The following is a 72089-nucleotide window of genomic DNA, read 5'->3' as shown; positions in this document are numbered from 1 at the left end:
TGTGCTCATGGCACGGGGATGGGTTTGCATCGCTCAACCTTCCACCGGCAGAAAGCTCAATTGCTCCATACAAGCCAGCAGTGTCATCACATGAAATAGGAGGGGAGCTTTTTCCTTGCTAAATTTTGTATTGTGCTCAGCTTCATTCAGCAGGGAAAACCAAGCCTGTAAAAGTGCCGCCAGCTTGATTCAAATCCTGCGTGTGCACCCGCCTCGTCTCCACGCCCTCCCGAGGGGCGTCAGGCACGGCCCCTTTGCCCGAGCGGCCACGGACTGGCCAAGTTTCCTGCAGAGCGCAGCAAAGGCCATAGATATCAACTTCAAAGGTAAACAATTACCTTTTATTATCACACATGGCTTTAGCTCTACCCGTTTCAAATAGCACATAATCACAAGTCTGTGATAACATTTACTCCTGATGAGAGAAAATTTACCAAGTACTAAATTGCTGCTGAGATGACGGGAACATGAGCCAGGCAGGAATTAACTCTGATGATGAGTCAGCAGACGTTAATGTCTTGCACCATGCTGGATACATCTGCCGAGCTGTCCACTGTTGAGTCATCTTAAATATTTCTGTGTTATTACCCCTCCAGGAAAAAGCATCGGAGAACTTTTGTGTGTCTGTGTTTATATATGCATAAGCTATTTTAAAATAAATATATGCAGGCATATAACAAGTGTATGCATTTAGGTATGTAGGTAATTTTCAGCTACGGGAAGGATGAGCAACCAGCAACTATTTAAAGTAAAACATGCGTGGAAATGCTAATAGCAATTGCCTACATTCGGTGTTTGGGAAGCGATAGCTTTGCTCAGTTGTGGCTCTGATGAGCCTGGGAGGGTGACCTCGTGTCCACACTGCACACCCTGGACCTCCACGCAGCCTGGCCTGGCCTCAAAGTAAGAGCTGCAGGTTCACTCAGGGCTCCTCATCCCCATGTTTTGGAAATTAATCTCTCCAGAACTAACACAGCAGCTGCAGAGCGCTGTGTTCAAGTATACCAGCTCTTTGACTTTTTCCCTTTTTTCTCATATGCCGAGAATGTCAAAATGTAGTTGGATGAATGTAGTTTCTAGGCACAAGCAAAAGCATCGGATGAATTCAGTGGAGAGGGGCAAATGACTTAAAAGAGATCATTTTTCATAAGAGCCCTGCAATCGTGCCATCATATGTTGTCCTTGTTCTGCGGTGTATCTTCAGCTGATGCTGGATACTGGCGTATAACTGGGGATGCAGCAGGACTTTGCTCTGGACAATGTAACCATAGCACAAAGGAAGAAGTAGAGCTTTATTTAGTAAATTCTTTGTTGTATTCTGCTTATCTCACTGTGGCTAAGCAGATCAGGTTGTTCTAAAATGATTGTCTATTCTGGCCTTAAAATGTATACAGAGTTGACCAATTGTAAGCACGTGAGAACTGCAGTAATTTAGTGCACATCTTGCAAAACTGCTTTTTTTTTTTTTTTTGAACTCCAACTTTCTGAGGTCCAGAGGTCAAAAGTTAACTCTAGTGAGAAATGTGAGAGTTGTCCGTGTTTGCCAAAAGATTTGTTGTTTCAGGCATTCTGCAGTCTGAGTCTCACCACTCTGACTTGCATTTTTAAGGTTTTCCCACCCCCCTAAGTTTCAGTTGCAAGTTTAAAAAAACAAAACAAAACAAAAAAAAACAAAACAGCCAATGTTTTGGAAAGCAGATCAAGGGCAGGGCTTGGCTGTTGCAGATGGAGGTGGGAAGCCCAAGCTGACAGCGGAGCTGCTGCCCCCAAGTGCAGCGTGGGGTTGTGGTGGGATGGTCTCATGGTGCCCATCATCACTCTCCTTTTGCTCTCCTTCTCACTACCGCTGATCCCAGGTTTAGCCTCCAGTCAGGGCGAGCCCTTGGCTGCCTGCCATCTGATGGAGGTGCTCTCATCCCATCTCCTCCTCATCCCGGGGCGGGTGCAGCTGCCTGCTGCTGATGTCCCCGCTAAGGACCTCAGGACAGGTTTCAGTATTAGATGCCTGAAATAGCTCAAAGGAAATGATGTGAACATCCCCTGAACAGTGAATTTTGCACTCCAACACTGCATTTTCCAAAAATTAGCGCTTGCAACTCATCCTGAGGTACCCTAAAATAACAACTTAGTATTTAATGAATGTTAAGGGGGAATTAAAGTAAGCTAAATGGTAGCTTGGTTTCAGGCTTCTTAGTAGTTGCTGCACAAAAGGAAGGCAGTGTTTTTAGACCAAGCAAGAAATTCATCCTTTGAGGATTGGTTTACAGTCCTCCAAAATTTTCCATGGGGTTAATAACCAAGTGAAATGTCCTGGTGGGAATGATGACGTTCCCACTACTGCCCAACCCTTAGCACGGTGTGTCAGGAAGTTTCGAGTCAGTTGCAGAATTTTTCCTCCACAGTGGAAGACGATGCATCTCCAAATCTATCTGAAAATCTTTCTCCCATTTTCTTTTGCAACACGAGCTTCTCGGGCACAGCGTATTAACTCTTCTTGAAGCACAAAATTAAGAATACAAGTGCCAGAACATTTTTGTCAATGGTTTCCAAAAAACTATGGAATTTCCTGCCCAGCTACATCAGATCAGCCAATAACTTTGTAATTGCTAAAAACAGCCTGTTGATTTTCCTCCCAAGTGTTTCAGCTGGCCTGGCTGAGCTTTCTCTTTTCCACTGTCTTGAGATGTTTCTCTCATTGTGAACTGCGCTGTATTTTTATGGTCAACATATCCTATAGCAAACAATTTCAGGCTGATGGCGGAAAGGAGATTGGATTCAGGTTGGAGATTTGAGCCTGGGACAGGGAGCCAGGAACGCCTCAGTTCCTGGACCAGATCTGCCACTAAATCAGGAATCCACATAAAACAAAGCCACATGATGAGCGGCTGCAGGATGATTTGATTTTCTGTGCAGAGGAGGAAGCGAGCACTTGAGCGTGGTTCTTGCCTTGGCGTGCCCGCTGCAACCAGAGCCGCCGTTACAGGTGGGCCGCGGGCTGGGGCAGGCTCGCGGGCGGGAGGCCGCTGTCTGAGCGGGGACCGTGGTGTTCACCAGGCGGCGCTTGGGCTGACGTCTCGGAGGTAAACGCAAATAAATTAGTTAAGTGCGTCTGTATGAAATTTTCCTGTTGAAAAATTCATTCTATAAAAACATTTATACCGTATTCTTTATTGTCAGCTAATCCTGCCCAAACTCATTAAATGGCAGTGTGTGGGTTACTCGCTGTCAGTGAAATTATCAAAGGCATTTTTCAGCTGGTGCACCGGGAAAGCATGTGCTTCAATGCCAACTAAAACAATAACGAGGAAATGTTATGATCAGACTTGACCAAATGACCTTTCCCATTTTAGATTAGTTCTTAATTTCAGCACAAGGGTCATCCTGTGAGAATACTCACAATAAGTCACTGCTCACCTCTCACATGAAAAAGAAGTGACTTATTAGAAATCTCACTGTACTCATTGCACTTAATGAGATGTGGAAAGCTTTGTAATTTGATTTGCTGGACCATATGCTGTAAAGGGATACTGCTGATTTCATTCCTCCACATTTAATTTAAGCAGTATGCAATGGCTTCTTCGTATGGCTACTTATATAATAAAAATTAACTTGAAGTATAAAAAAAATACACCATTGTGGGGTTTATTACTCTGTGGTTGAGTTTCAAGTGTTTTTCATTGAAACATCTGTAAGTAATGTGTAGGTCTAATTTTAAATCCTGGCAAATATTTTCCATTTAACATTTGGTTTTACTGACAGGCTTGGAGTGGTGGTTTTCAGAGCTTGTCAGTAACAGATACGCATTTTCAAAGATAAACATTTTTTTAATTGAAGATAACTGTAATTCAATGCTTGCTTATCCAATCCGTCCTGTGTTTTAGTGGCTGCCAGCAGCAGTGCAGACGCTTGTCCCCTCTCCCTGCAGACCCCTGCAGCAGCCGGCACCCTTTCCCCCGTGGCTGCTGGGGCTCTCTGTCACCAAGAGGCGTGGGCCTGTGGGGTGATGGCGGGGCGAGTAGAAGCATATCTCCTGGGGGATGTCCCGTTTGGATGTCTTGTGTGGGGGACATTTGACTCCAGAGGGTGGATGTGGGCTCAGTGCAGGGTGGAGCTTGGCAGGGCCTGGACCACGGTGGCTCACCATCAAGACTGTATTTCAGGTTATTTGATTTTCGGCTGCAGACAAAATGAAACAGCTTGAACAGGCGGGCTGGCCCGCGCAGCCTGTAAAAGCAGAGACCAGACTGGCTTGTAGGTGCACGCTGTGCTGTCCCACGCTGCCTTCTGGCAGTGGCACCTCACAGGAGAGCCCCAGCCAGGGCTGGCGGGTGGGATGGACATACCCAGTGTGGAACAGTGAAGGGCCCATTTGGAAACTGAACATCAAGATTGTTTTTGAAAGAAAGCCTTGGAAGGCTAGAAATGCCAGACACTTATTGGTTTCACCCTGAAAGAAATACCACGATGTTTTTTGCAGTTATGTCTGAGGTGTCCGTGGGCTCTAAGCACAAGGGCTGCATGTGTTTTAACTGAACCTGTTGGCTAAATCTGAGACCGGAAGAAGAAATGTTTTTCAGAAAAGTGTGGTGGAGCGTGACAAGAGAGCTGGGAGGGCTGTGGCTGTGCTGTGGCGGGGATTCAGCAGATAGACGAACATGGCCGTGCTGTGAGGCAGGCGCGGCGCTGGCTGTGCTCCTCTCCTGCCCTGCGAGCTCTGCTGTTCTCTCACCATGATTTTGAGAACAAGCTGGATTTTGCTTTCACTAAGAAATAATAACAGTGAATTATTTCCCTTCAACCACTGTTGTCATCTTGTTGAACCCTGAACTGCAGCAGCAGGGAATTAGGTCTGGGTGCAGACGGATTAGCTGCTGTGAGGGGCTGTGGGAGGCAGAGGCCTGAGGGACGCCGGCACAGGGGGCTCTGTCTTTGTTACCAAAGATGTCATGTTTCTTTTTAATTTGGAAGCTCTTTAATGCCTGGTGACTGGATGTGTTTTTGGTTCAGCTGCTGTACCTAAGGCAAGGGCCTGAGAAAGATCTTTTTGAGTTTGAGGTCTGTGTCCGCCTTGGTGGTGACTCTGCCAGGGCCCTTCATGCATGGATCTACAGATTAAAAAAATAACAGCAAAATGAGGTTTCAATTTTAACATGTCCCTGTTTTCTTTCATCAGAAGTTTCAAAATGCTTCTGAGGAGGTTGGTGATAGTCATAATCTCAACCACCGTGATTTCTCATAAACAGTGAGAGAAACTACAGCTTTACTGAATATAGCGTCTGTTTTAAATGGCTGGTGGTTCACTTGTTTTTAATATGAGTACAAGCACAGAGGCAAGTAAAATCTAATGAAAGTGCTTAGAAGATTTTGTTTTGATACCCCACAGCAGCCCTGGTTTCTACTAGAGGAGTAAAAGATTTCTTTATAACCAGGCCTGCAGAAGCCAGAAATTTAATCTTTCTATACAACTTATTTTATTGCATTTTTAATTTTCTCTTGCATTATCCTGACCCTTTTCTATAGCTTTTGACGCCTGGTGCTTAATTACTTATCATTAGCAATGTACATGGGGGCCTTCCTGCATATTTATAAATGTGATCATTAGTACATGGGAAGACAAAGACTTCTTTAAGACTGTCATTAGTTATTCTGTTTTCATAGAAATGTTCATTAGAGAAACTACCCACCTGGTTAAATAATTATAATTAAGAATTGGTTATCTCCTTTGCATTTTTAACTTGATCTTCAGGATGTGTGTACATAGCTAAAGAAGCCTTGTTTGGCCGTCATACTATCCTTTCTTTTTGATTTGAATTGTCAAGCAGGTTTAAATGCTGAGTTTTGAAACTGTGTACCCTACGAATGATTTATTGAAAGATAGGTTATTAAAAAAAAGAGGGGGGGGGGGAAGAAATCAACCCAGCAATTATCTCTGAATTCATTAACTGCGCGCTGGTGGCGAGAGGTTATATAAGCCATTTACTGTAATGCATGGTATGGAGCTAAAACAAAATGTCACTGGAGCCTGATTTCCCTGCCCCATCTGCGTTACTCTCTGCAGACACCCAGCCTGCTGGGGTACCCTTACAGAAAATATCATTTCAATTTTTTGATAGGGTATTACTTAGAAATGGTGACAATAAGTGCGATCGTGTCAGTCAGTAATCCTGCTCCTGACTGTCATGGGGAGCTGGTAGGAAACCTGTCCGAAAGCAGCATGCACACGCGTGTCTGCTGCGAAGCTGCAGGGAAGGGAGAGCATCGGCACGGGGAGGGCTCACCTCTCCTGAACAGCAATGATAGAAGAGCTTGTCGGTGGCATAAATATCATCTGTAAACAATTAAGCAGCTACTGCTCATTCAGGGCAGTTTTGAGAAGCAAAGGAAGTCTGCAATCAGTTATATCTCCAATTACCATAAAAATATATTAGCCATTCATTCATTTATTAATGATTCATCAGTTAACCACACATAATGAGCAAATAATTAGCAATGCTGTACGGTTGCCAAAATTGAAGAAGTGTTGGCATTTTAAAGATGAAAGGTTGCATTTATGTAAAAAGTCGTGTGGTGATAAAGTTAATACAGAAGATAATTATAAAAGTGGCTGTCCTATTTTAGAGGCTGAGGTCCTGCAAAACTTGCCTAATTGAACTGAAATTAATATTCTTCAAAAGCATGCGTGTTATAGCATACTAGCTGCTGAATTTACTCGGAGATCTCCCTTCAGTAAGATACGTTGCACAATACAAGTTAATAAAATGCCAGACAGCAAGACTGCCTTCTTTGTTTGCTCGGTTCAGGGCCTTGTGGAAAACAATAAATTGCATTCATGTCAGCCGAGGCCCATCCCTTTGCTAATTACCGTTTGGTGCTGAAATGACTTCTGTGAAATTGGGAGCATGAAGAAACACACAACCGTACAAGGGAGGCTTTTCAGACTACAGCAGTAAATGCGAGATAGGCCTTAGGCGCACAGATGTTAAAACAGTGAATTCCCCTACAGATTACACTAATGGAAACCCTGTCAGGGTAAGTCAAATCCGGGGTCTGTGGTCAAAATCTAATTAATGTTCCTGTACTTAAAAAGAATACGAATGCCTGGAGGTGAGGAAGAACATATAAGAAACTCGCTTGTTTGTAAAATCACTTGTGTGAATGGCAAGCACCACCGAATCCATCCTTACGAGGTAACACCTGTAGCTGAGCTGCTTACGCCACTTAACACAGCACGTTGGGCCACGAGTCTCAACCCCTTTGTAGGTCCTGCACGAAAGCAGCCATTAGCACCTGGGCCGTGTCCCCCGTGGACACTCGTCGGCATCACTAAAAGCTCCCTCTTTGTTTGGCACAGCTGAGCAGTGTCAAGGTCTCTGGTTGGGAAGTACTCGTAGCTGAAGACATATGAGAGGGCCAGCTTCTCTCTGTGCAAAAAATCAGGCTGCTCTGCGTAGGTTGGGCTTGAGGACACTGCTGGGGCTCTTACAGCGCTTTCACAGCTGCACTGTGCATGGCCTGTGCAATAGCAGAGGAAATGAATTTATAATGCAACAATCTCTTCATTTTCACAAGCACAAAAATTCCCCTAAATACTTAAAATAACACTCAGAGTGGGACAGACCTTAAATTTTGAATAAATGAAACCCTACTCCAGTGTGTTGCTGAAACAAGCTTGTTATTAAAGAAATAAATTTGAAACAGCAAGTGGTTGGAGAATTTTGGATTTAATTATTTAAATCTACTTAAGATAACTCTCTAGCAATGTGTTTGGGTTTCCTGTTGAGAGCATGTTTTCTGGGAAAGGTATCCCACCCAGTGCCTTGGAAATATTAACTTTCTTATGCAATAGTGGTTTAAGCAGTAGAGACAAATAATTATAATCAGGCAAAGTATTGTATGGCAACTTGGTGATATTTATTTCCTTGACATGTTCTGCCATGAAAACTGCATAGATCTGTGGGGGGGTTGGAAAGATTGCCGTTCTCCTTGGCTACATGGTACGTGTAATGCTGCTCCAAATGCTCTTTAGGTAAGAGAGAGAGAAGTTCCCTTGGCGTACTACAGAACCAGCCACAGCCAACAGTACCTGAACTAGTAGGTTTGCAATTGTAAACACTTGACTTGAGATATTATATATGGTCATTAAACAGATAAATGTTGGCTATTGGATTTTGTTCATTGCTGGTTGCTGTACATTGGCACGCATGAAGAATCACACCTGTAGATGTGCTTTGTGGTGGAAACCTAAAATATCATCTTCAGGATGTTCTGTAGGGTTGTTCCTAGCATGGCACAGATCAAAAAGGCAATAAATCTGCCTTTTCTTTTGCAGGGCCATTAACAGGAGCTTGCTGGATTTTGGCTCTGTGTTTAGGGTGAGAATGAGGTGTGTATTCAAGATGCCTCTGTTCTGCACCAAACCCAAGAGAAGGACAAGAAGCGAGGAGGTACGTACCCTGTACCCAGCCACAACCCAGGCATGGGGGAAGGAGGTGCACCCACAGCTGCCGTGGCGCAGTCAACTTCCTCAACAGCCAGGAGTGAGCAGGGGAGAAAACTCGGGCGCTGAGTCACGTTTCCTTCCCGTGGGCTCATGCTGGGACAGACGGACGTGACTGCACTGTGTGCCGGCTTGGCTTGGCTCCTGTGGGGCAAGCACGCTGTGTGTGTGCTGTGCTGTGAAGAACAGGGATGGTATTTTTGTATTTTAATACCCTCACAAGTGAGTTCAGCACTGCGTTCTCTAAAATTCACAACATGTGCAAGGATGGTGTTTGACTAAAACCAAAAGAGCTGCCTGGTTTTCCTCAATCAAGCATGCTCACTGGTTTACCATATGATTATTAATAATGTTTCCTTTTATAAGAATTTTTATATTTTCAAGAAAAGACAGTCCTATAGATATTTTTTTCTTAAGAAATGATGCCTATGCTTATGAGTTACATGATGCAAATGCTTATGTAAAGGTTAGTTCTTGCTTAAGAGAAATGTTTCAGTCCACCAAAAGGGGTTGATTAGTGTCCCCTAGCTGAACCATTTTTTCCCTCTGTTGCTTTGACCCATTGATTTAATTAAGGTCTAATAAAGAGGGGGCTGAAAGATTGTTAAAAATCTTTTTTTTTTCCATGGATCTGACCTATTCTGGTCTGTCAGTGCATTTTTGACTTGTACATGCCCTTTAATATGTAAGCACACTGACACAGAGCTTGTCTTCCTTACAGCCAGTTGTTTTTTTTCCTCAATGGTAGGTCAGATTTAGTTTTGGTTTTAACCAAAACAAATGCTTTTCTGGAGACCTTTTATTTTAGTTAAAATTAGTAATGAAAAAATAACCAAAGCAAGTCACAGTATCAAAAGGAAAGACCTTAGAAAGCTTAGTGGTGACCCTTTCTTTTTCTGCTTCCTTTCCCATCCTCCTCTTGCCAGCACAGAAAGAGGAAGAGAAATGAAAACTCTGGTTTTGCTTTCCAATTAAGTAGCAAGAATGAATGGAAGTTTATGAAACATGGAAGTTTTTTCATTAAAAATGCTTGCTATTTTTCAACTGATCCTACTCCTTATAACTTTGTGTCTTATTAGGTCAGTGTTAATGCTCAAAAAAATACTTCACACTACTTGTCATATTGTCAGCCTCCCCTTTTCCTTTCCCTTCTCCCACCAGCTCTACAATTTGCTACTTTGGGGTGAGAAGAGCTTTTTTCAGCATGCTAATTTTGCTACTGAGCAGGCTTATCTATATCTAATAAAAGGGAGATTACCACCAATGTGGCGGTAATTCTGCTCTTGCAGGAGGAGATGTCTCCAGCACCAGTGCTCCTCGTGCTTTCTGGACACACCAGCACCGCACTGACGTTCTTCAAAAGAATAAAAAGGAGAAAAGGTCCAAGCTGCAACTTCAAGAAATGGCTCTGACATGCTCTTTGTGGCTTGAAAGAACAGCATTGCTATGGAGAGTTTGTGGCTGTGAACCTTCCTAGACGGCTCTTGGCTCAGGTTTCCATGCTGCTGTTCATTAGCAGGAGAGCTGCCTGCAGGGCTGCTGCAAGTTTGCAGAAAAGCAGGATGTGCACTACAATAAAAATCCAGTTTGTGTTGTGGTCCTGGTACTGGCTGGGCACTAACCATTAAACCTGGAAGAGACAAGCCACCTGGACTTTGGGACTACAGGGATGTGACATACTGCTTGCTGGGGTCCATCCCTGCCCTGTAAAGTGCTAAAGCAGGTATATAAATCCTACTGTGTTCACTGGGAATTAGGCATCTGCTTAAAGTTAAGCACTTGTTTAGAGAGTTTCCTGAATGGAAGCCTGACAATTGTGCCCAAGAGTAACTTTGAAATTAGTTTTAATTTGCTCATCATGACCAGCTGTCATGAGTTTGTGGAAGAAGCTGGCTTGGGGAAGACGAAAGACTTTCCAAGCCCTCAGCTTTTATGTCAGCGCCTTTCCCGAGTGCCCAGCGCCCATCCAAGCCCGTGCAGTGCCCTCCAGCCCTGCCCTTGTTCCCAGCAGCTCCAGGCTCCCCCCGGCTGCAGTGCCAGCCTCACGCTCTGCAAAGCAAGCTCTCCTGTGCAAGTGGAGTCACCCAGTTGTGCCTCACCAGCCATGCCCCATTTGGGGCAATCTTTGCAGGCTATAAAGGAGGAAGAGAAAGTCCCTGCTGTATTTAGTCAGCGAATGCAAAGAGAAGCTAGGAGAAAGAATGAGGAGGATAGAAGATTTGTGTCCAAGCCGATGGTTCAGCCGACGCCCCTGCTTGGAAACAGCTGGCACCACGTCCATTTGTGTCACCTGAGTCAGAAACTTTCAAGAGCCTTTTATTTGGGGATTTTTTTTCTTGGTAACCCCTTCTTTCTCACAACAAAGTTGGAGGTTAAACTGCAAATTATAGCAACAGGTCTCAAAGAAAAAACCAAATCCAACAAGCCCAAATTACTACTTAACTCTGTATGTGCATGTTTACGTGCGTCATCTACTTAAGGCAAGCAGGACTGTGTCCATGTAGCCTAGAGTTATTTAATTTTTTTGCTCAAATACATGGTTAATTTGTCAATGGATTATAGCGCTGTTGTGTAGCTATTGGAAAAACTAAAATCCCCAATTAAAACATTTTAAAGGCTTTCTTTTGTAGAGTCCTTAGGTAATTAAGCTGAAGTACATGTACATTTCCATGTATAAATGTACTGGAGCAGTGGCAGCTGATGTGGTAGTTAAGGTCAGGTAGAAACCAGCCTTGCATTTAGTCTTATTTCCAGTGCTTCACTCAAAAATCTCCTAAATCTAAATTAATCTTCCAGAAATGTATGGGAAATTTGGTTTATGAGGGGAAAAAAGAGTCTTGCATTATTACCGTAGTCTATCAGTCTTCCCTCAGCGTGACTCCATTTGTTTGGTGATGTGTGGCTGTTCAGCATTGCCACGACCGAACTTTGGAAGACTTTTGCTGGGAAGAAGCACAAAAACACAGCTTCGGGTCAGCCAGAAGCAGCTGCAGGAGGTTCACACAGAGGTGCTGCCTGCCTCGGCGTGGGTCTGCGACGTGCCAGTTCCTGGGCAGTGCCAAGAGCTGTTTGGTGGAGCTCAGGGCAAAGGGCTCCTGAATGCTTTTTGAAAAAAAAAAAGAAGCGTTTTGCTTAGAAAATGAAAGAGCAGTTTTAATTCCCTCCTTTTCATCTTTTGCTTACCACCTTTCTTGTTAGGGTATGGCTTCTTCAGGGCTGCCCCGTGTCTTAACACAGGTGCTTGTGAAATGTGTGTGATGCGTTGAGAGCAGCATCGGAGGCAAACAACACGTGGGATGCTGCAGAGAGGGAGTCGCAGCCAGTTATCTCTGGAACAGGCATGTTGGGGTGTCCCCTCTGAGGCAGGAGGGGCTCAGCCCTGCACAGCTGCAGTCAGGGGCTGGGGACAAGCGTGGGGAAAGCCCTCGTCTGGCTGGCAAGAAGGGATTTGGGGACAACACAGTGCTCAAGGATGCTGTGGCAAAAGTGGCAGCAAGCCTGGGTCTGCTGCTCGTGCCCCGCTGCAGCGCTGCTGTGGCCTGAGCCCTGTCCTGAAAATCCCTGCTCTAGGCTGCAGCTTCCCCTCTCTGCCTCCCGAATCCATTCCCTCCCTTGCAGTTTTCATTCCTCTCCTTCTTGCCAAATGCACTGACTCCAGCCTGATCTGAAAGTTAATTTTAACAAATAACATCTTGGGCCAAGCCAAGTTATGATCTGGAGATAGGACACGCTGCGGGAAGGGAGTGGGGTGGGGGGGTGTAAGAGAGCATGAACGCTCAGCCTTGTAATATGTGTGAGAGCTGATGCTCTCTGAGCAATTGAGTGCTTATTATTATTTCTCTTGGATAGGTCACCTGGGAGTGGAGGAATTTTTCATTTTAAATTAAAAAGAAATCTTTTGTAATGCTCATTTCTGAAAGGGGGAAAAAAAAACACCTCATCACGGAAGCAATTATATGGAGGACACATAGAAAGGAGTGATTAGTTGTTAATTTTTGAGCTATTGGCCCTGACAGAGGGGTTTTGTGGTTTTTATTTTAAGGTGTCTTTCATATGCCTATAGTCCAAGGTTACTTCTCATTCAATAGTAATTACCCGATGTCCATTACATGCTAGGGACTGCTTAAGGTGGGTGCAGTAGTCCCTGTCAGAGCATGTGCCAAGTCGAAATGCCAGCAGCTGTGTGAGCCGTAGGATAATTGTATCTGCTGCTTCTCTTTTCCAAGTCTTGGTAAATATTTTAGAGGGTAACTTCCCCCTTTCTTGATGCAGCCTGAAAATACAGCCCTCCAGTTTGCATTGCAGGTTCCAAGTCAGCCGTGTCAAGGTTTGAACAGGAGTCAAGGAGGATAATGGGTCAGGTGTAATTAAGAGGCAAAACTACTGGTGAAATAACTGCACGTTTCGGTTTTCTGTTTTTTGCCCATCAGATTACAAACCTCAGTCCCACCACCACTTAAAAAAACTAATGTGTAACTGCAAACCCTGTATAACTGCTCTATTGTGTCAGATGGAAGCAACTAACTAAGAAACCACAATAAATTAAAAAAGAAAAATGTACCTCAAAAAATATAGGGCTGAAAACAGAAAAAAAATGCAGTCTTGTTAAAATATGGCCATGGCCACTAATAGAATGAGTAGGGAAGTTTGAATGGATCATAGTCAAAAAACACTCTGCTTAATTCTTGGGGGTTTTTATTTGCCATTCAGCTTACATCAGTGTTAACATCTACTGAGAAACACAGCCATTTACAATTTGCAGTTCAATGTGTTACTTTAATTAGTATGAAAATTAAAGGGCAACTATAGGCCAATGTGAATGATTATGGAAATACATGTGCATCACATGCAATGCTCTCATTTAATTAATCGTCTTGTAAACTATATCGAGCACTTTAAGTCAGCTGCTGAGTATAACAACTCTATTTTAAATAACCACTTAATACTTAACAGGATGTGGAGAAAACACTGTAGCACACGACCACTTCTCAAGTTTCAGTGTCTGAGATTTTTTAAAGCTGACCCAAGTCAACCCAAAGAATGTTTAACACCCCGTGTCTGAACACAAGAAACTCTGTGATGTGCAGACATTCAATTACATTTTTTAAAAAGTGAGAAGCATTTTGTAAAATAGTGACTTTAGAAAACTAATTGGCAGCAGCAAACTTGAGAGTGAAGGCCAAAGCTAGAGGGGAACTTTTATTACAGTAACTCTAGTGAAGGAAAATGGAAATAAAGGCATCTTTGTTTCTCAGTCAAATTAGCTGATTAAGAAATAAAACATTTTAACATGCTTTAAATGCAGCATTAATTATTTATATGAAAAAAATTAAAGCCAGGTTCCATGAATTACACTTTGTGTGTGTGAATTTAACGTTACGGGAATAGTAATCCTTTTACATTCATGCCTTACTTCATTAGGCAAAACTAAATATTAAGGGCTCTATTCATTCAAAAAATTCTTATGCATTCAGGTCACACCTTTTCTGTGGCCTTTTTTTTTTTTTTAAGAGTACAATTTACGGCACTGATTTTTAACTATGATTCAGAAAAAGCAATCTACTTCTGCAGGACGGGCTCTAGTAAACGGATGGGTTTAGAAAAGAAAAAAGATACAGTGGTGGGTTTTGTCGTCAGTGATAAGGCCTAAAGTAGGTGGTATTTATAGGCTCAAAGCTGGTGTAATAAAATAGATAGTCAGATGCATTATCAGTAGGGAAACTCTGAATCCCGTGAAACCCTTTTCCTACAGATTGGTTGGTAAATATTTTTTCCCCTGATTGACTGTTCCCAATAATCAGGCAGTGCTTTATTCAGGTGAACGAAGATCAGAGGCTATTGACTTGGGCAGGTGTGTTCAGCAATGTACTTTTCTATTTTCCAGACGTGCCCATTTCAGCAATGGTGTGTCCTATGCTCCGATCCCTGGGAGGAAAATTCATTGACTGAAGTTGTGCTGATGCCAGGGATGTGGTTACACCCTCATCAGAGTCACCTGTCTGCTGTTCCTTGAATGCAGACCCATCAGGTAGGGAGCTGGTGACTTCATCCATTCGTTTGCTTACACTTAGGTGAAAATAAACAAGAAGGGAACTCTGATGGTTTTTAAGTTTTGTTGCTTTGTTTTTTACTGTCTGAATGGAGGAACAGCCGGAACTATGCAATGGTGATCACCTTTAGCTTTCAAGACAATTAGAAGATTCACTTAATATTAAAATAATAACTGAAAGAGGGATGGCGTGGGATGGGGAAATGAAACCCAAGCAAGAGATGACAAAAAGGGGGTTATCCAGAAGCTTGCATATCGTCAGCTGACTGAATTTATATAAACTTTTGGGAAACACAATGTTGGGAAATGGGACAAGGCATCAGATGGTTGGGTAAGATTGATGCATTTAATAGTTCAGTTAATATGGATCAACATCTGCATTTGGTTACATCTGCACAAGCCCCTAACTTCAGCAGAGTTGTACTTTTGGAACCAAGTTTGGACCAATGTTTTTAAATAGGCCCTGGTGCAGAATATTCGCAGGGAGCTGGCGCTGCTCAGTGCTGGTGTGCCCAGGCAGCTCTGCAGAGAGCGGGTAATACAATATGTTATTGTTTCTCTTGTAATTTTTAAAATACGTTGAGGAGTAATATATTTTTTTATAATAGGGTGCTCCCTGTCTCTTTAAGTAACTGTCAGATGTATGATGTCCTTGTGCCAAAATGCTACGGTCTGCTCCCTCTGTGCAATCATTAATTAAATCCATCCCTTATTGTAGAGCTTGCCTAGTCTCTTACCCATTCTGCTTATCTGTGATACCAGATGATGCTTGGTAATTCATGGCCAACCTGCTCCCACCTTCAACAGGGCCTCCTGTCTGCTGACCTCAGCTAGCTTCACCTTTTCCTTATTCCCAAGGAGAACAGAGCCCCGGAGGCAGCAGTTTTATCAACTTTTCCTGTTGACCAGATGAAGGCTCGGTGATAAATAAATGGTGTGTGCTTGAGCTGGAGGCCTCCCACACACAGTTGATCCCCAGCCTTACTGACCCTGGCTGTCCACCCAGACACAGAGCAGTGCAGGGATGGGGAACTGTCCCCAAAGGGGGCCGTGAGCTGCACTGCCACTGGCAGGCAAGAGTCACTTCTGCCTCCCCAGGTAACGTTGCTGCCAGTCGCTGTGCTGGCTGAAACCTTCTCTGCTTGGTCCTGAGCTGTGCCACCTGCAGATCCCTACACCCACTGGTAAGGCTGATACACAGGAGCTGGTAGGAATATTTTCATAGCTGACAAGCTGTTTCCCATGAGCAGTGTCAAAGATTTAAAAGCCACTTCTGCAAATGGGACTTTCTGGCAAATACAGACTAAGCAAATCTTTTATTATTACCATATGGCTAGAAATACTCCTAGAGTTCTCCTGGAAATGGGTACTGTACCAGCAGAAAGCAATATTCTGTTGGCCTGTGCATTGCCTCAAGGGGATTTACCATGGTAATAAGATCAGTAATTCATCTCCTAAAATCACTGGGAGTACAAATGCTTATTTAAGTAGATGGTATCTTGATTGCAACTGAGTCAGGAGACCTCTTAAAGCTGCCTATTTAGGCTAGAGAACTTCTGTTAAAGGCAAAGAGCTGGTGGTTCTTGGGAAACACAAGAACATTGTGTTTCACAGCTACTTCACATTTTCAGCAATTCACAGTAGATGCATAGTACATCCCTTGGCAAAATGGACGCATACAAATATACTAGGATATGATGCCTGTTGCTTTTTTTTTTCACTTTTTGCTTTCCATAACTATGTAATAGAAAGAGATATAAATCTCTCCATCCCCAAATGGTTGGTTAGAATGAAAGAGGCAGAGAGAAAGCCATTGTTGCTTATACTCCAACAGCACATGGAGCTACCCATACCCCGATGCACTGGAGAATGCAGCACCAATATACATCAAGAGGCAGCCTTGGCCCTGAAAAACTTGTAAGGGAAAGATCTGGGTCTAAAATGATTTACTTTGTCACAGAGAAAGCCAGTGTCAGAGAAGTATCCTACATTCTTGAGACATTTGCTAGCTAGCAAATGCAGTAGGCCTCTGCTCTGGAAGTCCTGGAGGCAGAAGCTTCTAGGTTTGCTCAACCACTTTTTTTGTTTGCTTGTTTGTTTGTTTACAAAGCTAATCAAGAGAAACCATGGTTTAATAGCTAAGACATAGGTGGGAGCTTGAGGACCTAGCTTCTAATCCCAAACTCTGTCACAGGAACTTTTCGCGGAAGGAATGATGCAATCCAGAAATAGAGAGATTCATCAAATTGTTTTATTTGAGAAAAAACATAATTTGTCCTCTGGGAATCCACAATCAGTGCCTGTACCCCTGTGACAGGAAAGTCTCAGGTGGTCCGTAGTGATTCACATTGGTGATGTGGTATCAAAGATGAATCACAGAAAAAACTGAGCTAGCAGTGCCTAAAACAGATGTTCTCTAGTTTGCCAAGAAGCATGAGCAAGGACATGTGGCTGAAGTGGAAAGCATTAGGCATTTTCCTGCAGAATGTTTTTCTGTACTTTAACTTCATCAATACTATTCCTTCTCTGCACAGTTATTAAGCTAAATATCACTGAGGCATGTGCAAATTTGATGAAAGAAATATTTGTTTGTGCTCTCTATATTTCAGAAATTAAAGGTTTTTCAGCAGGCGCAATTCTGCCTTGTGAATCAGTTTTCACTCTCATTTTTTCTGCAGTCACAGAGCATAACAAATGTTTGAAATAACTTTCACCAGCTTGATCACTGTTGTCAAATAGGGTATATATGCAAATTAAACTAATACATTTTCGTGAAGTTCTCCGGATTCCACCAGAATGTATGGAATTGTCTTTCAGTCGTTAACAGCGCTTAACACGTATGTAGCCATTTCCATCCTCAGTGACAAGCTTATTAATCAATGCAACACCTCTGAAAGGAGCATTGCTATGTATTCCTATTGGAGTGTAAAATTTAAAATGTATGGATGTGTTCTAAAGTGTTGGTCAAACAGCCAAAGAAACCCAGGTTTTGAATTCAGGAGTTTGTGGTTTCTGTTCTATGATTAAGCCAGGCTCCTGTGGCACACAGACCCCTTTATGTGTTTAATAGATCAGGCTCTGCTGGGTTCAGAGCCACACATCAGCGTGGCCATACTCTGACTTTGAAATGTGGTGATAACACAACTGGTTTTTATAATTGCTGTCTAGAGGACCTGAGATGGGAATACGGCATGCTGTTGCAATTTGCTCTTTCCAACTTTAAGACTCGCAGGAGCTGGAAGGTGTGTTTCCAGTGCACAGTAAATAGGGTAGTGCTAAATGACCTCTGCCTTTTCTCATGCTAAGAGGTGTGACAAAGTTGGGTTAACAAAGAATTCAATCCCGATGTAGCAATGATAATTTTGTCTTGAGTGAAATCTGTTGAGTTTGCTCATCACTTTTCTGTGCTCGCTATTGTAGGACACTTATGGTACTGCTGATCTGCTCTCCTTGTAGCCAAGAGTGTCCGATGAGAATGTTTTTTGCCTGATACAACCCATGAAAAAATGTATATTCTGTCTAATAAGCTTGGTTGAAATGAGTTTTGTTCACTGTTACCAAGTCTGCAGAAGCCACCAGACAAGTGCAGTGAAAGAGGCCTCCTAGAAAGGGTATAATGAAAGACAAACCATTTCAGTTGGTGACTAGAGGTGCATCAGTAAAGATCACCTCTTGCATATATCAAATGACAGATAGCAAGTTTTTAAGCATTTTCAGTTCCCTGCTAGTGCCATCCAACTGCAATAAAACACATGGATTTCTCTGATATCTTTCCAGATACACCCCCCGCCCTATACTGCATGTAAAAAAGAGCAAAGGTACAGAGGGTTATTAGTTTTAAGTAGCTCAGTCCGTTGCCGTTAAGGGTGACTATCTAAACTATAGCAGGAGAGGAGCTGTTAAACATATTGCTGCTTTGCTCTGTTGGTAGGCAAGCCTCTGAAACCTTGTCAGCAGCCTGATGTAAATCAGGTGCTCGGGATACCAGCCCAGCACATGCCCTGTGAGTCTGGAGATGAGATTTGGGGATGCCTGGAGGGGAGGTGTCAGATGAGAACCACTACCTAAACACCCACACCTCTCTGGCAAGCTCGGCAAGCCTGGTCCCTGTGCTGGGTACCTCGATGGGACACACCAGGGCCATAGGCCAAATGGTGATTGCTCTTGCACACCTACTTGTGAGGCACAGGCTGCAGGCCCTTTCTTACTGCCTTTCTCCTCAGTAGCCAAGTTGCTGGTTCTGCCCGTGGGTGGGGCAGGATGTCATGGCTCACTGGGGAATCCATGTCCATCAGACTCCAAGACAGCAAAAATACCTTGAAAATACTAAGGCTGATCTGCTTCATGCAGACATAGCCTGTTTGGAAATTGGTCCCAACTACTAGGTTTGGGATTGATTCTGGGTCCAAATATCCCTTAAGTTAAGGGATATTTTTCCTGTTGATGTCAATGTAATTTCTACCATTGGCCTTACTGGATAAGGGTTCTAATACTGTTTTAATTCATGGAGTTTTAGTTTGACCTATATGTAATGTAAAGAGGAGTATTAACTGGAAAGTCTAAATTTCTGGAAGTCTCTCTCTAGTAGTTCTTATTATATTCACTACTCTAGCATAATGTAGCTTTCTGTTCTAATCATTGCATTGCTGTGCTTGGGCATGGCACATCAAAGGGGCTACCTTGCTCTCATAGCAGAATCCTTCTTAGGTTCATTCACTCTGGGGACGCACACCAGATTTCCCCGGTTCTGTGCACAGGTCAGATTTTCAGCTGCCTTTTAATCTTTGGCAATTTGAATTTATATGGAGAACTTACAGGTGACAGCCTGGCTACGTTGAGACAAGCAGGATAGAAACCATGTCAGAACAGTCCCTGAAAGTCCTACAATGTGCTTAAAGCATTTCAAGAGAACCCTTGATCCAAAGTATCAAAGGGTTACAGTAAGATCAAGAAGAATTAAAACTGATGGTGTGCCAGAAATCACGTGCAGCACAAGGTCATTACTCACCCTCGTTAAAGCGGTCTCAGTACTGTGGCCTGATCTGAAGCTTAATTGAAAAGTTTCAAATGATGCATTATAACGAAGACAAGACAGCCACTGCCCATTCCACGACCTCTGCTAAAAAAGGCAGATCAGTAATAGGGCAGAAATCTAAGCAATTGCTTGAGGATAATCAAGGCCTAATGAGGTATCCACTTCAGTCTTTCAAAGGCTGAGGAACCTCTCCCTGATGCTGGAGAGAAAGCAAGGGCTGATGTGAGCAAGTTCCTGCATCCAGGGAACAGGCCACCTGGCCAGGGCAGTCACCGTCCTCAGCACTGTAGGGAATGCCAAGGGCAACGCTGGACCTGTAGTGAGGGCTTCCAGTTGTACAAAAGGCTGGTGGCCTGGCCTAGGACAGCCTCCTCTCAGTCTCCTCATTTTCTGTTAGCCTAGTCATTGACCCAACATAATAATTCAGACCTGATGGGCTCCTTATGATCAGGTTGTGTTTGGAACCAAGACGGTGGCAACAGGAGATAGCTGAGTGCTGATGTTACCAATTTTCCCTAAAAATTCACAAAAACCCCAAACCCATTGATGTTCCACTTGAGCATGATAACAAATTGCAAGTCACAATTACCCAAAGAAATCAAGTATCTCCTTGGCATCTTCCTCTTTTTTTTTTCTATTATCTGTTCCAACAGAGAGGTCAGTGCCCATATCCACACGATTATCTCCGCATCCAGCTGCCAAATTGTGCAATCTCTTCTTCCTGGGCTACTGCTTGGGCAGCCATGTTAGAGGGCTTGTGCTTGCCCCGACTGATGAGCAGTTACAGTTTGGGATCACCTCTCAGACTGCAGAAGCCAAATGGTTTTAATCTTTCTGAAAAAGTCAGGTCGCCCATTTTAGCCTGTATCTGTGGGCTTTGCTTTTGTGAGGAGGTCTCTCCAGATTCCTATCTGTTTGCTGAGCAAGTTTGCTCTCTGCTCCTAGTCTCCCCTGTCTTAGTGAGATCTCCCTTGAGTTTTGCGATACACCAGTCGTGGAAAGCTAGACCTGACGAAAACATCGTATGGAGTTTCAGGTTCAGTGCCAGAGTACAGCTGTTGGTGATGGACTTGCTCAAAGGCGTTGTGCACAAAGACAGCCTACAGAAATTCATTAGCAGTGCAAGCCAGTTCCTCGCTAATTCAAAGTACACCTAGAATCTAAGTGCCTGCTTCTTTGCTATGAATCCCATTTTAATTCTCTTCTGCTTTCTCATGTTATTTCCTTCAACTTTAAAGACAGAGACTGAAAAAGAAGGCTGAAATAAAGAAAAGTTATAGGAAAATCACCCAAATTCTATTTATTCAGGTAATTATTCAGGTGACTGTCTTTAAGACCGTTAGAGGTGCGATTGGCTTCATTGGGACACCCTTGGGCTTAGCATTAAACCCATGTGTTTTGCTGAAGTAAGACCTTTAATATATGACATATGGCATCAGCTCTACAAAATATTACTGTTTGGCTGACAGCCCTGCTTCTGTCTGTGGCTTGCAAATGAATGCTGTAAGGCTGTGCAGGTATATAAGCTGGCACCACCAGTGCCCATGGTCACTGCAGGCTGCACCCACCAGCCGGAGGCCTCCCCGTCAGTACTTTCCTTTGTGTGTTGAGCTGCTGGTGCTGTGCCCATGGAAGCACTGGCTGAGCACTCCCGTCTGGGGAAGAACCGCTGAGGCTGTGGTTGCAGGTCTGCCAGGAGCTCAGGGCCACCACGGGAGGGCAGGCATGGCCAGCTGCTACAGGGGAGTCACCCCAGCAGCAGTCGGGGCTCTGCGGGGCTGGAGCCAGCCATGCCCACCTGCCTGCACAGCGCCAGCGGGGCAAGTAACGAGGATCTGGGCCAGCCCGAAGGTACAGTGTCAAGAGGCAATTCCTGGTATATTTTTCTTGTTAAGAGTTGCTTGGTTTTGCCATTTACAGGATTTGATTACTCATTTTGCTTGTATATGAATGAGGACAAAATGCAGGTGGAGAATGCTTAGCCTGCCTCAGGAATGGGTACCGCCCTGCTCCTCTCAGGTTTCTGCCATTCTCAGCTGGGTTTTTTGACTTTAGGGATGCATTTTCCCCATCTGTTGCAGGGAACATGACAGTCCTCACTTTCCATGGGTCACCGCGGCATTCAGGCAACTCTGTGGGTCTCTCTGCTCCCCTTACAATGTCTTGAGCTAGGGAAAGTTAAGGCCAGCCTTAGCTGATCTGTTCTGCAGGTGTTGTACACGTGTGTGCACGTGGTATGTGTGTGATGGGCCATGGGCCACAGACTGGTCATCGCTGGTTTGACCATGAAGGATGAGAAAAACTTCTGAAGAATGCAAACTTGCAATCAAAGGGAAAAATGCGGGAGCGCGAGAGAGAAGCCAGTGAGATGTTCCACCAATATGCAACCCACTAGCTTTGCTGAGCTTTAAGTAAGGAGGGGAAAAAAAACTCCAACTTTTTTTAAAAATGTAGATCCTGGAATCCATGTGGCAAAAAATAGGGAAGTTGAGTTATCAGTATCTGATGAGAATTCGAGAAGAGTAATTATTGTATAGTTCTATTAATGAAAATGTACTGCAGTGCAAAAGAAAAAAGAAAGAAAAGTCACCAAAGAGAGGCCAGTGAGTCACTTCAGGGAAAAAATATCTTCTATTATGTGAATAGCAATATCAGCTTGTTAGCTTAGCAGAGGGCTCTGGACACTTATGGAAATTCAAAACATTTCCATATATCCCAGTCCAGGGTGGAATTAAACTGTTGTAAAGCTTCCCTGGAAGCCAACATTTATCTAATATGTAAGCATATTTAGATTTCATTTTGAAATGGTTGTTAAAGGCTATCCTTTGGCTGCACTCTATCCTTCACTCTAACTTTTTTTTTTAAATTGTTGAACTCTGAGATTTTTGTGCTAAGAAAAATGTACTTTCAGAACCAGAAATGCCTGAATGACCAGTTACAGCATGTACTAACCCTGAGAGATATCCATTGAGCCTGCTCTCCTCCTTCAATTTATTTGCTGTTTTTCCAATCATGCCTTGCATTAATGTTCTACACTTAGCTAAACTGTGTGTTATATTTTAGATCTATTTTTGTTTTGTCTAAAATATTTCCAAATTGGCATTAAGTATTCAAGATGTAATCTCTGTAGCAGGAAACTGGTTATCATATAAAACAACTGGGCAATAGAAATAACACTGAGCAGAATGTATTTTTTTTCTTAGAATTAATTTAGAGGGAATGTAATGCCTGCGAAAGGTGCTGGATTGCAACATCAGAGAACTGAAGCTACTATTTAACCACAGGACGGTTACAGGATGGGAGATTGCAAGATTCCCGGTGAGGTCTGACAAAATATTTGTCTCAGGTTTGGTGCCTTTCATCTAGCTGGAACAGACAGGCTGTTGCTCTCAGGTTGTTGGCTTTCATGTGTGGCGGAGGAGCCCTTCTGTAAAAAGGGGAGTGTTTTGCTATGAGGATTGCTGGCTAACATTTGCAATAGGGTTAAACCTAGGGGCAAATGCTGTGACCTGCGCCCCAGCCCAGGCTGGGCTGACAGGCCACCACCCTTGCACCCCCTGGCACCATGGGCATGGCAGTGGTTTGCATCTATTGCTCTCTGATGCCACTTGTGTGTTGGAGGAAGGAGAGGAGAGTGGCTGCCTGTAAGGTGCTGCTGTTGGAGCTGTGCCAGGTTCAGGGCCCAGTTCTCATCTTTTCCCATCTCTTTTCTGACAGATCCAGAACAGTTCTCTCTGAAAGCCACATATGGCCCAAATAGTTTGAGTCTCAGGTCTCAGTTGTCAGGTTCCTATCAGGCAGTATTTATCAAAAAATGGACAGTACCTTGTGTGCTAACTGGTAGCCTTGCCAGCAGCAGGAGCATTTTTCATAGTACATGTTAAACTTCGGTTTGTATTTGCCACTTGGTTAAGTTGGTATGTCTGATGTTACCAGGTTTTACACATTTCAGGAAGAGGGGGAGAGCCCTCAGGGTGATTTTTGCTAATTTCTCTCGAAGGCGGAGACTTTCACAGTCCCACTTGCCTCTCCATGAGCTCATTAGGAAGAGAAAACCTTCCTTTGGGTGCTTGACATGTGCCTGGTCTCAGAAGGGAGGGGAGGCCTACCAGGCAGAACACCCATCAGGCTGTTTGCCACGGAGAAGCCAGCAGAAGCACGATGGACAGGCCGGTTACCACAGTGCGAAGTTGACTTGTAGACTAACCCACTAGGAACCAGTTAAAAGTTTTTCCTCCGAAGCCACATTCTTCTGTTTGTTGCGGTATGTTGGACAGGAGGCCGCATTCCCTTGCACTGGAATTTCCTGTATTAGCACTGCACAGGAGTGGATTTATTCTGTAGTCCTTGAGATTTGAGCTTCATGGATTTCACAGCCTTTATGTACCACGAAACAAAAATCTGGTTTCTACTGAGGCGTCGCAGAAAGGATTAGCATCTGCTGACTTGTTGGTCCACCAAAGACTGATGCTCTCCAAGACCACAGATGACCCTGCCTGGGATCATCTCACTGAAGGCTGAGGTATTAGTGGCACTGCTCTCATATAGCTCTTGCTGTTTTTGGCATCAGATGATGCTTTTTGCACTGATTTTTTGGAGCTAAAAGAATTGTTTCTGTGTTTGTTTTCTCTTTACAACCTAATGCACTGCTGAGGGAGCTCACCTCTTGTTTCTGTTGTAGCAGGAAAATGGTGATTACAATCTGTAAAACACTAAAGTAGGCCAGGGTAAGGGCAGCCTGCTTCAACATCTCCCAGCCTAAACAATCCTGCGGTCCTCTGGGTTTCAGGGTTCAATCCCTTAAAGGCAATGTTATAGGTTCATCCTGTGTTTGGGGCCTTTTACAGACACTTGTGGACTTTTTCCCTTTTCTTACGCTCACCTTACTCCAGCCCTGCCATGGTACTCCCACTTCTTAACTTAATCAAAATTGCATATCCAGCCCCCAGATTTACAGCTTCATTGTAATGGAGACAGGTTGTGTAAGGCGTTCTGCATTAAAATGTGTAACATATTATGCTGTACTGAGTTTTGTGGAAGAGTGGAAAATATCTGCTTGGTTTTGGAAATACTTTATAGAGTTATTTAGATGCCAAGTTTTTCATTGTTCTGATAATGTCTTCCTGAAGCAAATCATTAGACTGTTGCAAATTTTATATATCTGAGATTTTTCACTGTGGTGTTGATTCAGGTCTTAGGCCTTTGCAAGAACCAAATGGGAGCTGTAGTTCTGTGGACCAGGTTTCCCAAATTGTCCAGGCCCCTCTCTTCCCTACCTCTCCTTTATGCTCTTTCCTCCTCCTTCTCCTCTTATGGAGCCAGTTTTCTAGGGGTTCTGAGTGCTGATTTCAGCTGTTCCCTTGGAATGTTCAGTTTTCTTAATATTTGTACTTACTGACTAAGCTAAATTAGTGATTTAGGATTTTTTTTTTAATCTAAGTAAGGATACTTTCCACCTTAATTGCATGCTAGTTAAGTTTTGCTTTGTGGAGGATTGATATTATACAATCTGTACCCCTATCCCAGTCACCACTCTCCTATACCTGCAAGCCAGAAAACCATTTTCCTTTGTCCGAAGATGACTGCTGTGCTTCCCAGTAGCCAACAGGAGTTTTAACAGACTTGTCTTAGAGCTCCGTGAATAACCAGTCAGTGCTCTCCCACCCAAACCTTCCTCATAGTGTCTTTCTTTTATGACCTTACAAACTTTTGATTAAATTTGCCTTAGTAACTAATCAACATGTCCCCAAACTGCAGATTGTCCTAGGTGGGAAATTTCATCAGCCCCCCACTTAAAGAAGCACTGCTGTCATGTCCCTGCGGAGGCTCCCACTTGCCTGTGCAGGATGAAGTCAGAGCACCGGCTGATCTCGTCTCTTTAAAGCACTAATTTCATTTGCAAAATGCTGTGGTTTTTCTGAAGTGTGTGAACTTCCCTTACTCTGCTTTCTTGAAACGTGAATTAATGCTCTGTTTTCATCTGTGTGGCCTCGGTATGTACCCTGCCTTTGCACACAAGCCTTCAAAGCTATGAGGCAGGGATGGCACGAAAACAATTCCCTGTTAGAGCAACAAACATATGACTGTGAGTCCCACTGATATGAAGATTCCAGTGGTCCTTGCTGGTGGCATCCTTATTGGTGCTCAGCTACAGGCCAAGCCACCACAGCTGGGTGGGTATGTCCCAGAGCACCAACTCGGCTGATGAAGGTAAAGTTGAGCGGTAGAAAAAGTTTAACCATGCACACCCTTCCCTACAGACAGGGATTCAGACCACGTGCTGTGTGCTTGGGCCATGTGCTGGTGACGTCCTGCAATGTAAATGCAAACAGAACTGTGGTTAAAGTGTGTAACTGTCATTGAGCTCGTAGCTGTTCCTCTCCAAACTGTATCCCCACCATTCACATCTGAAACCATATGGTCTTTTCTTCCCGAGTTAGCATTGCTCCATGCAGCATCCAGGTTGGGCTCTGGTTTGAACTCCTAAGTTTAAAATTACCCTTGTTTTATAATTTCAGCGGAATAAAGATTTAGTCGCTTCTTGCTGGGAGATGTTGTGTAGAGGAGGGACTGCACGTCACTGAGAAGCTTCAGTCTGGAGGCAGGTGCACGTCAGTGCCAAGGGAAATAATAACTGGATGGATGGAAAGCGCCTGGGATTGATGTGGTTTAAAGGTGCTGTTCGTGCAAGCTATTATCAAGGAAGGAGTTAGGGAAGAGATTCACTCTTAAAATGCAGGTGCTCTAGCGCTTTCCCTGACAGATGTGTTCCAACAGTGTTTTGAATTCTGTTTAAAATTTGAAAGAGCTAAACCTTCAGGCTCTTCTCTTCCTTCCTTAAATTCATTTCCCTGTTTAGATGAAAAAGAAACATTTTGCAACTTACTTTAAACTTTCTTCAAAAGACCTGCTGGAAAAGGAACATTCGTGTGAAGCGCATAAGCTGTAAACAAATGTTAAGCACAGCAGACAGCAGGATTTTAGATGCGCTAATGGACAGACATTAGACGGCAGGAATTTACCTAAGAGAAAACCTCAGATGGGGAGGGACTGCTGGGCAGGGATTAAGCCCCACCGAATGCACCAAATGATAGAAAAGTGTTACCAGAATAAAGAGCTGCACATGTGAAAATAAACTCTGAACTGGGGAAATAGTGCCAACAAAGGTAAGGAGAGAGAGAACATTTCGGTGAAGTCACCAAACCAGCAGCACGCGTGCACAGCCTCTGCTGCTCCCTACAGAAAATGCAAGATCTCAGGGTGTTTCACTCCGTCTCTCTCTCCCTCCCCCTCATTTTGGCATTTTTGCTCCTGCTAATGATCGTAGCTTAACAGAGTTAACAGCATTAATGGGCAAAGCTCCTTCCATCCAAACACGTAACAGACTCTTTTGTAGTGCTCCCTCAGATGTTTTCAGGTGCGTACTTGCCTCTAAGTTTCTGACAAACTGTTTTCCTCAGATAATTTTTGATTAATGCTGCTAGGACTCCCGGCTGGTGGTTGCTTTCCCTGGCTGTGTGGAAGTAGCAAAGCAAATGGGTTCAGGTTTGTATGATTTGTGAATATGAAGGGGGGAAAAAAATGAGCAGTGTAAAAAAAAAAAAAAAGAAAAAAAGAAAAGAAATACCCCACAGGAAAGAAATAATGGGCAATATGTTTCCTTTTGAACTTTTTCAAATCAACCTCTGGAAAAGGTGTCATAAAGCCCCCAGAAATGAGTAACAGCACAGGGACAAAGAAAACTCTGTTACAGATGTCCCTGAAAGTCTATAAGCAAATTGTTTTTTTCTAAATAACTCCAGACCATTACATGGCCTTAACAAGTTTCCCAGGACAGGAACTCCTAGTTTATTACTTGCTCACATTGTCATCAGAAATTAATTTTGTCCCTGAAAGACAAATTGGCTGGTAGCTTATGAAGTTAAATGGAAAGAACAAGTGAGCATCTGTTTCTTCTGCATTTTGTCTCCTTGGTGTCTTACATATAAATGAATCAGAGTGTTCAAACTTAAATTAAGATCTTTGGCTAGATAAACAGTTAAAACTGGTTCCCATAGCTACCTCTCACACATAGCTGTGATTGCATTATAATCCCCTAGTAATCAGGTCTAAATGAAAGAAAGATGATAAGGGTGCTATTTTCAGTTTTCAGTACTGATTTTTATTAGCTCTCAATCAGATCAGGACTGCTTTGCCTTTCATCACATTGTGGCAGTGTTTGTAGAATCATTAGAGTAATAAAGTGTAAATCTTACCGAGGTGCATTTTTCTTGAGGTGTTTTATATAACGAAAACTCTGAAGATTACATTGGCGGGTACAGGAAAGATTTGTTTCTGCAACTCAAGTGAGGATGTAATGTATGCTATATTCATTTATTCTTTACCCAAGCAAATACCTAATGAATTACCTCGCTGAGGTAAAACAAAAAAATAAAAATATCCAAAGAATCAGCCTGTCTGAACATGGTCCTAATATACTGTATGCTGCAAGTACTGAGTTTAGTCATTTTTTTAATTTGCCTTATTTTCTTGTATCATATCTCTCCCTGTGCATTACCATGCAGAAATGAATTACAGGCAAAACCACAAGCACTGCTATTACCAGCCTGCTGTTTTTAGTAAACTAGTGCAGCCCAATAAAACATCATGTTGCAGCAATATATAAGTATTTATTGTAGAGTAAATTTCAGCTAAACAAAAGCACACAAGGAGGCCTCATCCTGCTTGCAGGAAAGCCAGTGGTAAAGATAGAGTTTGGCTCATACACCGTTTGTGCCTCACCTGCGCCCTTGATTTGCAGTGTCCGTTAAGGTAAATTTTACTTAATGGCTTTACTTCTGAAAGATTCCCGACTGCCAAATTTAGATGGGCCTTCACCCTCAGCTGTGTTCCTGGGTGTTTCTGCAGGCAGACCTATCCTTTAGCACAGAAATCGCCTTGTGTGGTGTTGCAGGATTGTTCACAGAGTTTGCAGGTGTGCCCCACATTTGCAATTAACTCCCAGTTTAATACTGGATTGATTTTACTTTCCCATAGACTTTTTTTTTTTTACTATCTGGTGAATATTTCAACATATCATTCTATAGCATAGCTATTAAAATGCCTCCTCACTTTAAATATTCAAATGTTATGTATATTTAAATGAGGAGTAAACTGTCCCTGTAATTCAGTGTTAGATATTTACAGCTGTTCACACGACTTTGTGAGTATTAGGTAGCAGCAGAAATTAGTCAAAAAGATAGAATGTTTTTTAAAAAAAGCAGCAAGCAAAAAACTTTTTTGTTTTTCTGTTTTTCAGTGTACCTGATGTAGGAATGATGCCTGATACCTGCATGAACAAGTTATGCTTACATCCTGTTCTGTAAAAATGAATTTGTTGAGCCGTCAAACAGTGCTGTTTGTGAAGTTAGCAAAGTGTAAGATATAGTCTGATGTTAAGATATGGAATATTTCAGGATGGGGATCATTTCATGTATACAAACTGATACCTAAGATAATTAGATATTGGTATTCGCATCAGGCAAAAAAGAATAAATCAGTCCACATGATGTTATAGATAAGGAAACAAAATTTATGTTACAAATTTTAATCTATTAAGACTTCTAAGATGCAGAGAGGCTCTCAGTCTTGCATGATTAATTTACTACTAATATTTTAAACTACAAAAAGCTCAAATTCAAACGCTGTTGTGTTAAAATCTAGGCAAACAGTATTTTGGTTACAAAGGTTTTGTGTGTGTTTGTATGTTGACACGCAAATGTACTATGTCTGGAAGATGTTGCTATGTCTAATGACACAAAAGAGAGTAAATTGTAGAGCCTGATTATCAACAGATAACAAGACATACTGTATATAAATAAATGCTCAGCATCAAAACCCATTATTGGATTAGCTATATAATCATGTTTCAGGCTGTAAGTCTGTGCTGACAAATGAACACTTTTCATTTGGCTCAAGGTCCTCATCAGCAACGGAACTAATTTTACATTCTCACCCATTAAGTGAATAAGATGTGGAAAAAGCTGTCTGCTTTTTGAAGTGTAAATTTGCTGCTACAGGCTGTGCAGACCAAAGCTCTTTTGAAGCAGTGAAATGAGATCATCTCTAGGGACATGTGAACCTGACAAAGTTTAGGTCATTTCTGTGGAAGGTATGTCGGGGGGAACCATTTGGATATGGTTTCAGTAGTGACTTATATGGGGCAATTTGGAAGATGCTGAACTTTACAAGCTTTTTGTTCAGATTTGTGAGAGAACTTGAACTGGAAGCACAGATGCAAGCTTTCAGCCCTCGGAAAGAAACCTCCATAAACATCTGAACTGGGTACGTGGCCAGCACAGTTTGGGAGTGCACAGCAGGCTGCATGCTGAGCCTCTCCTGCTCGGCAGGACTTCACCAAGTAGTTTTCAGGGGCTGGATGCTCCCGCTGCTTTCCCCACTGTACATATGCAGATGGAGATCCAGGAACTAACTTGGACATTTTTCTGGAAATGGCACCGGAGCTGGAGGAACTCAACCATCACATCTCACTTTCCACCCCTGGGAAGTCCCCCCGAGAGAGGAAGATCGCAGCTCTGATCCTTATCCGGCCACACCAGCCCCACAGATCACAGCCTGGCACCGGTGTTTGCTCATCCTCTGAAAGCTCGTGGCTGCATGGGAGCACGTCCTGTGTGGCCAGAAGGGGATGGGGAGAGGAGGACTCGGAGGGCTCAGCGAGGCCCCCATCCATCAGCTAGTGCGTGGGGCAGGATGACAGTAGATTTTAGGCCTCCTGTGGGAGGGCACAATATGGAGCTGCACCACAGCTCAAGCAAGGATGATGAAGATGTTGCTGACACCAGCTTGGAAGAAAAGAATCTCATGAATAACACTTAACTTTTAAGATTTCCAGACACGCAAAGCAGTGTTTAACCACTGCTTAGGATCATGAAAAAAATATCCCTAGGCAGTATTGCACATCTAACCACAGTGCTTTTCATTTGCAAACCAACTAAAAATTAAGATAGGCTTTGATTGTTCATTTGTTAATTTGATTTCACCCCTTTCTCTTTCTTTGCCCGCTGGAACTTTTGGTCTTGCTTGAAAAATGTTCAGTTGTTTCATCCACCACTTTCTGATGTCTTGTGGCCCACCAATGGTCCATGGACTGCAAGCTGAGAAACACGAGAATACTGTATACTGCTGCGTGTGTTATGAAGCTAAAGAAAATCACAGGAAACTCAGGCTGGCAAATCTACGTGAGAATATACATGCATATTACACACTAGCCCCTGTGTAAACAGGGCTAGTTAAATCTTAGTTCAAGCACCTTGAGCATATGGTTTTGAAATTGTTTTTCTAAGAGTAATGGCTATCAAAGAGTAAAGATGTTTGTCAGGCACTTCTATAAAGAATGACAGGATTTTAAAAAGATCCTCTGGGCAAACAATTGCCCTGCCTTCTCCCATGGCATTTTTAACCAGCTCTATGAATACATCGTGTAGGAACACCTGACCAACAGAACTGAGCAGAAACCTCAGTGGGAAACCTCACTGGAGTCTTCACCTAAACAATAAATGGAAATAAAGTGAACCAAAATAAAGTGAGACAAAAGAGAGGTTTTGCACTCTTCCTGAGCTCACTTTTCTGAAGCTGCTGCTGTCCTGATGGAGCCAGTGCCTCGTGCGCACAAGCAGGGGGTAGTCGTTTGCTTGCCCGAGCACTTTGGCTGTTGAAATAGCTCCTTTGTCATTGGTATTGGTTATTCAGGACCTCCCATTCAGTTTCCTCATCAAAATAAAATAAAACTTTCAATATTATTTCCCTACCTCAATGGCATGTTATGAAAGTTAATTAGTTAATGTCTGCAAAAGACTTTGAAAGTATAAAACAGCGTGGAAGTTCTAAGCATGATGCTGTCTCCCTTTCCCCAGCTGAAGGCAGAATGTGCTGAAGGTAGCCAAAGGGGGTAAGAGAAACAAGAGAGGCTTTATGAGTGTATCAGGGGAAAAGGAAATACTGGAGAGAAAATAGACCCATTAGCAAATGAAGAAGGAGATGAAGTTAATTATGATTTTAAAACGGATGAGCAATAGAACCACTTTTTTTTCTTTTTTTTAAGAAAAAATCAGTCTTTAACAAAAATAATAAGAACTGACAATTAGGAAGAAGCGAAGGCCTTGTGAAAACAGGTGTTTGATTAAAAAGTGAGGGGGAGAAAACTTGTAAAACATGAATATATGTAAATGAGCAAGTCTAGATGAAACTCATCTTAAGGTCTTAAAAGCAATGCAAAACTAATGCATTTTTCTTTCTTATTTACAAGTAGTGTGGAAAAAACATGGCAGATAGGGAAGAGTGATACCAGAAAAGTAAAAGCAGCAACAGCCACAAATAAAAGCTAATGTTGTTTGGGAAAATAATGCCAGTGGTTACTGACCAGTAAGTATTGCCCTGTCCTAAAAGTAGGAAACACAACCGGATTGAGCAGGGAAGTGCTGTGTATGTCAGATTAAAAAGCCATGCGAAACAAATGAGGGTTCATGATACAGTTACAGAATACAGCAACAAGGAGCCCAGTACACATTGGGTTGGATCCAGAGTTGTTCTGCCTCTTTATACCAGCAGGTCTATTTGTAACATCTGAACTTGAGTAAATCATTTGGCAAAAATACCTTGCAAACTCTTGTCTAAGAAAAGAAATTAGAATTGGCTTTGATAGGAAAGTTGTCATTTGGGCTGGAAATGGCATTATGAGGCCAAATAGAAAGTGATCTGAAGACAAAAAAAATAAAATAGAGTCTGTTTGTAAATATATTATGATTATTTCAGCACAAAGAATGATTAAGACATAATTATAAAAAGAAAAACAAGTTACTGCATGAGCAGCAGAACTAGGGCACCCTGGCTGCGGTGTGTTTAGATGTGGTGCTTGGATTCACTGGTGTCTTACAGGTTTGCTCTGAGAGCCCCTCCACAGTGCAGGTGGGCTGGTGCCTTGCTGGGACACTGCTAGAGGTGGGGACAGCCGAGCTCTGCCCGCTGGGGTCGGCTCTCTGACCCCTCCACAGCCAGAGGTGTTTCAGACCTACACAACTTCCAAATGCAGTCAAGGCCCAAATGGCCAAGTTACCCAAATGTTACGAGGAGGGGACTCAGAGAGGGTGATCACATTTCCCACATCCATTTATTGGGAACTCAGATTTAAAAATCTTGAGAAGGGTTAATTCTAAGTGAAAGCTGGAATGTCACAAGTGAGCAAAATGCTCTGAATTTTTACACTCTGCCCCTCTCCTTTGTCTTGTGTCTAAAACACCGTGTCTGCACGGATGGACTACATAGAGGTAGTATCTATGCCCTTATTTTCATACCTACTTCTTAGCTAGTGTATTAGAAGCTTCCCCCACAAAAAGCACAACATATTTTTCCAAGGAGCTACCTGCTCCCTTTCAGTATAAAGGATTAAGGAAACAGGGGACTTCTAAACTGATTATTTTGGGATATATTATTTTCTAAAACCACTGTTCTGAGTCTCTAACTGTTGAACGGGTACACCCATCTCTGATTAATAAACATTGCTTCAACTTCCAGAATAATGCAGCTCTGCAAGTCCTGCAGAATATCAGGGCAATGTCTCGGTTGCTGTAGTGGGAACTGAACTGGGCACAAGTACACTATTTTTTGTCTGTAATCAGATAGTATCACTGAGTTACATGGGGTATCCATTAGCTTCTTATGTGAGGATGCAACTCTTTTTGCAAAGGGTGCAACTCTTTTTAAGGACATAGGGAAAATATAATAGTGCTTCCTTTTCATGTCTATTTACTATTCTTCTCTGTTCATTAATACCAGAATTTTTTGGAGAAGCTTCTAATACTACTGGATTTCACAGAAAAAAGGAAGAAAAAAAAAGCATCCTACATGGTTTCACAGCAGTAGAGAGGTGACAGTACACATGGACTTAGGAGCAGAAATCCCCTTAAACAGCAGGAACTATGTAAGTAATGCCTTGAACATGGTTTTGAGAAAAGTGACTTAGCAGTTTTCATGGCTATAAAGCTGGCTCACAGGTGTATGGAAATCTATGTAGAAATATGCTGCCCAGTTTACCATCAGGATTACAAAGCCCAGAAAGAAAACTGTGGAAGGAATGGTGTGAAAAGGCCATCAGAACATGTTTTGTAAGAGTGGCGAGGCTCAGAGAGCCCAGCTCCCACCTATAACCACTCCTCTTCCCATTGCTCCAGCACAAAGCTACATTTGGAGTGGCAGCTTTGTGGTGGGGAGGATCAGTGCGCTAGAGAGCCCTCCTCTTCCCCTCCCCTTCGGGCCACCTACGCGGGGAGCACCATGCACCTCTGCCTGCTGCCAGCTAGTTCTGAGCGTGGGGATGTGACTTTGCGCACACTGATTCCTTGCGCGTTCTTTACGATCCTGGTTCCCACCATCCCCTGGTTTTCCTTTCCGATTTGCTTATTTCTTAATACTCCGATGTAGTATATTGTGCATTTGCTGGGAGCCTAAAAAAGCAACACAGATTTTATCATTTGGAATGTAGATATCTAATGCCCATTACGGGCTGACTAAATTTAGTAGAGTGGCAATTCACCAGACTACTAAATTTAGTTAGGCCATCCGGTCATATCGTTTTACTTAGCTCAATATTGGGTATCATAAGATAGGGCCTATCAAACAGTATGGCTCCAGCTTCTCTTGCTGTAGATTATATTATTGTTATAGCTTTTCAAAACATTTCTGCTGGCATTTTTAAAACCTTGACCTTTTTTAGTTTGTGTATTTTGTTACAAGTTTTTTAAGATGGTCAAAATTCATTTGGTTTTCACTAAAAAGATCACTGTTAAAAAGAAAGATGCTGCTGATTTTGTTTTAAACAAAACCTTTGACTTTCCACATAGCAATTTAATTTCAATTAGAATACAATGAATTTTATCATCGAAGATAGTAGATGGGGTAGAGTCCAATCTGGAGTGAAATTTTGCACAGTGTTTTTCTTTGTCTTCGTGCATTTCTAGTTGCCGTCAAATCTCAGTTCTTTTCTAGACAGAAAAAAGCTTTATGAGAATCCAGACAATCTGGAATATGACATCACATTGCTGTAAATGCAAACTTATCTTGTGCAGAGTAAAAGGGAGTGAGATCTTGGTAAGGATCCTGGGCGCAGCAGCTGGAGTTATGGTTGTGGGTTCTTATATGACTAACAGAACGGTGTGTGCGCAGTAATCAGCCCTGCTATAATTCTGCCTCAGTATATGGAAAGGAAATTGCAGTAGCGATATTCTGGGAGTCTACAGACTTAATCTTTTTTGGTAGGTCTTGAAAGGGAGCCAGTGTCTCTCCATCCTGAGTCAATCATTCCCTATCCAAGTAAAGTGAACTGAGATCATCTAGATGCTGTTCTTCATTTCTAATGAGCTTTCACAGTACAACAGGAAATAATAATCTTGAAAGGGGAAAAAAATGGTCAAAAATCAGCCAGAGAACATTTAAAGGTTTGTTCTGAACAAGCAGGGCTAAGAAAAAGGCCTGAGAAAAGTGTGTCCTGGGATCACTCACAGTTAAAGCACTGATTAATTAAGCAGAGGGTCATTCTTCAGAAAGACTGGAGGGCAGTTTGGGCCCTGGGGCTGTAATTTGGACACTTCTGGAGTTCTAGATACACTGAGCTATTCTGCGCCGGGACTGTGAATATGTGCATTCTTCTGGCTGAACAATGGCATCTTTATTCAAATGTGAGCCACTAAGTAAGTGGCTGTCTCCTAATATGGGTGGTATTTCTTCCTGCTCTGCCTCAATCTCTGCTGCTTTCCCGTTGCCTTATCAGTGCTTTGTAGCACAACTTACAAAATGAAATCTATTCATAATGCTAAAAACCTCCCCTTTCATAGACACAGAAAAAAAAAAAAGAAAAAAAAAAGCCCCAAACGCTTACACATCGTCTAATTCTATGGAAGGGTGTTTACTTTTTTAAATGCAATTCTGCTTATCTGACACTGTTTTGGAAATTAATAAAATGGTGCCTGGCTTTTATTGTTTTGACTATGGGAAGGAAATTAATCCACAACTATTACAAGTGTTTGATCCGAACGAACAGAGATAAATCCATGGTTTCAAGAAGCATCATTCCCTCCTTGTCAGGTGTCCTAGTTCACCTGACACATCTGATTTATTCCTCCCGTGTTTAGCAGTGACACTGTCCAGGTAGATGATGCCCATTTGTCTTCCTTTGCATAAATATTTCTTCAGGGTAGCTTTATTTGTTATACCTGTTTCTTCTTACTCACTAGGCTTAGCTCTGCCAGAAGTTAGAAAAGAGGCTGTTTGTCTGAAGAGACGAGGGTGTGGTAAAAATATGCTGTGCCAGTCAAGCCGACCAAAATACTATCTGAATTACGAAGCAAGCTGGAAAACAAAATTTAACAGGAGATCTGGACCCCACCTGTGACCTCCCAGGAGGGATGGAGAGAAAAGGACTCCTGGGACCTGCACACGCACAGCTCCCTGCAGGTAGGTCTGGGGAGGCGGGCAGTGCTGCATGGGAGAAGCTAATGACAACATTTATGCCATGTTCCTTGGTACTAACAGTGAATTGTGTGACAGCAGTCTGGCTGTGAAACTGCACTGCAGAAATCTGGGACTTAGCTTTTCGTGGGGACTGGGCTGTGACACTGTGTGCACATCAGAGCTGCCCCAAAGCCCACTGCAAGTAACTGACTGCTGCTGGAGTCACAGGGATCGATGTGCTGGGACCAGACATGTTAAGTGTTTCCAGCAAAGATAGGGACCAGGCATCTCCAGCTCCACGTGCCTCCAGACACCCCTTCCTGAAATACTTCTGACTGCCCTAGCTCTGTATAACCACCAAACGACGCTGTTTGGAGCCCTGAGCTGCTGTTTTGTATGACTGCAGCGTAACCTGTAAAATAGATCATCCTCAGGGTGGGGACCAGCTTTGTCACAGCCCCTCCTTCCACAGGCCCTGCTCCTCTCCCAGCCCTGTGGGCACAGGGGCAGTGCCCAGCGGCCTGGCAGCCCTGGAGCTCACTGCTTTGAATTTTCACAAACCACATCGCTCTTGTCCAAACCTCAACCGAAACACACGGCAGTCTTGGGAGGGGGATAAAACAGGAGGAAGAGTGACTGCGGCTGCCCTCAGCTGCTGGCTGTTAGGTCCCCCAGACCTGCTGGGCAGTGTGTGCTGCGGCAGTGCCTGCGCGGGGAGGGAAGCCGCGCGGAGCCGTGAAGGAGCCCCGAGCACAGAAGTTTTGCGTTAGGCAAGAGCCAGAGTAAGTTACCTATATTTAAACAATACTGGGCTCTGGGGAAATTCAGATTCAGAACCTGAACTAGACAGCTTGGCAAAAGCCTGTTGTTACTGTCACATGTCTGACCTCCTGAAAATAACATTAATTCAGAAGTTAAGTGCGTTCAGCTGACAGTGATGGAGTATTTGGGTTAAGGAGGGGATTTTTCAAAGGCACAAAATCAACTTAGCCATGTGTTACGGTTACCTCACTGACGTCCTAGAGAAGACCTGGGCGCAGCAGGCGTGAGGGGCTTTCAGCTGCAGGGAGGCCTGCTCTGCACTGAGGGAGGCATCGTGAGCCCCTCCTAAAAGTGCTGCCTCTCCAAAGGGGGTTCTAAAGATGCACGGTCTTCCTAGACACCTTAAATACAGTTACATAGGAAATTACTTCTGGTTTAGTTTCCAAGGAGTCAGTTAGACCTGGCAGCAACAGTCGTGGATCTTGTAACTGGCTTGGATGGGAGAAAGCAGCATTGTCATAATTCTGGAGATATCCCTTTCCTTTCTAAACTACATTGGCAGCTCATGATATCAGCATGTCAAAATGACATTCACTCTATATTACGCAGAGTGTATAAAAGCTTGTGTTTACACTGTGTCTCCTTTGCCCTTTTCAATTTTGCTTTATTTTTTTTTTTTATAGTTCTGTAATTTAAGCAGTACATATTTGGGGATGTTTTTTTCCATGCCTTGTCTAGCTTTATGGCTTGTTCTGGCTGAGGCATCCTTACATGATTTGATTTTGCAAGAAATATAGGCTAGCACATATGTATGTAATTGTTCCACTGTGAACCAATCTGTCTGGAGCACTGAGGGAAGATACATATTAATATGTTTTTTCATGCTATTTACAAACAAAATTGCTAGATCTACAAATGATGCAAAATATTAGGAACTGCAACAATAAGGCTTGCACTAGTTAGCAGGAAGCATAAAAGTATGGTGGAGCCAGAGAAAAACTCATCAGAGTAACATTTTCATCAGAAACAGAATCTATTGTAACCAGGGGAGATAAGCATGAGTAGGCAAAACCGAATATGCTTCGAGACGATATACAGCAGCCACTACAAATCACACTGTTGAGTGAAATCTGAATAATCAAAGTCTGATTCCTCTACCAGGAGGAGACTCTGTCTGTTGTGTCTAGCTGTGGGGCAGGAGGCAGGCAGCGGTGTCTGCCAAGGTCTGCCAAAATGCATCTGCATTGAAAGCATGGAGCAGCCGATGCTAGGAGGAGAGGCTGAGCCGTGTCCAGCTGCAGGCGACCCGCCACTCCAACCTTACACTGGTGGCAAGCGGTCCCCTGAGAGCGAAGCATGGAAGGCAGTGGCACAAAGCCACGTAGATGGAGAGCAGGGACCTTTCCTGGAGGAGCTGGTTAGCCTTTGCCGCACAAAGAAATCTGAGAGGGCTTTGGTGTTTCCAAGTAGAGCAGTGGAGAAAACAGCTGAGAATTGGAGCTGACATGGAGCAGCAAACCTTGCTTAATAGAGGGTGCATTGCAGTAGTATCAGCAATGTGGAGTCAGGGCTGCAAGTGCCGCATACTAGGACTTATTTAAGGACGCTATTGTAAAAGTCTTCGAGCCAGTTAATTACCAGTTTTTGTTATGTCAGGAACTCCTTGAGTTAAAGCAGAAAGAAACTATTCATGAATATGTTCCAGTTCTGTAGTTTAATGGGACAAATTTAAAAAAAAAAAAAAAGAGAGAAAAAAAGAAGAAGAAGAAAGAAAGGAAGAAAGAGAGGGAGAGAAACTGATAAAATGATTTAGTTCACGGAAGGATTGAAAACCCTCACAAAAAAAAAAAAGCTGAAATTACATATTGTGCCCCATCTACTCTTGCATAAGCCATTGAAATTGCTGGGGACTTAATTGGACTAATCGTCCATTGCAGTTATGCATGAGCCTTAGGGAGCACATGGTGTGCATATGGGCCAATGCACCAGCCTATGAAAGAAAGAGAAATTATCCCACAGTATTTAAAAAAAAAAAAAAGTAGGTGCCCAGGTATAAAAAGCCAAGAGGCTTGACTTGCATTTAAAAAGTATTAAGGGTAAGTGAGGAATTTCATTCTATTTATTCACGAAGTGGACTTTAAGAGGTGCGAAAAAAGGATACAGGTGACTTCAGGCAGGAGAAAACTTTCAATGGAAAACAAAAATCTATAGAGGACATTAACATAGACTCACTCCCTCCATGCTCCAATTGGTTTTGTTCCTCTGCACCTCCCTGTTTGCTGTGAGGTTACTGACGGACCGTGTTACTGCAAGCGGGTTCAGGCCTCAAAATTCCATCTGGTCAGAGCAAAAATCATATTGCATGCTGCATATTGAATCGAACTGCAGATAGTGGAGTAAATGGGAGTTTAAGGCCTGTCTCATGCTATCAGTATTCTTTGGACATTTACTTTGCTGCCTTCCACTGTTCAGAACACCCTGAAATCACCAACACATTTGCTGAATTGAGGTTTAAAAGCAACTCAGAAACAGAAGCAAATCATAGTTCTTAGTGCTGCTGAAGGTTGGAAGAATACTATTACCATGGGGGTGCTTCGTGCATGTGTCCAAGGGCCTCCGAAATGACCCATCATGTGTAAATGTGTCCTAGTTTTTTGTTTTCACAAAGACAGTTTGATAGGAATTAAACCTAACTCTTGGGAGAAAAAAATGAGTACAGCATACCAGAATGCCCATCTTCCTAATTCTTACCATGCTGCCAACTGAAATCCCAGACCTGCCCATATATTATGAAGCTTTCTCCTCCTTGGAGAAAGCTTTTATGATTTTTGGCCTATAAGCACAGTAATCTCTCTGTATATTGAGACAGTACAGAGGATACCAAACCCTTCCTGTGAGATCTTTTCCCTTTGCATCGCTGACATCTCCTCAGCCTTGGTGAACATCTCTGTGCTTGGCTTCCCATAAGTCCCCTAAGTCCTGCACCAAACATACCGTAGGTGATCATGCTACTGTGATGCGGAGCTGACCACACTGCAGAGGCTGTCAGCATTTCACTCGTGCTGTTCTCATCCCCTCTTTGCAGGACTAGTTCCCCGCTTGGCGTGCTGCTCTCCACTCCTCCTGCTGCCCTGCCCTGCCCTGCCCAAGGTGTGGGAGCCCTTCTGCTGCGTGCCGAGCGCCCAGAGTTCAAGATGTGAAGCTTTGGCTGTGTTGTTCTTTAAAGTGCCAGCTTGGCCTTACTAACACGTTTTCAATGTTTGGGATTAGCAGAGCTTGTAAGAACATAACAGACCCGTCAGGTCTACAAGTCCACTTGCCACCTCCACCCGCTTACATGTATTTTTCAATAGCTAATTAGGAGATAATGCCAGTGGAACCAAATACTGTCTCAAGATAATGATCTCACACTACTACAGAAATGTTAAGTGGGAATGTTTATTTTCAAAGGGAAGAAACGCTGATCATGTGCCTAATCCTATAATTCTTAAACAAGTAAAATTCCTGTAGATTTCAGCAGAGCCTGAGGTGACAACATCCTATTACTGTGGTAGTATTTCTGGATACCAAACAGCCGTAAGTGATGCAGTCATTTTCTCTAAATGATACTAGTGCAGTATTGGAACAGATGTTTCCCTTACCTTTATTAGCCCGTTGTATCTTCTAACTTGGAGGACAAATTCTGCGTGTGCTTCATTGCACCAGCATAGATGATTTTTTTAAAATACGCTTTAGGAAGCAGTGAGCTGTGGTTTGGATGAAGTTATGCCTGTTTTTAACTTACTGACAGTTCATAATGGTGATGCGCAAGTCTGTGTTGCCTCTGCAGTCTCCCTTTGGTACCTTAAGGATCATCTCAGTTTAAATCAAAGATAGCCTTTCCTCTGTCCTGCAAGAAGCTCAGAAACAAATGGCTGTCTTAAATTCACCTTTCAGGAATAGACCACCCCATGTTTCCAGAGGGGGAAGGAGTACACCTGGGCAATGGGTACAAGTTCATCAGCTGCTCCAGTGTAACTACCCCTGTGCTACTCTTCCCCATTTACAGATGGGAGGCAACTGGGGGCAGCCTCGCCCCTCGCTCAGGCTCATCCTGGTGTCTGTATTCCTGCCAGTGGTGTTGGTGGGGGCTGCGCAGTGCAAATCCTGCCCTGGGTCACTTCTCACTCTGCCAGGAGACAGTGCTAATGGGATGGGTACATCCGCCTTCACTGCCTCCCCCCAGGAAGCCTTTTTTCTCTGGACTCACTTTAGATGCAGCGTTGTCTTACAGACAGGTGAACACTGCAGTGGAAATTGGAGGCAGATGCAGAGTTCCTTCCAGAAAAAAGCCTGTCAATGAAAGCAGGAAGGTTTATCCTGGACAGAATCAACTTGCACAAATTGTTAGTGCTGCACCATAGACGGTGTCCAGTGGTTTTTAGAAATTACTGCTGCTTTCACAATTAATGAAGATTCATCATTCCATTAGATCATCTCTAACCTGCTGTAATTGTTCGGATTTTTATTTTTTACCTTGTTCTCCAGTTCATGTCTAAATACAAGAAGATGTTTATATTGCATACATTCAGCTTTAATTGGCCCTTAAAAGAAGGTGTTGATTAGAATCTTCTCAACATCAACAGCTCGCTCGCACAACATTCTCTAATTACTGTTTATTAATTTAGTTCAAGTGGCATAGTTGAAAGCCCTGCTCAGATGGGAGAAGTAAATTGTCACTGGTATTGAATATGTAAATTATGTGCTGGGTAAGTTTCCATGAAGAATGTTTAAAGTTAAATGCTATGCACATAAAGCCTTCTAGTTTCATCTAACCCAACCATATGACAGCTTTGCAAGAAGTGTCATGAAAATTTACCAGCCCTGGCAAAAAACTACTTGCCTATCCTTTACTTTTTTCTATTAACAGAATCATGATGATAATAATAATTTATTTGCTAGTCAAAAAAATAAATAAAAATCATCCACACCGGCTGGGTGGAGGTTTGCAAGGCTGCCAATTGAATCTGAACTGCATGTTGCTGTAGTATAGACATTCAGCAGCCTGGATTTGTTGCCCTGGTGCAGTAACCCTTCCTTCTCTTTAATTAGCTTATAAAGTCAGAATTTCTTAAACAAAGTACTCATTAAACATTGCCTTGTTACATTACTTTAAAATGCAATTAAAAGTTTTAAGAGTGCCGCAGAGTTTGCGTACCATTGTCAGTGCCCATGTCACTCGCTATCAATTTCCACCCACTCACATAGATTGGAGGCCTCCCGTTAAATATAGATGGCACTCTGTAGCCTTTGTCTATAGGCTAGGCATAAAACTGTACTGATGCGGATGACCTGACTGCATCTTATACCTGGAGGAATAAGAGGAACGGAGGGGAGGCTGTTCTCAAGGAAGGAGGACCCGGGAGTCTTCATTGTTCTTCCACCTCTGCATTTGTCTCTCCGTGACCTTTTGTGGGGGAGTAGCTGCACGTTCCTGGGAGGTGTGCTGCTTCCGAGTCTCCCAAAGAAAGTTGCATGGAAACACCATGCAGTTATTGTATGGCACATCTGAAACTATGAGACCAGACGTCATGCGAAAAGGGAAAGAAAACTGCCCAGTGCCTGCATTCTGCCTGGGCCTTCACCCAGTCCTTACACTCTTGCTGGCTGCTGTTATCATGAATGGCACTAATCAATTCCAGGAAATCTCTACACCAAGCATTATGTCACATGCGGTTACATCATTCCCTCTAACCTCTAGGGCTTCCTGTTGACATCTCTGGAGCTCTTGTACTACCAACTGGTATTAGAAGAAATGCCAAATGGTATTTTTAGCCATTTGTGTCTGCCGAAAGGAATCCAAGTGTTTCCATTTTGCAGCTTCCACCTGCTGGATCTCATCTTTGCTCCCTGAAACAAAGCAAACCTTTGTGGGGCTGCTCGGGGTCTCCCCAGGTGTTTATATGAAGGACGGAGGGAGCGTGTGAGAGGTTTATTGAGACAGAAGGGGCTAATGCCTCTGCAGAATTTATTTATTTTTAATGTCTAACAGATTGTTAATCCAGCCTGTCAGTTGTGTGACTTCTGTTATAACTTCACCACAGCCGGCTGTTCCTCCTTTTTTCTGAATTCCTTCCTAGGAGATGCTGCTTCCCAGGGTGAGCTATGTTTCACCTTGGGGTTGCTTCCAAGTGCTGTTCTGTGGGGCATTTCTCCCCTTCTCCTTGCAGGGCCATCCCCATAGGTATGTAGCAGCCACCCCTTTCTCGGTGCGAACACCCCATCAGCTTCTCCTGGAAATCCCCACTTTTCCAGCCATTCAACTGAAAGAGGCAGGGCTCGAGGTCTTTCTTGCAAGATTATTCCTTCTTGAAACCACTGCTCTGTCTCTTGGTTTGAGTCTTTTTTTATCATTATTATTTGTCTGGTTTGTATCTTCCTTTCATTTTAACGGTTTGATTTTTGTGGCTGTTTCTGTGTTTGTTCACTGCTGCAGCAGATATCAACAACATGATTAAATTCCAGCTCTGACTGTTGCAACATAAGCGCTCTGCCTTCATTATCCGTGGTGCCTAAAACTATTTGATCTCTAATAAGTTCGCCTGCAAGTGTGCCTCATTTGCATGATGAGGCTAACTGGTGCAGCCTGGTTGCATATTGGTCCCTGATTTCAGTTTCTCTTCAATCAGATGCATCAAACAGAAGGAACTATTAGAATTGCCAGCAAGTGTATTTTTTTCTGTTAATCATGCCAGAATACTAGGAGTCCCAGGCAGCCTTACTAGGCTGGAGAAATCCACTGATAAAAGGCATGGGAGAGCTTCTCATGTCAAGCCGTATACAAACCAGGGCTGTGCTGGGGATCCTTGGTCTGCTTTTACGGAAAAAGCTGTTAGGATCACATCCAGCTACTGGACTGGTGGTTGGGCATCCTCCTTTGGTGAGCAGCACTTCCCATCTCCGCAGGCCCTGAGCCCAGGAGGGAGCTGTGCCACCCAGCAAGTGCCTCTCCCCCAGCCCACCAGAGCTGGAGGTCTCCCTTCAGCCTCTCTAGGGGTCTCTGCTTGTCTCTGCCCCCAGCTCATGGCCATCCTCTCTGGGCCTACTCTTAGACTCAGCTGACATTCATTTGGCTGTAGTCCTCCTTGGGCTTTACTGCCCAAAGTTTGCATGGGGAAAGAAAATGTGTTTTCTTACATCAAGCATTTGTGAACATGAGCCTTTGTTTGTGTCTAAAATGGAAGCAGCAAACTTGGAAGCTAAATGTCAGTAGAGGATAGAGGCTCAATAATTGTGAGATTCCTGGTTATAGCGCTGAAAATGTTTCAAGTTGCCAGTCTCCTTTCTGAATCATGCTTGGGATATGCCTGTGGGTCCTACATGTTTTTCAGTATTACCTTAAGGAATGTGATTTGACCCTTTGCAGCATCCCCTCTTCTCCAATTTCAGAATTCAGCTTCTTACGCTGCAATATATACCAAATACCTCCGTTTTCATTTGAGACAATTTTAATTGAGCTGAATGATCTTTGTGAACATGGAAATGTCTGTCATTGATCCAAATGGGTCCTAGACCGAGCCCTCATTTCATACCCCAAAATTACTGTTTTCTTTTGTTTTGGGGCTAGGGCAGAAGCCAAGAAACTAAACCAAGCAGAGGCAAACAAAAGAACTCAGGATCCCATCAGCAGTGTTTGCTTTGTACACGAACAGTAATTTTTCCCTAGCACATACTTCCAAGAATTTTTTAAAATACCATTCATATATCATCTGCCCAAGCAGACAATAGTTGTTCCAGAGAAGCTGTTGCTCTCTATTAGGTCAATGATCAGTGAACTAAACATTTTCTACTTAGGCCTTCATATGATAAAAGCCTAAGAGCTTTCAAGGAGCCATTACAGACTATTGCCTAGAAGAAATATCCATTTGAAAATTCTGCAATTATGTACTTCTATAATAGCGTGTAAAAGGAGCTCTGGACCCATTATGGGTTATTGAGTAAATAATGTATTTTTAAAAGTGTCTAAGTAATTTATATGATAGCCTGTATTGGCAGCAAAGAGTGATTGTAGACTAAACCTTGTGTCTTCCTTTCGTTTTGAAAATCTCATTTAAATCCCTAAATAGCAATTAAAAAAGAAATCCCTGATGCAGTTTCAGTATTTCTATAGTAGTCAATAGCTAATGTCTCTGACTTTACTCTGCTGAGGCTGCCATTTTGTGCTGAGCCAGTTTCCTCTGGTCTGACTTTGTTTTATGTTGATTGGATAAGACACGAGGCTTCATTATCAAATATAATACAGAAGTGTCCAGAGGCCTCCTGGAGGTCAGACCCACAGTCATCAGCCCTACCTCTAATCAGGAAGAGCCACTAGCCAAAAGTCCAGAGAGAAAAGACGGGAAGATGTCAGTCCCTGTTTCAGGGAAGAATTGAGGCTTGGAGAGAGGAAATATGTTGTACAAGGTCACGCAGGAGACAAAGAACTTCTGCCTCCCCAGAGCAAGTTTAGTTTCTTTGCTTTATATTCAGACCTTCTGTGGAAAGGCACCATTGGAGATCCCCATTGCTGTGGATCCTCAGTGCTAATGCAAACTTCTCCTTTATCAGATGCCCTCAATAGTCTTGCTTCAGACCACTGCGCTCAGCCCTCTCAAGCACGGACCCTGGTCAAAGCAGATATGAAAATACTGCAATTCAAACTATTTATATTGCAGCAACAATGCACCGTGGAACAGCTGTGCTAGAAAACAAACTTGTCTTCTGCTCCTAAGTGTGGAGTAAGCTTCCCTTAGCCCTTCCCTTTATTTATCACACCGCTTCTTGCTGTGGCAGGGGTAATCCGCCTCTTTGATAATTTTCTGTCAAAAATTGAAAGAATAAATTTTTTAAGAAAAAACAATATTTGAGCTGCACTACATTCTGGAGTTTATCTTCATGTCTCCAATTAGCTCTTAGGCCAAGAAGCCTGGAGCTGTCACATGGAGACTACCACACGTGCATATTATATGTGCTTTAAAACCATGCAATGGGCCTGACCTGGTGGGACAGAAGTAAAACAATTCTCTGCTTATGGTGATGCTCCAGACTTAACCCTTTTTAATGGTACTTTCCCTGGCATAAATTAGACATGAAGCCACTTAATCTGTTGTTCTTGAACCAGTAGGTCCAGACCTGTGTTGTAACTTGTATTACTCTTGAAATACACTAGCAGTCAGCAGGAAGCAGCTATCTGCTAGCACGACTGCCAGGGCTTCTGAATTGTCTTTTTAGAGGTTATGTGATACCTACCCCTGCTGTATCCAGCCATGTGTGTATTCAAAACAGATCGTGTGCTTCCCATAGCTATGCTGTTCAGTCACACCTCGAGAGCATAGCCTTTAGCCCTGAATTTGAATATATTTGTATAATTTCTCATTGTCTACAAAAAGTGTTTTCAATTGAATGAATGAAAATATGGCATTTTGGCTACCCTCTAAGGAGATTACAAGAGATGGGTATCTGTAGCAGGGCCACCAGTGGATGAGATTCTCTTTTTCAAGTGTTTGGAAAGAAAAAAATAAAAATAAAAATAAAAATAAAAATAAAAATAAAAATAAAAAAGAATAAACGCAGGGATGCCAAAGAGCACAAGGCTCAAAAGACAGAAATGAAAGGGAGTGACTTAATGAAGAGACAGTAAGGTAGTAGAAGGAAGAAAGATAAAGTAAAAAAATGATGGAGGGGAGGTAATAGAACTAGAAATAAATGGAGAAGAAACAAGGTGAAAGGTATAAATACATTTAAGTTGTATTTGAGCAAAAATATATAATGTCTAAGAAAGCAATCAGTCTCTCTCACTGTTCAACTGTATTTGTCACTTAGGAAATGACAGTTATCTGTTGGGATAATTGACTGGAGAGGTGATGAAGTCTCCATCACTGGAGGATTTCAGTGACAGAGTAGTCAAAAATCTGGGGCATACTGTCAGTTATTGGGCTTTTTACGATCCCTTCCAGCTCCATTTTCTACAACCTCACCATCCCAAAGAGTATGAGTGTATTAAACTGGGAATGAGAGCAATACCTCAGTTCTGTGTTATGGGAGACCCATTTCTGGCTCTGTTACCTCCTGGCTGAAGTTCTGTAAGGTCTCACAGAGTAAACGAGGCATGTGCTTGGAGGTGAAGTCTATCAGGAAGATGAACATACAAGGGAAAACCAAGAAAAGGAACTGGTTGATCTGAGGACAACATTTTCTTCTGAGGTATGTCTGAGTTAAGAGGCCATATGCCTTACATCTTCCTCCTCATAGTGAAGATCCCTATTCTGCAACAAATAAATAGTTTGGCTTTGGTGTAAAACCAAAACCCTCATAACTTGAGATAAAACATTCTGTTTCCTTCTTGCAAGAACAGAGTTATTAATTGCTCTAGTGTGCTTCAAACACAAATAATTCTACTCTTTCTTTCAAAGAAAATTCCTCCTAATTTTAGCCAAAATCATTCCTCCCCTGGCTTCCCTTGAATGGTCAGAGAAGAGAGGACACAGGTATGAAGTGGTCTGGGATTCCTTCAGGCTGGTGATTATTGCTGTGCAAACCCTCAGTCACCACTGCAGTACAAAACAAAGTTTAAAATGGGCTTCTAAAAGAAAAGTCTGGACAGGCATCACATTGGGGTGAAAGAAAGGTTCATTTTCCCATTTTGTTCATTTTTCTCAGGGCTTGTCAGTGGGATCTAACAAACCTCTGTGTGATAATGTCAGTGGTCCTCCTCCAAAAGTAGGAAGCTTAGGTTGCTCTTCTACTGCCATAGGAAGACAGACTCTGAAAACAGTTACTCCTTCCCCATGAAATTTGCGGTGTATTCTCCTTTTCACTATGCCGTACCATCAAGTACAATGCTGGTAACTGGAGGAAATTGTTCGCTTGTTTGTTTGTTTTCTGTTTTGTTTTGTTTTCTCCCTGACATTATTTTAGAGACATTAGATTCATTATTTGAGGGTGTGTATGAGATTCTGGAAGTATAATTTACGTCTGCTATGCCGTGAGATCTTTGGTATGATATTGACTCATTCATTGGCACCTGAGAGAGGTTTGGGGAATTCAGCAAGCTTTCAACAATCCAGTCTGAGAGATTAAGCAGAATTATGGCTCACTCAGGTTTGTCCTAATTTTATTAGATTTTCACCATTTCTAATTGCATAAACATATGCAGCCAAGTATACAGATGGGGACTGGGAAGATGTACAAGGACACTCAGGCTCCATAGTCAGCTAATTGGTGGACTAAGTAATAGGGCACTTGGAAAGATTGATAATTTTTTTCAGAGCATTTCAGGGGAAAATTCTGTCCCCATTAAAACTGTAGCAATCAAGAGAAGAAAGATTTTAGCGGTAGATTTTGTTGCAATTTTAGAAAGAGACGAGTGGAAATACGTGATGAAGAAAAAATCCAGGATGAAAGAAGTTCTTTTGGGCAGTATTCACTGTTTATTTGTTTTAGACATAGGAAAAAGATAGAATGTCTCAAAAACATAGAACAACTGGCTTGATCCATATGGTGACATCAGAAAGCTTTTGATCAGGGCTAAACACAAGATAAACAATGGTTAACGGTTTCAAATATTGCCTGGACAAATGAGAAGTCATTTTGGGTGCTACCATTGTTACTGGTAGCAAATGCCAAACTGTAATGTTTTCAGATATATTTTATATTTTCTTTTGGAGAATTAATCTGTTTTTGCTACGGCTAGGAGAGCTTTTGGAACACAAGTCAAAGTATGTTATGGCTATTTCTGGTCAAATGATCCCAGCTGAGGTACTGGTACGGCTGTTTATATGAGTACTTTCACATGAAATAACATTGCTGTCCATACTTGTTAAGGGAATTCTGCTGTTGGCTTACTTTCTGCAATCAAAGCAGAAGGGAAGAGGAGGGAATAGTCTATGCTCAAGTTTTTGCTACTGGACCATCTTCATCCCTGACATGGCATCTGCACTATGAAATTGACTCTGAATGAATGGGAATTCGGGTGTCCTCACCTCCTGGAGACAGGACACAACTTTCAGACCGAATTAGCCTCAGTTGGATAGTTTTTGAAATCTCCCCAAGTAACAGACCTAGAAGATTTTTCCCTCATGGTGGCCTGGGCTGGACATTTGGTGGGTGAGTAGACTATAATTTGTTTTGGTTTTCCTTATGAAAAGCAGAATAAACCAAGCAAGCTGGTCTTTGCTGAGAACTTGGGCTTCTCAGCAAAGTTCTACAATGCCCTCTCAGAAGTCAAAATATTTAATAAATAGATCATGAAATACTTTCCAACAACAAAAGTACAAGAAATTTAATAATGTTGGGAGGTAGTTTTGTGTTAATTACTTTATTTTCTTCTTCCTCCTGTCCAGGCAGTAGCATGCATACTCTGACCACATCACCGGTGTGAAATTGCTGATTAACCTTTTGACTCTGACCATTGGGACTTCTCTCAACACCAACTGGTAATGCAAAAGACAATTAGTAGTTAATTTTGGGACACCCCAGCTCCAGATGTCAAAAGGTTAATGAAAAATCAAGTCTCTTGCTTTTACTGGGCAACTTGGAAACCTTCCCCCAAAACATTTCATTTTTGTGATAAATAAGCCAGACCGCTTCAGCTGAGAAAGACGGGTGTTTTGCTAATGTGTACAGCTGTTAATTGAAAAAGATTCTGTTATGCCTGTTCTTCTGGATGTAGATAAAAGAGAGATTTGTTGGCGAACTTTAGCTGGTCTTGAACACCGCTTTGTCCAAATACACTACTTAATAATAACGCTTTGTTCTTTCTGTAACAGCCATGGAGGGATTTTGAGTGGAATACTCATTTTCTTTAAGTCATATCTGCCAGTAATCATTCTTGGCTTAAGACCAGCTGTCATTTATGTGTTTTATGAAAATATAACGCCAGTTTTATGCTCAAAACTATTCTCTTTTAGGTAAAAACTTCAGCACAAGCTGGTTCCCCATATCTACCATAAATGCTATTTATCACAGATTTTGGTCTTTAAAACAGAAAGATAATGTTAAAACATTTTGATTACCCTTTCCTTACCGCTATCATTCACAAACCATCTTTTCTAATTATGGTATTAGGACATTTACATAACCGGGAAAAGGGTCCTTTAACTACATTTCTATTATGTTTGGCACTTGTGTGAAAGGATATTATATTCATGTGCATTAGAGATTGCTTATAAAAGATCAAGACAATAATAGCAGATCAGACGATAAAGGTTCCCTTTTCTCCTCCCAGACAGGCTGTCTCTGACAGAAGAATACAGTTCATCAAAAGTGTCTGCAGGTTGTCAAACTCGGTGAGATTTGGGGACACTCGGAGGCTGTCATGGCCAACAAGAAGATTTTCTGTAGGGTTCTGCCATCATTCACCCTCAGGAAATAATCACTCACTACATTCTGCATGCTCTCATGATAGAGCTCTATTTGAGAGAAAAGAGCCATTTTATCAAAGGACAATATATCCCTTCTCTTGGTCCATGCAGCTTCCATTATCAGACCATAATAAATCATATTTATGTTCTCAGTTAATAAGACTGATTACAATGCAGGTTACAGGCATGGGAAAAGCAAAGCAGGTGAAAAGATGTTTTAATGAAAATATGATAAGCAAACAGCTTCTTGTGAACATTTCAGGCTGTTATTTGTAATGATCACAGGCAATTTTTGATACATCTTCTTTAGCAATGGTTTAAGCTGCATAAATTGGCTTGCCACTTTATACGTTGAAATAGGAAGAATCCCAGTGTCCTTCTTATGTTGTCTAGAATCATTATATACATTATAAGCATAAAATGAGTTTAATGTATGTGCTTTGAAAAGAAGGGGAAAACAGAAAATCAGGGAAGACTGATTTTAATGCTGCTCAAAATGATTTTGAAATTTTCTACTCATCTTTGTTACTAACGGTGCATTTTCCATGAAATTTAGGAGTGACATGTACTGCTTTCATCTCCTTAAAATTAATATACTGCTCTTTCTGTTTTCCTCAATTTCTTCAAAGTTCTTTTTAGAACACTGTGCAAAGAGACAGAGAAATTTGCCAGTCGATGTGTGAGCATCTCTGCTATTAATGCTGGGGGGAGTTAAGTGTGCTTCTGGAGGAGAATATACCCCTGTGTTAAATACTGAAAGGAACCCTGTTAAAAAGGTGCAAGGATGTTTAGCTGCAGCACATGTAATGTGTTCAAGGGCCAAATTCCCTAGGATCTTTTTAGGTGATGAAGATCTTTTTTTGTTAAGGCAAGAGTTCTCGTATGGTTTCAGCACATAACTGTACCTAAGTAGCAGATGAAACGTCCTGCTCTCATCTTGTGAAAAGTCTTTTTTTTTTTTTTTTTTTAATTTTCACCCTCATACTTTCAAGACAAAGTAAGAAGTTTAAATAATAATTTCCTTGCAGCACGTGCATAACACTGGTGACAAAGTCTCCGTGAAGTTGTGTGTCTGCAGGAACTGCTCTGGTCACAGGTATTTCCAAAGTCACTCTTAAACATGTTTTAAAGCTTTGTAATTGGCCTAGCACTGAAGAATGATCATGAAATGCCTTTAACCCTTTTAGGGCACTTCAACAGGAGAAGTGATCACACCAGAAACAGTAAACTGCTCTTCAAAGGCAATATTCTGATATGACAACAGACATAGATAATGCTCGTCATGATGGAACTGCTTGATACAGAGAAAAACATGTTGTAACTGCCTTCACCGTGAAAGGGGTTTAAAAATGTTGCCTGACAACTCCACAAAAACCAGAGCTGCTATTTCAGTTAAAGGCCAGTGGATTGTATTTTTCACGTCAGTTTTCACTAACCTCAAACATCACTGTTATGACAGACTGTCATCCAACCAAACCAGCAGTATGGTGCCATTCAAGCAAGCAGGAAGAAAGCAAACATGAAGGAAACTTAAAAGTCCAATTAGTAAGCTGGGGGTGTATGTGAGTGAACTACTCTTGTGCATTGATACTGATTACTGAAAATGAAACACTTAAAAGAAAATAAACAAAAAAGTGCTTTCTGAGCCATTGGTGTTTTCTTGGCTGGCAATTTCTCTTTGTTCTGTTTCATGATGCCAACCTCAATGGTTGAAGGGGTGTTCTGGGCCAGATGTCAATCACAATGTCTGACATAAACAAAAATAGCTAAAAAGACATGCCGGCATCTTCCTTTTGTTTTCCCATTAGCTCCATTTTTCTTTTCATAGGCTGACAAAAAATTACTGCCTCCAAGTGAATTCAGTAATGTCACTATATATCTAATATCTAGGAGACCTTTTGTTTTAGCTTTACTGGGCTTAACCACAAAAGACACTTGACATTGACAAAGAGTCTGTCAAATATACAATGATCAGTGCAATGAAATCTCTCATGACAGAAGGGCACTATTCTGCACACATACACAGCAGCCCGCAGCAGCCTGTCTGAGCAAAATATGCTGGAGCACATGCAGCAGCTGAACCATTACAGAGCAGGCCATAAGCTGAGGCTTGTCTTGTTTAAAGTGTCATAGTATATCAGTATAATTAAAACCGCCAAAAGAGTAGAAAAGATAGATGGAAATGTTACATTACTTGTTTCTAGAGATTAACCTCAAGCCAGAACTGAAACTCAGAGACACATTTTGCATTTCTTAGAGCTCTGATATGGAAGAAAAGAAGCCCGAGAGTACGTCTCTTGAAGTGTGAGACATGAAGTCATAGTTCCTGTATTTACACAATAAAGCAGAAATAGCGGTTCAGACAGACATGCTGTTTTCTCTGTGATTACAGCTCCCGTTGTGGCTGTACTCTACAAAGCAGCAGTATCATCTCTCAGCTACTTCTCTTTCACTCTCCTCTGCTTTCATTCCTGCAAAGTCTTGAGCACCTTTGGGTCTGCAGATGCATAGGTGTCATGGCCCTCTGCTCCCGTGGCATCCCCCAGCTCAGCCAGCACTGCATGGCCACAGCCCAGAGGCAGAGGCAGTGCACCCCGTCCCAGCTGGTGGCTGCAGAGGCTATGGCTCCAGGCTCTGCAGTGCCCAGCTAGGAAGATGTTTGAACAATGTCTTCAATTTAAAATCTGACCTTTTAAATGCCAGGCTCCATGCTTGCTTCTCTGTTGAGTCTAGAGATAAAATTATATGGCTTTCTAAAATTGACCCTGAAAATTATGTTCCCTGCACCAGATGAGATGTTTTCCTTGCCATGCATCATTGCTTGTCATAGCTATTCAGGCCTAGCTAGTTATGATCCCATTTTCTAATCATGACCTGTGTTATATCTGGTGATGAAAAACCCATGGAGTTGTTGTGGATCTGTTCTGCTGTGGAAGCCCTGGTCCATCCAGAAGCTGGGGAGGACCTGAACTGGCACTGGTGGTTCTGAAACACTGCAAAAGCAGCATGTCTTTTTCCTAATGTCAGCCTTACATTCAAGGAGAAGATGAGTGGATCAGGTAGGTCTTGTTCACTTCTAGTATAAATGAACTTCAAGGCCTTGCCTCATTAGTTGATTTGCTTGAAGTAGAGAGATGTTAAAAGGGGGCCTTTAATTTTAGGTTTCCTCATACGTCCTGTATTTCTCCAACTTAATTCTCACTTAATGACTTCTCCATGCAGTGCTTCTCTTAAATTTCTGGACCAGGGCTGTAAATGTGCATAACTAGTCAAAAATATGTTATCTGCATTTAATGTTGGCTTCTGGAACCCTCACCGCCAAGTTACCTCACAGACACATTTCACCTCACACACGTTTCTGTGTAGTGCCAGGAGAAGAATGGAAAAAAAATATGAAATGAAAGCAGATTCTGCTCCCTTTAAAGGCAATGAAAACTCTGCTTTTACTTCTACCTACTCATAATACTGGGAAAAAAATGAAGTGGAAACAAGCACAACAAAACACCTCTGCCAGCTATCTACAAGCTAACCAAGGCTTCCACTAATGAGGTGGTCTGGCATTTTGAGAAAGAGGTTCTTCCAGGAATGGAAAAAATATGCTGTTTTTTTCCTTCAACCCTGAGAGTATAGCGAGAGAGTAAGAAATTCTATTTCAAAAAAGGGATAGCAGTCAAACCTTTAATGCTGTCTGTATTATTAAATACCTACAGTCACCAGTATAGTTTCTTGTCAGTCAGATGTTGTTACATGTTTGTTTGGCAGATTACTAAGTACTTATTCATAAACATTTCACCTATTTGCTGTATTTACAGGTTCATCCAAGTGATCATGAAATTCCTGAGAATTACTTTCAAGTCACAGTAACAGAGTAATTTCCAGGTAAGATATTCTAGAAGATGATTCCATACCATGGACAACTGCGTAGTCTATTAAACAGAAAAGTACTCTTTGTGGAAAAGGTAATAGTCTAGATCATGAGATAGCAACAGATTTTGTTATGATCTCCAGATGTCTTTGGGAACTTAATGCATCCAGCATTGGTTCAAGTTTAGTCTGCGTGGCAGAAATGCGAGTTGTTCCAATTTCCTTCTCTCTGGGGCTGTGGGGGGGAACTCTGTCTTCCAGGGGCTGCAGAGGACAGGATGGTGTAGTGTGGCTGTGCTTTGGTAAGAACTTTCACCGCTTCGACAACTGCTCCTGGAGTGCTCAGGGGTATCAAGTGCAGAAAAGAAAAGCTTTCACCATTGCTTAGTGGGACAGTGTAGTACCAAGGCCTTTCTGTTACGCATCCCTCAGAGCTGGCTCTGTGCTTTCCTGAAGACCAGAGATGTCCAGGAGTTTCTGGTGGCTCACCAGTACCTATGAGCATCATAGGGTGTTTGCTCCGTTGCATTCCTGATAGGGAGCAGTTTGTAGCCGAACTGTACAGGTAGGTGGTGGCAGCTATTGATGCAAGGATCTGTCAGTGCATTTGCTTTTGGATTTCAGCTCCATTGGGCTGGGAAGTTAAAAAGAGCTCCCAAAGCAGAACAAGTGACTGAAATGACAATGCAGCACCAAAAAAAAAAAAAAGAAAAAAAAAAAAAAGAAAAGCTTACAGCTACTATTCCTTCACGGGAATCTGTACAAAAATGATCAATTTTGGACCTTGTGAGTTTCTCTCCAGAGCCAAAATTCAGAGTGAGTGCACAAAAGAGTGTGAGGAGAGAGCATTTCAGCTCTTTCAACTCTGTGCACAAAACCTCTCAGCGCTTCAGATAGGATTTTAGCATTTCTCGCAGTCTTCAAATGTTGTGCTGTGCAAGGATGTGCTTATACATAATTTTGTAATTGAAATGGCATGTTTACTGTTCTATTTCATGCTTGATTGTGTTTTTTAAACACCTTTACTCACGCTGCTAGAAGTGGAATTATAATTAAAATGTCCTGTTGAACACCTTGTTCAGTTCAATGAAGGCATAATAGAAGTATAAATACTTGTTCTTGTTGACTCTATGATGTCAGCACAACAAATGCAGTGAATGTCAGAAAACTAATCTCTCTTTCACCAAGGTATCCGCCAGAGAGGAAGGGGAAACAGAATCTGTGGCTGGGCAAAGAGGAGACCCGTTGTGCGGGGGATAGGAAATATTTTGAGATACTGTTAACTTCTTAGGTACAGTGAACCTGAAGGTCCATGAGGCCTTCTAAGTGTTGGCAGACATACTAAACGAGTTTGAAGTGACAATATTATTCTTACATAAAATCTTTTCTCTAAAGATTTCTAAGTATTTTCCAAGCATTAGTAAGTTAAGCTTTAATAAGTAGGTTCATGTTATTATAATACCTGTGATATATATGTGTTAACTAGGGCTGGGAACATTTGACTGATTTAGCCATTTATTAGCAAAAATTAGACATTAATTTGTTTCTCTACTAACAGCCCTTTGGCCTAAAGACTGGCAGTACTTTCCCTTTCTCCAGTAGCCATTAGGAAAAGCTGCATCTGGTTATAAAATGTGAGTTACGTACTTCTTAGTATTCCTGTTTCTTTAAGATGTATACAGATATGCAGACCATGTCTTCATGGTGGGATTGAATTACAACACAAAGTTCAAATGTTTCTAGGTCAATGTCCTGGTTACAGCACTTTCGAATGGCAATAATGGCTTAATTTTCTTCATGTTTTGTTTTGTACTCTAAGTTACCCCCAGTGAAGAGATTCCTACCCATCCTGGCAGGCAGTTGTTGAATTTTAAGGAGCTTCAAATAACTTTACAGCTTGAAATTTCAGGTAAGTAGGGGAGTTCCAAAATTTAGTCTTATTTTTGATGCTTGGTTGGTCAGTTTACTTGGATACCTTGACTCAGTTTCTTCCTCTGAAAAATGGGGAAAACAATGTCTGTGTTCCTTGTGCTCTTGGATTGATGTAATAGTGCTTTTAATATAGTAGGTATTAGGCTCTAGACTGCACATAAACCATGAAATTTTACGTTCATGTCCTTTCACTGGCTGAAAGAGGGCTCTCAAAACCAATCCCAAGACGCATAATATTTCTGTGCCAGAGCAGGACTCACTAGTCAGTGTCTGCCTTACAGGAAAAGCACACATGATCTTTATAAAGCAGGTAAATAAGCGGACCCAAAGCGTGTGCAAATGACCTTCTCTGCCCAGTTTCAGTTCCAGCAACTATAAGCTCAGCACAAGTTGTGGAGGGAGATTGTTCACAGAATTTGCTCTTCAGAAAGAAAAGCAGTGAGAAAGTGGCAAAGTAGGAGGTTTTCCTTCAGGGACAAGGGAAGGAGATGGTACACAGGGCAGTTCAACCCAGTCCAGAGAAAGATTCACTGGGATAAGGCTACTGAACATGCAGGACAAAATTTACAAGAATGTTTATGTCAGGTGTTGCAACAAAACTTAGTGGATTTGTTTGAATGTCTCATTATAGTACAGGTGCAGCTCTACACACCCACACACGCTGCATTTATTTCAGTGTGTGATCATATAAATACCTGCAGGTGCAACACTGAAGAGATACCCGTGCTGAGGCATGAATATGGAGTTCCACATCTGTATTTACTGCCTTGTTCACACAATGAACTAGTGCAGTCAGTGGGTTCTCTTCCCACCTCCCACATGCACTTTAAAACTTCATTTTGAAGGTAATTCAGTCCTGCTAAATGCATTTAATGGATGGATGTCAAGGTATAGAATCAAAATGCATGAAGGTGAAGGAGTATGGAACAGCCATCGCTTCACTGTATTGCACATATATATCTAAAATTAGAAAGAAACTAATTTCAGATAAAGAAGGCCACATCAGGTTAATGTATGGTCATAAACCCATAAAACTGGAATTTAATTTGCCTTCTGAGGCACCTAAAACTTCTGTTGGCCTTCAGTACAGTGGCTGGTTTCTCTTTCCTGGCACACACAGAGATGTTTCCTTGTCTATAATACTGTCAGATAGTCCGTAATACATGGGGTGCGAATTATGTCTGCTGCAAAAAACATGGTTTTGAAATCACTGACTTGTGTGCATGTAACAATCTTAGTTGTGGTATTGCACTTATGCAGCTGGTTGCATTCAATATCCATCTGATGCTAACTACCTGGTTACAAAGGCCTTCCTCACAGTGTCAGAAATGTAGAACAGCTAAAGGCTATAAACTGGGGACAATATTTTGCATGTAATGGTTGCCTGCAGAGGCTCAAGGTTCTGAAAGTTTCTTACTTTTTGTAAGGCCTTCAGTGAGAACTTTTGTTTTGTGGAGAGAAAAATAAAACTAGCAAAGTTCCTTTAAACATTTCAGCAGCCTTTCATAGCATTAGCTGTGAAAGTAATGGTGTCACATTCCTAACAAGGATGTATGGGAACTGTGTTTTAGGAGTCCCCACTGCTTTCCTTGTGGAAACTATTTCAGGATGCTTTGGGATTATTTGGTAATAGCTTCTTCTTACACCATGATTTCATAGGGATCTTCTCTATTATCTTCTGTCCAGTACATTCCTTTGAAGACCTAGGGAGAAAACGTGGAACTGGAGAGCATTCAGGGAAACTCTGTTTGCATCTCTGTATAGCTAAAAACTACATGACAGAAAATGTGGAGGAACCATAGTGCTCAAAATTCAGTTAAGCAAAAACTTTAAATGGTGCTGTCCAGGCAAAGGAATGACGAGAATGTCATCAGTGGAGACTACATAGGAAGCAAAGGAGTAAAAAAAGTACAATTTTTTTTTCTGATATGAATGCCACTGCTTTGTCCAGAGGGACCAGAACTGCCATTTATGACTCACGATAGTGAATGTGCTCTGTGCAGTGCCATGCAGAAAGGGACCAGAAACAGTGGAGAAGTGGAAGAAAACACCGTGCTAATGAAGAGTTTCATCCGGGCAAATTGAGCTCCCTGAGAATTAGCCTGGGTATCTCTCCATGACACACTTATTTTAGAATCACAGCATGTTGCAGTTATTAGACTCTGGCAGGCTCCTAGGTAGGAACTGTGTCCAAGAGCCTTTATTTCATCTGCTCCAATTGAGAAGAGTGTGGCAGTTTCTTTTGGTTGAGACTGCTATAACGATCTGAGCTTTAGTCACTGTGAGGCTAGCCCACTGCAAAGCATTCAGCTGGTGTTACAACCAGCGACAACTGAGCTCCGAAAGTGAGTGCAGACTGTGTCTATCTACTTATTAAGTAATGGGGCATGTGGAGAGCCCATTACCCAGTAATTGGTGCTAGCTGCCAGTTAGCATTCAGCAGGACTTGTAGCATTTGTATAGCCCTTACAGTCCAGAGCGGCCTGGGATTGTTCTTGCCTTATTTGCTGCAACTGTAATCAGACAGTGGCTCTCTGCTTTGCAGATCTACCAAAATCTGACTGAAAGACACGTGGAAGTACAGAATCTCCCCAAGGAATTCAGCCAGAGGGACGCATGAGTCCACGGATTTGTGGTAAGGCTGTACTCCAGTGACCCTTCTACTTTTGTTGGCTTGCAGGTTTCTTCCCCCTCCCTGAGAGAGGAAAATGATGGACTTAGTGGTAGGTGACAGAAATGTGTGCCTGATTGTGTAAAACCTTAAGCAGGTCTTTAACGATGAGATCCTCAGGTGTTTTCTGACCTCATGGATCACACAAGCAGCGCTTAGTTAAGGGCAGCCCAGAGACGTGGAGATGGGGAAAGGACTGCATAGGCAGGTACACATAAATATAGCTGTGTAAGATATGCATCGCTTGCAGCTTTGACTTGGGGAAACCTTTTGTTCTCTGGCTACCAACTACTGCCGTTATTCCCCAAATTGCAAGCAGACGTCAGGAGTGCTTCCAGGCAGGTGCAGGCAGGCCTGCGGGCCGGCCGCGGCCCCTTGCCCCGCGCAGGGAGCGCTCGGCCCCGGCACAGGCCGGGAGCAGAGGGGGCTCCCTTCACGCAGTGCCTTCCAGCCATAGCACCACTCCTTAAGCAATACCGCACCGGGCCCAGAGGCCGGGCACGGCGATTAAATGTGCGCGGAGGGCTGTGAAGTTAACGCCGGGCTCCGGCGGAGCCCCCGGGGCCGGGCAGCAGCCCCGGCAGCCGGCGGCCCTGCGCCAGGCGGCGGCAGCGGGCGCGGTTCGCCGCTGAGCCCGGCAGGTGGCGGCCTTGATCGCCGAGTGAGGGCCGGGCGGGCGGGCCCGAGAAACACATCGCCCCCCCGCCCCCCTTCAATTTAGGAAGTATTATAGCCGAAGTGTTTTCGACTTATTATTATGCATGAGTAAAAATTCCATGAATGTGTAACATTTTCGCCTGTATTTCCCTCTTTTATAACACCATTTAAATTCCTCATTAATAATTTAGAAATGTGCTGGATTTTAATCACTTTTCTCATCACTACGACATCCGAGGCAGAGCGCTCCCCGTTACCTGAAGGTGACATGGAGGCATCGCCCGCCGGGAGAGGGGCTGCCGGAGAGGCCAGATCCTCCCTGCCCGGCTGGAGGGATTTGCCCTCGTTAATTAAATATCCCTGGTGTACAAAACCTGAGGTTTGAGCAGGTCACTGTTAATAAAAATTTTTAAAATAGGGATTTTTTTTTTTTTTGGCATCTGACTTTAATTATGGTGGTATTTGTTTGATAGCTTGTTACTGTAAATAAAAGAGATAAAAGCAGCCCTTCACTCGAGTAGCTCTAGAGCTGTGAAATATGTACCTAATTAAAACTATTGGTGTAAGAGGCTAATAAAGTACATGTGCCTACTAGATGTCTTATTCTAATGAATCTCGGCTAATTTGCTTTGAGTGATGAATTTCGGTGTTAGTAGTAAGGGCTGAATAATTATGAAATTTATCACGAGGTGCGGGGACTTGTGGAGGACCAAGGGGGCTTGGGGAGGGAGGAAGGGAGGAAGGGAGGGAAGGGAAGGGCTGTGGGCCGTGGGCCTGGCCCACGTGAGGTGTCTGGTCCCATGTGAGGTGTTTGTGTGAGGGCATGGGAGTTGTGGAGAGGGTGATCCTCCCACCGAGCTCCTCACCCCCTCATTTTCCCCTTTTCTCTCCTGGCACTGATGAGAAGTGGGCTGTGGCATACGCTCCTCAAGACTCCAAAACCAAGCGCAGACGGGTTATCTAAAGCATTTCAGATGGAGCTTTGGTCTTGCGCCAGCAGCTAATCAAAGTCTTAATTCTGGAAAATACAAGGGCCAGGCTTTCCAAGCTTCCTCCCTCTGGTTTCTGCCAGAGATGGACCGACAGCACTTCGCAAAACATTTTTGCCGCACGTGCTTCTAGCGTCATGTGGGCCGTGGGGCTGCCTGTGGGCAACAGCGTGGCTCGTGCTGGCCTTTGCTGGGTGACATCCAGCTGAACGTGCGGGCTGGCAGGCAGCCTGCTTCATTCAGGCCTGCGGGCAGACACCCTCAGACCCTTGTACTGGACAACCTGCAATGAAGTCAGACAAGAGAATGGCGTGCGTTGACAGCCCAGGCCTGAGAACAGATCTGCCCGTTGGAGCAGTACGGGCTTGTTGGCAGAAAGGATATATTCTGAGAGAACCTGGATAATAATAAAGGGGCTGGTTAAGCAGAGAAAGAGCCTGCAGAGTAGCACATATTTTTATTGCTTTTTTGCAATAGAGTAGAGAAAACATCCCAAGGCTAAATGTCTATTGTAGGCTTTCCTGTAGTCCCCAACGACGAGTATTTAAACACTCACACGTGCGCCCATTCCCACAGCTCCTTCCACTTACCGGCACGGCGGGAGGGTGGTGGGGCTGCCGTGCTGGCATGCCCAACCCTAACCAAGGGCCGGTGCAAATCTGCAGGGCCCTAACCTCACGTTTCCTCACCCCATGTGTCATACCAGGGCTTTATTTACAACCAAGCCATCTGGGCTTTGCTGTCTATCCCGGAGTCAGACCTGATGAGTTAAAATTACTTGCTGAAAGTGTGTGGTAGTTGCAGCTGTTGAAAGCACTCTGGCAATTTCTGATATGCACATGAATTTGGAGGTTTTTTTTACAAGTGCTATATATGCAGTTTTTTGTGCAGAATGAAATTTTCACTATTGCTAATACCAGCTGCATAGACAGGTGGAGCTTGTTATTTTCCTCACAAAATCTACCTTTTCATAGGGAAAAGGTCGTTTTTCATGGTTGTACAATCTATTGGTGTGGTTGATTGAGAATAAGATTGAGGAGAACTAGACTACTTTTCTCTTTGCCACTGACTCACTCTTTAACCTTAGGAAAGTCTCTGTTATCCTGGGAAACTCGTTTCTCTATTTGTAAAAAGGCAATGATGGCTAAATCAAAGGACTCTGTCATCTATATCATAGAATGGCTTGGCCTGGAAGGGACCTTGAAGATCATCTAGTTCCAAGAGTATCCAGAAGTAGATTCAAAATTCCAGGTGGAAGCATTGAGTATTGTCACAAAAGCGGGGTCCATTGTGCTTTCTTAGAGACCTACAAAAGCCTGTTTTCTTCTACTGAGAGAATTCTTTCCATGTTGCTCAATCAATGATCATTTTAATATATTTTTCTGCCTCTCAGTTACATCTCAAATATTTGTGTCTGTGCAATTTTCATGGTCTCATATCTTGTCTCTTTCTGTATAAAATGTATGTTGTCAGCTTGAGGAAACACTTTTCCTTTCAGCTTCTTTGTAATTACCAAAAATAGTTTTAACCTGTTAAAACATTTTTGAGCTGTCGATGTGGTACAGTATTAAAACATTGTTATTCCGCAGCAGACCTTCTTGTGCATTGTTTACCTTCTGATAACATTTCTAATAAGAAGCCAAATGCAAGCGGAATGAGGGGGATACTTGCACTGTTCGGTCCAATGTGACCTTTCATAATAAAATATATGCAAAAATAAATGACACCCCAGAATATCTAAGAGAGAAAGAGAAAGAAATATAATCGGCTTGTTTCTGTTGGCTTTTATTCTAGGAAGAAAACCCATGCGTTTGTGTATTCTGGACAGACATTAATGCTGTGACCTGACAGCAGAGATTCCTGTGCCTGTGTGGACATCTTTTGATTTTAATGTGACTCCACCAAGAGATCCCTGCATAGAGGATTACCCCATTTTAGAGGACAGTATGCTAGGTCCCTTGTCAAGGCCTACATGTGAGGTGCTCTGAACTAGAGTTACAGATAGAACAACAGCTTAATTAAGAGCTAAGCTGAGTTACTATAACAAGGCCTGAGGCTGCAAGGAAACTTTCCACCCAAAGTACATTTCCTAAATGTTGATAGCAGATGACTCTCCCATCCCATAGGCTGGGGATGTGCTGACTTTCCTCTCTCAGTGTTACTTGTTCTCAAATCACAGAACTTCTGATTTTCGGTTTTTGAATGAGCTTGATCTGATAAGCTAAGCTAAACGTACTTTTAAAATAAAGTGTAAAGATCATTAGTAACTCTGTTGTTCAGATTCACAGGAATGGTTAATATAAATTCCTTTTTCCTTTGGCACCTAAGCAAAATATGGCCTAGGTTAATTCTTGTGGTGGTAGATAAGGAGGAGTGTAATCAGAGGGGACCAGTAGTGCTATTTGAATGACATGTCCTGCAATCTGCTTTTGTACACTGGATGATGAGTTAATGTTCCAGCAGCATTTTCTCTTTTTCTGTATCCAACTTCTATTCACTAGCTTTATTCTGCTTTTTTCCCACCTTTACCTCAACCTTCTCTATGATGCTAAAGATACCTTGGCATAGGTAGTCCCATTTCAGAGATTCCCTGATCACAGAACATCTGTCCAAAGAAGTCTGTCTGTTTTCAGTACTTTGCACAAACAGAAAGCTTGGGATCTGATGAGTGTAGAGTTGGTTTGGATTAGTCCAGCGGAAGGGAGCTGTTTATGAATGGACTCAGCCCACAGATGCATGAGGTCTGAGAATGATAAGTGCAAGACTTCATCTCTCTGGGTCAATAGTCTTTGGGACAAGGCAAAGAGGAGACAGAAGTTGAGGAGACGCTGCTGTTTTGGCGTCTCTATTTCAGGTCACAGTCCTGTCAGGTCAACAAAAGTCATGCAATGTGAATGGTGCCAGAAATCACTTGATGTTTGTGCATGAATTTATCCTCTTTTTACTATCAACTTCATTTTGCATTCTGACTGACTTGTCATTACACACCTTCTTTGAAGACCCCCAAAAGATCCATTGTTTTGTAGTACACCATGCAGTGAGCCAAACGTAGGTCTGTAGATGCATTTCTGTCATCCTCTTCCTGGAGCTTTCTTCCAGGACGTCATCTGTGTTTGGACTGGAGTCCCTCCTAACTGTGGGGAGGGGTGGATAAAGCCCTTACATTTGTGCAGTGGTGACCCCAGACATTGTCCTGGGGACATGTCCCAGGGCAGCTGCCTGGGCTGTTGTGTTGCTTACAGCAGCATATGCATTGACTGCTTGTCAGTGGGATGGTATGGATCGTGCTCGACTCCTGACCTTTGTCTCACACCCTTGTTCTAGACCCTGGTGCAAGCTGGTGTGCTGGACTGCCTTTCCCTCCTCCCTTTAGCTCATACATAGTTGTTTGGCACACATCCAAACTGAATGCAGTATGGAGAAAAAGGTCTGCAGTTCCCAGAGAGTATATACACATGTGGTCAAATCCCCAGCTCATTAAATTAGTATGTGGAGTGGAGACCAGCTACTGATTTACGTTTTCATCTATGCAAGGTAAATTGGATTGAAACTTCACACTGTTTAAAAAGCAGAGCTGAGATTCTTGCTTACATTTGAGTTCTAAATTAGAAAGCACATGACTACGCTTCATGGACCTGAAAGCACTGGGTCTAAGTTAATATGATGCTTATACCGTTGATTTCACTGGAGCCTTTTGTATCAGAAACCACATGTACACAGCCCCACATTGTGAAGCGAGATTAATTTAGCTGTTGGAAAATTATGTGGTGTATAAGAATGTTCTGTGAATGAGCTGGATTGCAAATTCTGCTTCTTAATATTTGCAGTGCAAGGCACCAGTAACATGAACAGGGTAGTTACTGGTTTCAGCTGAACTTTGCAGAAATGTGAATGACAGGCACCCAAAGTAAGGAGATAGATGGGGGAGAACTAAACAATGTGAGGCCTACTGAGTCAGATATTAAAATCCTGAATCTAAACGATAACATAGATATAAAAGTAATTGCAAAGGTTTTAGAACTGCAGTCCCTCTAAGAACACAGAAGGGGTGGCATCTCTCTTACAAAAAGTTGATCTGTGATTATTCTCAGCTATAATTACAGGGAGCACCACAGAGAGGGTTACTAAGAATATTTCCGTGCTCCAGTTTAAGAGGTTATTTTAACGTTTCTCCAATGTATCCGCTTTTCGAGCCAAAATTCTCGTTCCCTCTCTTTGAGTTGTTATAGCAATACTTGAAGCAGAGTAACCTTCCCGTGATGTACCTACCTTGGAGAACAGAACCGCTCTGGCTGATAGAAGTAAATTACCTGTATGCAAGCTCAGTTTTTGACGTGCTTCCTAACAGTACCAATGCACTCAATGCAAGTCCCTAAAGAAACATGGGAAGTAGGCTATTACCCTGAAGTGAAAGCCACTGTATATTGTCCTAGTGATCCCTTATGAGCAATTGCGCTTCAATTTTACTCACTTTTATGTTGGTAAAATTTTTGATTACTTGGCATTTGCAAATGCTGGGTATATGAAGCTTAAGTAGCATAGATTACAGTTTTCTGCTGGACCAGAGACAGTAAAACCATGAGCCTCTTCTGTTGTGGTTCCTGCTAGTTATTAACTAACCAGTAACTGTTATTTCTCCCAAGTACACAGATGTACTTCCGCAGAAATTATCCTTGCACCAGTAGCAAAGATATTAAAAGCGCTCCTTACTCATAGCAATGAGATGCAGAAAGATCAACTTTTCTTGAACTCAGTGTTGCTGATGATAACTTTTACTTTTAGACATTTGCATTCTTCCGTGTGTCTGGATCGGTTCCAGTCTTACATGTTCATGTGTTCTCCTAGACCAAACAACTTTCCGCCTCAGTGCCTAGCCACCAATTACTAGCTCAAAATTGCACATTTTGCTGCTTGCCTGGTCCCTCCCCATATCTCTGCCATCAGAAGAGGCCAAGCAAGCATTCCCTAACGCACTACAAGTAAAGCCAGCCTGGTTAGCTCATATCCATGTTCATCACCAGGTGAAACGAATCTGGCTGACTTAGCTTGAAACAGATTAGGAGGCACTTTGTGATCCCTCTCAGTAATGGAGCAGTATGGGTACCTGGAAGGCAGCAACAAACACTATAGACAGAGCTGTCACTTCCCAAAAGAGCTTCTCTGTGGCCTCAGATTTTCTCACCACTCCCATCCTTGAACCCAGTCTTGCACGCCTGAACTTTCATGTGTTTTCTGTATATATTGCCTTTATTTTTACCTTAGTGGCCACAACTAAAGATGTATTTTGACATCTTAAATGAGTCTTCTCTGTTCAGCTTGGTCTGCCTGTCTTTATTAATTAAACTAGTGTCTTCATATCAGGTTCCTTCAGCTCAGCTCTTTCTGTTTCAGCTCTTGCTTTCCATTTGCCTTCGTTATACCCTGCCATCCTTGAACTGCACTGAACTCTTCCTCATTTCACATCTTCCTGTACAATATTCAGATCTGCTATGTCTCTGCCTAAATTTATCACGGCTGATGCAAAATCTTCTTTGATGCAGAACCAGAAGTAAGGGGACAGACAGACCTCTCCTCTCTTTGTCACATTCACTTGTCCTCTAACATAAAATCTCAACTGAAAACGAAGGACATTCTCTTCTACGACCATAACTTCACATTCTTCTTTTTCCTGCTAGTTTTCCTTCTGGGATGCATTTTAATATGTCATCATCCATGGAAACTGCGCTGTTTATATTTGCAGCTTTTCAATATGCTTGGAGTCGTTTTATTCCAGGTGAACGATGTATTAAGATTTAATCTGAACCTAGTCAGATAATATTGACCCGCAATGAAAAAGCTGTATGAATGAGATAGTAGCAGACAGCTTAAAGTGCTGAGTGCCATGTGCTGACTGAAAAATGATACCCCAGTAGTTTGGTAGTGGAGAGCAGATGGGACATTTATGAATGGAAAAGCTTTTTGATTATTTAAATATTATGATTCTATTTTTAAAACTTTCTCCATTTGTTCAAGTTTTGCCAGGCTTTGACTGCTGCAGTAGGGTGTACAGCAGGGAGCTTCCAGAAGCTGCTCACCCCTCTGCAAGCTGCCATATCTTGTTATTAACTTCAAGGCTGTTTTGCTGGAGTAGACTTCCCCAAAATGAGAACAAATAAGAACTGAGCCCAAGACTTCAGCTTCCTGATGCTCCTCTCTATGCCCATTTCAGCCATACTTCCCACCGTTCAGTGTCAGCAGTCATCAGGAAACATGTATTTTGTTTCCCAAATCAGGGTCTCCTGAAACAAATCCCTAGGTATTACAGTACTGCTGCAGCTTGCAAGCCGCATTGTGTTAGGCCCACAAACAATGAGTTGGACCTTGCCCAAAGTAGCTTTTAGTCCAGGTCATGGATGTGAAGGATAGACAAGGGAAGCTGTTTCCGCATATATCTGAGTTGCTTGGGTTAAATGTAATGAATTATTCTAGCAAACATATTCCAAATCTTCCCCATCAGTTTTTCACAAGTTCCAAATTTAGATGTTGCTCTAAATGAAAAGGAACAATTCAAATGCCTTTCTGAATGCATTTGAAATGAAATAAGTTACTGTAATTTCACTGGCAAGTCAGCTCTTTGGAGGGGGCAAAAGTTGCAAATGGAAAAACAAACAAACAAATGAGTGAGTAACTGTGGGAGGTGATGCCAGAATCAGAAACAAGCCTGGATAGGAGGAAAGGAAAGGGGTGGGAAAGGCTCTTGTCTGCCCTGGGACAATCTGTAGAAAACAAAACAAGATGTGGGAGAGAGTTGAACAGAAAAAAAAAAAAAAAAAAAAAAAAAAACAACACCACTGTCTCTTGTTCTTGCTCTTCTGCTGCTGCTGCTTTTATTTATGTATTTATTTATTTTTTAATCCAGACAACCATGCTACCAGGACCCATGATGTTGCTTTTAAAGAGGACCTGAAAGACTTTGAGAAGTAAAATAGAAATTTCTGTTTTTGTTTTTCAGGTTCTTCCTTTACAGGAGTTCCTGCAGCTACAGGACTAGGAGGTGAGTCTCCTGGTCTCAACCATAAGGAGAAAAAATGAATGAGATTGCCAGATGCATGGAGTCTGCAGTCAGTGAGCTGAGAAAAGCATGACTTCAAGCTACCTTTCTGCTTTCCAAATCGTGGACTGGTGAGAAATTAAAACCTAGTTTAGGTCAGCCTGCAGGTATAGAGTATGCTTCACCTCCCTTGAACTGAGGATGGGAAGTGAAGGAAAGAGTGCTGCAGAGCTGCTGGTTCTCTGCTCTCCAAAGACTTCCTGCTAAGGGGAATCCTCAGTTGTCCATTTAGGGTAGTATTAGAGCTGCGCTGAACTGCTGAGGCATGCAAAGAAGCTGCAGATGGGGCTGGGAGTACAGCTCCGTACTTCTCTGTTGAGCCACCCAGTTACAGCAAATGCCTGCTAGAGGTGGGTACTAAGGCTGCTGGTAATGGCTAGAGGCAGAGCAGGGGGTCTGGTTTCAATAAAAAGGTAGTTTACGAACAGCATTTTTCTTATTTTAATGATAAAATGGATATGAAACAGTTACACTCCAGGCCCTTACTTTTCAGTGCTATTATTTTTTAGAACACTGAAAACAAAATAAGCAGAAGGAGAAAAAAAAAAAGGAAAAAGAAAACCCTTCAGACAACAATCACCTTTTGAGTTAAATTCTCATGCTTGGTCTTAGCCCAGAGGGATTTGTCTTGAGTGAGGTTTGAAGAAAATCCTTTCAGCAGTTTCTGAGTTATTTAAATGTAACCATGGAGGTTTGGATTCAGATGCTTTTTTGCACTTGTATAACTCAAAAATAGCTTTGCTTTAAAACTTCTAAATTAACCCTCCTTAACTTTTCAACTTGTCTCCTGTCCTACTGTATGGCTTATAAAATTTTAAAGCTAATAGTATAACAAACTCAAATAATGATACTGCAGATGTTCAAATGAATCTTGGGAGGAATAAATTATAGGAGTCACAGTAGGTTGTTTCTGAAGAAAGAGCGGCTGCATGCTTTAAACCATGTGCTCTTGCTGGTCTGAAATAGGCACAATCTTTTCTACTATTAAAAAACGTAAGTAGTTTGGGTGTGGATTTTAATACTTGGTTAGACACAAGAAATTAAACACCTAAGTCCTGTTCCTTTGTTACCTCCTGACAGCAGTGCTTCAGACTTGTCAGAACATTCTCTGAAGTTTTATTGTTTGCTTTCTAACACAGTTTGGATCAACGGGACACTTAAATGCCTCCTAAATATTTACGGACTTCAAAGTCACTGAAATGCTCTGTGATTGTCCTACTGTTATCATTTTATTGCCAGAAGATTGAGGCAATGTGAGGAGAAGTGATTTGGTCAGTCATGGCTTTTTCCCTTTTCCCTTTTCTTCATCCAATCCTCCTGTTGCTTTCTTATGTTTCTTCCTTTTTGTCTTCTTTCCAGTGTTTCTGCCTCACTTACTAGTCCTGTCCTCACTGTCTCCTATCTCTCTTTCAAACATCCTTCTCCATTTATTCTTCTCTAACAATTGCACTGAAGAGGGCCCATGATAGAGGGAGACAATTTTTTACTTTGGCAGCAGCTTTTTACTTTCATCTTTTCCCTAACTGTCTGGGATGGGTCCAGGCAGCTCTCCCCAGGCTCGTCATCTCTCTTCACATTGCTCGTGACCCTGAGCTCCAGTCAGCAATCTGATGTCTGCCATGAGAGCACCTCCCATGATCTGCAGCCATGATCAGACGAAGGTGTTGCAATGCTGTGCGTTACTTTACCTGCTTACCACACTTGCTCTGCCTCTTTCTAGGAACTGGACACCTGCGCCAGGTCTTTCCCACAGAATAATGACAAATAGTGCTGCTGCCTTCTGCACGTCTCACCTCTGTGCTCCTGTGCCCTTCTTTCTCTCAATTTCTTTTGTGGTCCAGCCTACTGGCTGGCGTGATTTAGCTGAGATACAGGAGGCTTGTATTCAGCTCTGCCCAGGGCGATTTGAGCTTCAATCTCTTGACCCCCTGAATTAGCACTCTACCCAAGGGATTATCAGCTGTTCTGCAAGGAGTGTGTCCTGAGTCCTTCCTTCAGTGGGAAAGCTTGTGCTGGACTTGTCAGCCACAAAGTGGGAGAACACATCTGTCGGGCCCTGCTCCAAGAAACACTTCATACAAAACATGGAAATGTTCACTGGAAGGGGGGAACAGAACCCAGGTTTCTTGCCCTCAGTAATGCTTTGAGAGCAAGCACACATGGCAATCCAGTTAATATTTAATTATTCCATAAAAACTGGAACAGGTCCAAAGGGATGGATCGGAGAGAGCCCCTCTTCCACCAGGTCTTTTTAGCTTGCGCTGGTCTCACTTGGCTCCTGTAGGTCGAATTGTGGGAATGTGTTGTGAGGAAATATATGGAGGCTGGAAGGGAGGGGAGAAGAAGTTGCTTCTGAACATACCCCGTTATCCATGGTGACAGGTCTGTATCCTTAGCTGACACAAACACCTGCCGCTGCTGCCTCAGTTGCCATTCTGGACAGGAGTGACAATGAAAATGAGGTGGAAGGAAAAGAAGTCTGCTAAAAGACAGGGCAGCAGACCAGGGCACTATAAGGGAAGTTGCTTTTAAAGGTGGAAATACAACAAAAATAGACTAAAGAGTATTAAAAGACGAAATCAATGCCAAAGCAGAGGAAGCCAGAATGATTTCCAGAGTTCGGCTATAGGCAGTTGTCCCCCACACAAGCCAGGCACTGTCAGTATGCGGGAGACATCCAGGAATTTTCGCTCCTACAAAAATATTAGGGACGTTATATGTGTTAACTGTAATGGAAAAACTGGAGCTCTAGTGCTCAATTCCAAAGGAAAACACTAGCCATTGGAAGTGATGTGGTACTGGGGCTGTGTGTGTGTGTTTGGCTGCTGCCTTTTCTCCTAGCGATTCTACAGCTTCCTTCATTCTTCGCTTCTCTCATATTACAGAAAGAAGGTAATTTTTCCTGGGCATTTACTAAAGCTCATTAAAGACCGAAGAGAACAAACAATGCTACTCCTTAGAGACTACCATTCAAAGTCATTCTACAATTCTCTGTTCTAATACTTGAGACAAATTAATTATTCCTTAGTGAAAAGTATATAATTCCTATTCTTCATTTTTGGGGTGGGGAGTGGAGAATAATAATAGGAAGTTTATATCTGAGTCGAAAGCTGTCTTTGCTGAAGGGAAATGAGAAAAAATGTGTGTTCCAAGAAGAGTAAAAGCAATTATTCTAATAATAATTCTAGGGATATTAATGTATTTTTAAAGTAGATTGCTTTCAAATAAACACCAAAGTTGAAGGGATAGGAAAGGCTGGTTTATTTATTAATCATTCCAAAAGTGCATTTTTCTAAATGAACAAGTGCATGAGCAACTTCGCTGGCACATATTAAATTTAGTTAAATGGCAACTTGTAAACGTCTAAAAACTTCTGTAACCAGAGACTAATTTGTTTAACGTGTTGAAAATGTTATGTGGATGTGAGGAACTACATATTAAACTTCAAAGCAAAATGCTCCAGAGATTACACCATCTTAAAGACTGCATATTGGAAAAGCCTTTATACATTAAACATAAAGGATTTTTAATTCTCTTCTGTTTTGAATACTTGTCAATCTGTGTGACTCACGCTCAGGATTGTAAACTGTCATTTAAGGTGTGATGTCCAAGTTGAGGCCTGGACCATGATTTGCAAGGGGCTGGCTTTTCTCTTTCATCTCTATTAATTAATCCTGTCTCAGTTTGCCCAGCGTACACTTCTGTTGACATCACCTTTTCCATATACTTTAAAGAGTCCCCCGAGAGATCTACTGCAGAACAAAAACTGGACAGAGAATACATTTGGAAACCATTTTATTTCTCAATTACCAACCAAAACGTATGGAAAAGATTTACACTCTATCTGATTTACACAATAATTATACTTTGAAAGCTTAGAAATAAATGGCTTGATCCTTGGAATCATTAGTTACTATACCAAATGTAATTGGTGTAAACTAATGAGTTTACTGGATGGCTGACCCTTAATTACTGATTATAGTTAAATGCTAGCCAATCAAAAATGAGTTTACTTATAAAAGTACAGTATAGTATTAACAAGCATCACATTTCCAAGTAAGCAGCTTTATGATTAGTTGTAGCACACAACTCAAGCCTGTTCAGGGCTATCAAAAGCAGCTTTTTAATAATAGTGCTCTAAGCAACCATCACTCTCTTACCTCAGCGTCTATCAGACAAACAGAAAGAAACCACATAATTAATCATCTCATGCAATAGAAATAAAGCATCTGGGCCAGATCCAGCCAGGATATGCATAGCCTTAGTCAAAAGAGCTGCAAGAGGCTGGGGATTTGCTTTAAAACAGGATACCTGTCATGGGGAATTCTGTCCGTCTGTGGGGGCAATATGTGGTATGGAAGTTAAATAGTGATTGATTGTGTGCAGTCCTGTATGATATGGAGAAGCCTATCAGCAAAACTGGTTTAATAATTCCTTGAATCGAGGAGGATTATTTGAGCAGATTCTGTATGTGGTAGGAAGACATCTGCTTACTCTGCTGGCAATCCCAAAAATGCAGAAATCACAACTCCTCGCCATTTATTATGTCAATCGAAGAGTGAACTTTTAAGTAAAATAGTAAATGGGAAGAAAATATTTTTATTTGTTTCTGGTTGATCTGCAAGAGTTAATGTTTTTACCTAACCAGGAAAACTCAAAAT

At 42.5% G+C, this 72089-nt stretch overlaps 1 long non-coding RNA gene across 1 annotated transcript; it reads left to right on the top strand.

Moving 5' to 3' along the window:
* The first annotated feature begins 35879 nt into the window (after nucleotides 1-35879).
* LOC118243627 (uncharacterized) lies at nucleotides 35880-51765 on the top strand. The gene is made up of 6 exons (XR_004777295.2): nucleotides 35880-36087; nucleotides 48688-48969; nucleotides 49206-49298; nucleotides 50090-50150; nucleotides 51254-51321; nucleotides 51413-51765. It is a non-coding gene; the product is annotated as an uncharacterized LOC118243627 (long non-coding RNA).
* Nucleotides 51766-72089: the final 20324 nt, after the last annotated feature.

This window comes from Cygnus atratus, chromosome 8 (assembly GCF_013377495.2).
Source record: "Cygnus atratus isolate AKBS03 ecotype Queensland, Australia chromosome 8, CAtr_DNAZoo_HiC_assembly, whole genome shotgun sequence".
NCBI lineage: Eukaryota > Metazoa > Chordata > Aves > Anseriformes > Anatidae > Cygnus > Cygnus atratus.
The sequence above is the reverse complement of the archived record's forward strand: the minus strand, read 5'-3'. Positions and strand labels throughout refer to the sequence as shown.